Below are 50986 nucleotides of genomic sequence, written 5' to 3' on the forward strand. Positions count from 1 at the left end.
AATCTGATTTCCTAGTCAATAAATTTAAATAAATCCTATTTTCTAATATTCATTGTCTATTTGTTTATTATTTTAGCGTCGCCTTCGTCACCTACGCAACATCGCAGCACGAAACATTCTTAATAAGAATGGTTATCGACTCCTTGACACCTACTATACGCTTCACCTCTGTGATAACACAAAGATATATAAAGGTAAGTCAGTTCTTAAGCTTTGAAGTTTTCATTCTCTTGTTAAGTTATTTAGGTTGAGCTTCATTCTTCATAGACTATAAGTGGTATTAGGGTTCGGGAACCAGTCTGCTACTGCTCACCTCTTTTCCCCCTCCTCCACACATATTGGGGTCAGCAGTGCTGCAGACAGTTTTCTGTTATGTCCTATACCTACACAATCTGCATAGTTCAGAAAAGACCATGTGTTTTATCCACAGCATTAGGCTTTTGTTACACTTTGCAGGATTAGCATTTAGAAGAAAATAAACAATACATATCTCTAAAGTCCTTGCTATTTAGCATTGGTTTATACTAAATAAAGCTCTGCATCATTAGTGGATTGAAATGTGCTAGAAACCTTGGCCTGCTTAAGAATATAAGAAATTGCCATGCTAGGTCAGACCAAGGGTCCATCAAGCCCAGCATCCTGTTTCCAACAGAGGCTAAACCAGGCCACAAGAACCTGGTAATTACCCAAACACTAAGAAGATCCCATGCCACTGATGCAATTAATAGCAGTGTATTAATAAAGGTAACTAGCTGGCTAGCCCTACCCAACTTTGGGAGATTCCCTTCTGTTTGCATCCTTTGTCTTGGTACTGGCTGGGCTGAGGAGGCATCTCTGTGAAAACACAACAAGTCGCTGTATTTTCCACAAGTCGCTCAACAAGCCGTTGTATTTCCACAAACCCTCTAGGACACCCAGATCGCAACACGCTGCCACAATACACATGCCTTCGCATAAAAACACTTGCTACGCTTCAACCAAAGAACGTACCATTTCCATAGCAGGACCTGCAACCTGGAACACCATGCCCCCCGATCTGTGGCAAGAAACTTGCACAAAAAAATTTAAGCAAAAAATTAAAACAAGGCTCTTCAGGCAAGCCTTCTCCCAACAATAAACTACCTGCATTACACAGTAAACAGCCCTTCCCGGCTGTATACCCCTGTACATTAAGTCTGCATAATTTAATAATTTTATTCATGAAAATATAATATATTTACTCTTCTTCATTGATTACCTCTGTTCCCCCCCTTGTTCCTTGCCCATAATATTCATACTATTTATTCTCCTTTTTTACATAGTTTTACCCCTGTTATGCCGATTCTACCCTTGTTCGCCAACTCTTTTTCTGTTAACTATACTGTTCATTAACTACAATTGTAAAGCACTGTTGTTAATTTCAAGTTGTCTGTAAACCGATATGATGTTACGGAAATACAAACCATCCTGAGAAGAATGAAACCTTCGTCTCATCCTGCAGACCACATCCCCTCCAAACTACTTCTATCTGTTCCAGACACAATAGCCACCTCATTGAAAAATATCATCAACTGCTCTCTAGCCCAAGGAACCTTCCCAGATGATCTCAAAATGGCCTCAATCTCACCGCTCCTAAAGAAACCTAACCTAGACCCGAAGGACCCTAACAATTTCCGCCCCATAGCTAACCTCCCATTCATCGCCAAGATCATGGAAAAACTAGTGAACTCTCAACTCTCAGATTTCATCGAAGACAACAATCTTCTCTTCACCCCACAACACGGCTTCCGAAAAATCGAGGCACAGAATCCCTCCTCACCTCGCTGACAGACCATATCTTACTGGGCCTCGACAAAGGAAACTCTTTCCTATTGATCTTGTTAGACCTATCCGCAGCGTTCGACACTGTCAACCACGCCATCCTCCTAAACCAGTTGTCGTCCATAGGAATCTGCGGCACCGTCCTATCTTGGTTCAAAACCTTTCTCAATAACAGAGGTTACAAAGTTAAACTCCAAAACAAGGAATCCTCAAGATTTGACTCGACCATAGGAGTCCCACAAGGTTCTTCATTATCTCCGACTCTATTCAATATTTACCTGCTTCCACTCTGCCAACTTCTCACTGACCTCAATCTAAAGTACTTCCTATACGCAGATGATATTCAAATCATCATCCCCATCAAAGGCTCATACTCTAAAACTCTTGACTACTGGGAATCATGCCACCAAAAAATCAAACTACTCAACAGCCTTCACCTCATCTTAAATTCCTCCAAGACAGAAATCCTACTCATCTCTCCTGAGAACAATACACCTAACATTGCTCTTCCTACCAACCTACATACCACACAAGTTAGAGACTTAGGAGTGTTATTGGACAACCGGCTAAACTTCAAGGCACACATCAACAAAACAACCAAAGACTGCTTCTTTAAACTCCAGGTTTTGAAAAGGATAAGACCTCTCTTCCATGCTCAAGACTTCAGAATGATCATCCAGGCAGTCATTTTTTCAAAATTAGACTATTGCAATTCCCTATTGCTAGGTCTGCCTTCTTCCTATTCCAAACCATTACAGATGGTGCAAATTCAGCAGCCCGACTACTAACAGGCACAAGAAAAAGAGACCACATATCACCCATCCTGAAAGAGCTACATTGGCTACCCGTATACTTCCGAATCATGTACAAAGCCATATGTATCATTTTCAAAACTATACATCAATGCACTTCCCTCGATCTTCAATTCCCTCTCCAAGTATACAACTCGACAAGACCCTACCAGAGATGTTTATAGAGGCACACTCCAAGTTCCCCCTGCGAAATCGACTAGACACATTACCCTAAGAGATCGCGCCACCTCCACAGCTGGCCCCCTTCTGTGGAATTCCTTACCCACAGATCTCAGACTAGAACCCTGCCTCCTAACTTTTAGGAAAAGACTTAAGACTTGGTTATTCAAGAAAGCTTTCCCAGACACAATTTAATGACACAATCCAAGGACACAATCCAAGGACTCCTCTAAAACATCCAGCCATTAATCATGCCATTTGCACATAACTTGTAATTTGACTTGTATATCGTTTAACCATTTTATTCTTTCCTATTTCTTCCTCTTCACCAAGTTTTGCTACCCTTGTTAATTGTAACTGTACCTTCGGTCACCTCAGTTCTAGTTTGATGTATTTAATGCACTCCCGTTTCATGTAAACCAGCAAGATATGTTCTCATGATTGCCGGTATATAAAAACCTTAAATAAATAAATAAATAAATAAAAAATATAGAAAAACCCATAAATAAACAATCTCTGGCTTCGTGGCCAGCAGCCTCAAACCCTCTCTCACTAATTCCTGCTGAATATTTATCATACTATTACCATTCACAACTGTGTCATATTTATTCATTTGATTACCTATGTACCGTTTCATAGTCTTATTTTTTCACTTGCTATTCTAATGTATCAATAGGCTGAAATGTAAATATTGTGCTGTTCAATTTCTCCCCTTCCATCCCAAGTTTATTTTCCTTGTTTTTTGTAACTTTCCCTCTCCCTTTTTCTGATTCACTGTATTTAAAGTTCAAGGTTCTTATTGAAAATATTGTTTTTACGTTACGTTATGCTTTACACTCCTTGTTATTTGTAAACCGGGTTGATGTGATGCCTATCATGAAACTCGGTATAACAAAAACAATAAATAAATAAATAAATATCTGGCAGGGCTTTCCTCTCTCCAGTCTCCCCAGACACTCCTGGTCCTTTACCTCCTCGACACAGGGAGGGACAGGGTTGATACCGCCACATCGTCACATATTAATTAATCTCTCTCCACCTGCAGCCGTCTTGTAACAGTCAGGATATGAATATGCAACAGTTCATGCATAGTCAATCAGAGCACGAAAAGGGGGTTATTAATTTCAGAGTGCTGCCGCCTCCTCCCATTGGGGGTGAGGGGTGGTCACTGACTTTGCTATGTGGCGATTCTGGAGCAGGGTCTAGTCCGGTAATCTCTTGACCAGCAGTGTCAGCGCTTCTCTTCATTTCAGATTGTTGACTTCCCCCTTTTCCCCCTATCCTGTCTCATGCTGTCCTTGGATAGACTGTTTTCTACTCTGGGTAGATTGTTGTTTTTTCAGTTCACTGGTGAGCCCCCTTCTTGTATTAGTTATTTCTTGTTTTTATGCAGACTTGTTTTGTTTCAGCTTACTTCATTATTTGAGGGAAGAAGCTTATAGCTCCTAAATCAAATAAGTAGATCTGATAAACTGGGTAGCATGGTTGTGCTGGTCAAAGTTCTTATCTTGTTTTTCTTTTTCTTTTAAATTAACCATTTTTATTAAAGAGAGACTAGCAAATACAAGAGTACCATCTTGGACCATGGGAACAAATACAAAAACAGACATATAACACTGTCAATGAGCCCAATGACCCACAACACAAACGTCTTCAGAAATTTTCCAAGAAAATATAATAGCAGTCCCTCTACCCCCATCCCCAAAATCAGTCATACTTAAGCAATATTGTCACCAAAACGAAAGCCCCTGAAAACACCAATCACACCAAGGGGCTTATAAGATTCCACCTGTATTATTATATTCCCCTATAATAAGAGGGTTCAGATCATCATAAGGCATCATAAAGTATTCCCCAATACTAAACCTCACCAAGAAAACCCCCTAACCTCATCAACACTCCGATGAGCAGGAATCTCGCCAGAGGATATAAGCAGACCAAATTTTGTCAAACTTTACTACAGTATTCCTTTGATGAGCAGTGATCTTATTCATACCTTACAGGCTGTGGATACGACTATGCAAACCTTGTAATGAAGGGATCTGCATGGAGCGCCAACATTTGGCAATCTCATAGTGTACTCCCGTAACAACCTGAATCACTAATTTTGTTGGAATTTATTACCTTCAGGGATGGGGACATTCATTAGTGCCTGTAATGAATACAACTTAAAGGTAAGACCCAACATTCCCTGTAGCCAAGTAGAGACCTCTCCCCAGTAACCTTGAATGAACGGGCACTCCCACCACATATGCATATACGTTCCCAAATCCCTGCAATTCTTCCACCACCTGTCCAGAAGCGATCAAAAAAGAACGATACAACTTAACAGGAGTATAATACGAACAAAAGAAAACTTTATACCCATTTTCAATTAGATTGGTAGCAATCGGCCCTCTTCCCATTTACAAGAAGATAACCTTCCATTCCTCATCTGACAAAGGATGCCCCAAATCCTGTTCCCAGGCCTTAATATGGCTTGGAGAAGAGGAAGGATCCCTATTAAGCAAGGTATAACATTTATACATTAATTTCCCCTCTTTATCCGCATTCTGTCATCAGGATTTAAACACGGGGACTCCCTTCACCAGATCCTGTGTCACAGAAATAGTTGACAAAAAATGCCTGACCTGTAAATAGCTGAAAAATCATAAATCCTCTGTAGATCAGTAAAACTCAGAGGACCATTTACCCCCCATACATGTTCAATACGGGAGATCCATTGCTGTTTCCATAAATTAAACAAAGGGAAAGTAAGGCCTGGGCCAAAAGCCAAGTTATCAAATAAAGAGGAACTGAGATAAAAATCCCGCTGTCCAGTTAAACTCTTCCAGGCTCGCCACACAAAGTACCCATGTAATGGTAGGGGGCATCTGAGCAATGGGTCTCCACGTTTTCCTATGCTGCCAAATTAATGCTTGAAGTGGCATTTTCCCAATAATCTCATGTTCTAGGATAATCCAAGGTTTGATAAGATTTGTTTTATGCCAATCTATGCTGGACCTGAGATGGGCTACAGCATGATATCACAACAAATGTGGTATATCCAGTCTTCCCTGTTGCTTTGAAAAAACAGGAACCATTTAGCGACCCTCGGTGGCTTCCCCTGCCAAACAAAGTGGAGACATCTTCTCTGCCATCTTTTCAACACTAAAGGCAGGACAGCAAATGATATTATCTGAAATAGATAATAAATTCTAGGCAAAAATGTTCATCTTAAAAATAGCAACTCTGCCCAGTCAAGAGATATGAGAACGGTCCCACTTCTCCAGGTCCTTATAAATTTGTGACGAGAGAGGAGGGTAATTCAATTGAAAGAGATCCTTTGAATTACCAATGTAGATCCCCAGATACTTAATTTTTTTATCTGACCATTTAAAAGAAAATTGAGATTGCAATATTTTAACCTGATTGACTGGGGTCGTAAAATTTAAGATCTCTGATTTCTCCCAGTTGATGGTAAACCCCGAAACTGCACTAAATTGAGCAATCTCATCTATTGTCACCCTCAAGGAGACCACTAGGTGAGACAATGTGAATAACATATCTGCGAAAAAGGACATTTTCGATGAAAATAACTCAGCTGGAACCCTGTAAATCAAAGGATTATCCCTAATTTATGTAGAGAAAGGTTCTAAGGAAATTGTGAATAGTAAGGGAGATAAGGGGCATCCCTTCTCATCCCTCTAGCCACCTCAAACGTGTCAGAGTATCCTCCGTTGATCTTAATACAGGCTTGGGTTTGTCAGAGAGCTTAGAGAGCCATTGCTGAAAAAATGGTCCAAACTGCATTTTCTCCAGTGTCCTAAATAAAAAAAAAAAAAAAAAAAATGCCATTGAACTAAATTAAAAACTTTTTCAGCATCTTTGGTCAATAAAAGAAAAAAGTATTTGCTTCTGCTCCCACCAAATGATGTCCACAATTTTTTGGGCATTGTCCAATGCCATACGGCCCGATACAAACCTCTATCGGCAAGGATCTTGGCTAAAGTTTTTAAGTCTAAATTTAACAAGGAAATCTGTCTGTATGGCCCACATAAGGCTGCATCTCTTCCAGGCTTGGCCAGAACTATTACTCTCACCAGATTGGAAAAACAATGAAGGGCATTAAACATTTTTATTAGCGGTAAAGCCAATTGATCAGCAAAAACTTGGTAGAAACTTGCTGTATACCCATCAAGGCCTGGTGCTTTACCTGATTTCAAATTCTTAATGGCCTGCATTACTTCAAGCTGTGAGATTTCATGATTCAAGCTTTCCCGTTGAGCTTCTGTCAAACCCGGCAAAGATGCATTTGACAAATATAGGTCAATATCTTCTGATTTTATTGAAGAATTGGCGCTATAGAGATCAGAGTAAAAGAGCAAATAATGATTTCTGATATCTTGGTTTGAGGTCAAAATGTTTCCTCTGGCATCTTCTTTTTTCACCACATTATTCAGGCTATGCTGACCCCTCAATTTATTAGCCAATATTTTGCCTGCTTTATTATCCCCTTCAAAATGTTTGTTTTACTAAATCTAGCTTGTGAACTATAGAGGCTGAATCTAGCTCTGCTAATTTAGACTTTTAGACTTGGATATTATAATATATCTGAGGTGACAGAGAAGACTTATGACAACTCTCCAATTCCTTGAGTTTAGCTAGCAACCCACGCCTACTCTTCTCCGTGCATTTTTTCTCATGAGATGCCTTAGCAATAAAATAGCCTCTCAATACTGCCTTAAGACACGCCCATATAGTAACTGATGAAACTTCTGGAGTATCGTTCAGCTTTAGATAAGAGCTAAAGTGATTCCGAATTTGTTCCCTAAAAGCTTCATCGGCAAGCAAACTATCGTTTCAGTTCCAGAATAACTGCTCTCTGTCATAGTCCTGAAACTGAATACTAAACCAGTCTGGGGCATGGTCTGACCATGTCATGGACTCGATATCTGAAGAAGTAATTCTGTTAGCAAAAGCCCAATTCTCTACAGCTTTTTAGCTTCTCTACAACTAGGGTTTGTCAACCCTCAACCAGTTCCTAGCAGCCTGGAAGAAGAAGCTCTACCAATTCTATCACCAGAGCAACCACTTCCACATCCTCTGCCTGGGAAAGACCCTCTAGTAATACCATCCGTTTCCCCTCAACCTACGACGCCAATGCCGGTTGACTCCCCTCCGCTGCCAAAACAACCTGATTCCTATCCATCATCACCAGGCTCATGGACCCGGATATCCTTTTCGACCTGCCAGAAGGTCCTCAGGAACCTTATTCACCACCGGAGGATCTCGTGTACCCCAAATTCATTGACAAGGTGGGCTCGGTGTTGAATGTGGAGGTACATAAGCAACCGGATCTATGATCTGAAACCATGGGTCTTCTAAAAATCTTCGATCTCCCATCAGATCCATCGGCGTTACCATCACACAAAGTCTTGGACTCAGTGCTTGAGAGATCCTGGGAAACGCCGTTTGCAATCACACCAGTGTCCAGAAAAACAGATATAAAATTTAGAATGCAGCAGTTTCCATTCTGTTCTTCCACTCAATTACCACATACATCAAAAGTAGTTGAATCAGCAGTACAAAGAGCCAAGAAGACCAGGCTACATTCGAATAAATCACCCGGTAGAGACAACAAACTGCTAGATGATTTTGAAAAAAAGACCTTCTAGTCTGCGATGTTAGGTGCACACATACACCAGCACCAGTTCTATATAGTGCAATATTTGTATGAGTCCTTACAACAACTTAAGGCACTCCTACCGGACACAGATTCTGCATCACAACCATTACAACCTATTCAAGACATGGAAGAAGGAATCAGACACCTTCTTAGAACAGTATACGAAGCCTTTGAAACATCTTCAAGAACTTCAGCAGTGGCAATTGTGGCAAGACTTATGGCGTGGCTAAAAGCTAGCGCCATACGTGAAGATGTCCACGATAAACTGGCCAATCTTCCCTGCCGGGGTGATAAACATTTTGGGGATCGCCTACAGGAGACAGTAGCTCAACTAAAGGAGCAGAATGTGGCAGTTGACGCATTGACATCGGCCAACACTTATGGAAGCTTTTCCCGCAGGTACTTCGCACAGACTAGAAGAGGTCCATACCACAGGCGACCATTCCGCTCCTATACATCTTTCAGGCCTCCCCCTTATACCCAACAGCCCAGGCAACAGCCTCAACATCAACAACAACGTAGAGGCAAACCACGTAATCAACGTCGTCAAAGTCAAACACTTGCTACCACTACAAAGCCATTGACTTCTTTTTAAGCTTAGCAGGGCCACCACCCCTCACACAAGTAGGAGGGAGAATCGCAATATGCCATCAGGCTTGGTCAACAATCACATCCGACTGCTGGGTCCTGGAAATAGTTACACAGGGTTATCAATTACACTTCCTCTCCAAGCCTTCCCTGCCACATCTCAGTTCCAGCAAGAACATGTATTCCAACCACCTTCAGTCGGCAGAGGAGGAGATAACCCTACTAGATCAACACGCGATACGAGTCTTACCATCCAGACTCCGCAATATGGGCTTTTTATTCCCCATATTTCTTGATCCCAAAGAAATCTGGAGGCCTCAGACCAATTTTGGACTTATGTGACCTGGACAAATACCTAGTCAAAGAGAAGTTCAAAATGGTTTCTTTAAAAACTATTCTTCCCCTTCCTTCAACCCAACGATTGGATGTGTTCGCTAGACCTGAAGGTTGCTTACACCCATATTCCAATGCACCCCTCTTCGTGGAAATACTTCTGTTTCCAACACAAGAAACAACATTACCAGTACAGAGTTCTTTCCTTTGGCCTCTCCGCAGCACCAAGGGTATTCACAAAATGCATGGCAGTGGTGGTGGCCCACCTTCGACAATTGGGAATTCAAATATTTCCCTACCTGGATGATTGGCTCCTTGTAGCATCTGATCAAAATACCCTTCTGCTTTACCTACAGCAGACCATTTCCTGTCTCCAAAACCTTGGCCTCATGAATTACAAAAAGTCAAATCTGCAACCCTCCCGCACACTTCAGTTCATAGGAGCGCTCTTAGACACGACAAGAAACAGAGTGTTTCTACCACAGGACAGACGGCTAGCTCTACAAGGGAGCTACGTGCTACGGCCAAGCCAATAGGCCGCCAAATATTGTCAGTACTGGGGCATATGGCAGCAGCAATTCTTATGATTCCAAACGCTCATCTTCACATACGATGAAACAATGGAAACAACATTCGCAACCCTTGTCTCGAAGAATCAACTTGACTTCCAACCTGATAGACTTGGATTGGTGGTCGAAATCACACATACTTTAGAAAGGAGCACTTTTCACTCTGGCCCCGCACAATATAGTCCGCACAACCGATGCGTCCCACAAGGGATGGGGAGCGCACCTAGACCACCTACAGACCCAGGGGTTGTGGACCCCTCACGAGCAGTCCTATCAGATCAAACCTCCTAGAGCTCCGAGCAATACGCTACACCCTCTCTACATTCCATGCACAACTGCAGGGAAAAAGAGTCATGATATACACAGACAATCAAGTAGCCATGTTTATATAATCAAACAAGAAAGGTCCGGTTCATGGATACTCTGCAAGAAGCATACTAATATGGGATTGGGCAACTCATCATTCAATCCATCTACAAGCCACCTACCTCCCAGGCATAGCCAACACATGGGCGGACAGGTTGAGCCGACGGGTACCAATAGGTAGCCGACGACATTTTCATGGACTGGGGGATACCTTCAATGGACCTTTTCGCCACGGAACACAACAGGAAGGATACTCACTTCTGCTCCCTATTTCCCAGCCATCTCCGAATGGCTCAAGACGCCTTCTTGCTTCCATAGTTGGGAAGCCTGATGTATGCATTCCCTCCAATTCTGCTCATAACACGCACTATTCAGAAGTGCTTAGCAGAGGCAGCGGACCTAATACTCATTGCCCCAGCATGGCCAAGACACCATGGTATGCATACCTCCTTCGTCTCTCCATCTCACCCGCCATACCCTTACCCAACAGAGCAGGTCTGCTGTCTCAGGACCAGGGAGCTCTCCTGCACCCGATGCAAGACTCACTCTACCTCACAGCGTGGAGATGAACGGGAAGTATTAATACAGCAGGGGATATCGGAAGACACCCAGAAGGTTTTATTGGCAGCCAGAAAACCTTCTACAAGAAAATCATACTAATTCAAATGGAAACAATATGAATCAAGGTGCTCCAGAAAGCATTATGATCCCTTTGCTTGTAACACCTATACATTTGCTAGATTACCTATTCTCCCTACATACAGCGGGATTGGCAACCACTTCAGTCAGAGTACATCTCAGTGCCATTGCAGCCTACCATAAGCCCTCCATGGCAACCAATTTCTCAGCACCACTAATTTCTAGATTTATCAGGGGTCTCCACCATCTTAGGCCCTCGGTGTCGAAGCCCTCCAGTAGCTTGGAACCTCAGTCTGGTTCTTGAGCAGTTGATGCTTCCTCATTCGAACCGTTAGACTCTGCTCAATAAAATACCTCACATGGAAAGTCGTCTTCATAGTAGTGGTCACCTCAGCATGCTGAGTCAGTGAACTACATGCACTGGTACATTATGAACCATATGTTCAATTCTTCCACCACAAGTTAGTGCTCCGAACTCACCCTTCCTTCCTTCCAAAGGTGGTCTCATCTTTTCATATCAACCAATCCATAGAACTACCTACGTTCTACCTAAAGCCACACCATAATGGCTTTAGGTAGAACTTTAGGTAGAACTGCTACCCTTGTTATTTGTAACTGCTCCTTCGATCACCACAGTTCTAGTTGTTGTATTTAATGCACTCCCGTTCCATGTAAACCAGCAAGATATGTGCTCATGATTGCCGGTATATAAAAACCTTAAATAAATAAATAAATAATGATAGAGAGAAGTTGCTCCACACCCTAGATTGTAAAAGGGCGCTTGCATATTATAAAACTAGAACTCAGATGACTACAAGACCATCTCAATTATTCCTCTCCTTTAACCCGAATACTCCAGATATACCAGTTGCAAAATGAACTATCTCTAGGTGGATAGTTCAATACATCCTTTTTTGTTACAACAAGAGACAATTGTCATTGGAAACGAAACCAAGAGCTATTCAACTTCGAGCACTTTCCACCTCATTGGCTCACTTATGTCAGGTTCCCCCTCTGGACATTTGTAAAGCAGTCAAATGGTCATCTCTACATATATTCACGTCCCACTATTGCTTGGACCCAGAACTCATCTCAAAATGCCAAGCTAGGATGTGCAGTTTTGGATACCTTGAATTCATGATTATCGGCTGTCCACACCACAGATGTCATACAAAAAACCCCCCAATAAAACATTACTACAACCAGATGATGGTTAGAACTATGGCTATTAACATACATGTGAACATGATAACCAAATCATCTGAGTGTGACTGGGAGCTAGGGACTCCCATGACAGCATGGCTAATTCAGCCCTGCTATTGATGGGGAAAAAGCAAGTTTGCTTACCGTAAACGGTGTTTCCGTGGATAGCAGGATGAATTGGTCATGCTGACCCGCCCACCTCCCTGGGACAGCCATTTTTTGTTTGTTTTATTCTCTGCTACACTACAGACTGAAGAGAAGCTGTCTTTCTGCGCGGGAACACACACGCAGCCGCACAGAGCACAACTCTGTATCAGCTTTGAGAAGCTCCGCCTCTGACGCTAGACTGACAGCCCATGACAGCATGGCTTAATTCATCCTGCTATCTACGGAAACACCGTTTACAGTAAGCAAACTTGCTTTTCTTTTCTGTAAACAAGATTGTTCATAGGCAGCAGGATGAATTGCCCTTACTTAATACTTGCCCACCTCCTTTGAAAGTCGATTACCTCGCTAAAGCTAAACTCTGGAAGATACTGTTGGGCTCACAATCAGCATGCTTGCAGGAATTATCAAGCATGATCAATAAAATCTTTTCTGAACTAAGAGATTCGAGTCTGTCTGTGCCCTTGGATGACCTCACTCATGCGTATAATGGGTAATTCATCCTGCTCTCTGTGGAGAATCCTGTTTACAGGTAAGTACACTTGGGATTTTTCCCATTGTGAGTCTGAGGAAAAATAGCTGTAGTGCATCAGATCCTGATTAGCTTCTGTATCTTCCTCCTTTACAACTTTTGCTAGGCAAGAGCAATGCCTCTCCTCGGGAAGAAAGAGGCTCTGTCCCAGATTCTTGTTGCCACTGAGGCCCTGACCTCTGACATGGGCCTTGAAGAGGTGGCCTGCAGTGGGGTAGGATGCTCCCAAAAGATTGTACTAAAGTGGGGTGCTTCTTTGGGAGTGAACCAGGAAGAAGAGTGAAATTGGTTATTTTGGGGCTTTGTTGAGTTTTAAATGTCGGTTGTTGAGAGGGAGTATACGTTTATTTAATTTGTAGTTTTTATGTGGGTTTTGGGTTGGAGTGCATCCTTTGGATGTTTTACTATTATATTTGTATATCCATAGTATTGCTATTTATATGGGAAAGGAGTGTTTTGATGTTTTGTTTTTTTTAAGAGATGTTACAAGCCATTTGCTCCTTCAGTGAATGTGGGGGGTGTAATGATCAACAGTATTTAGGGATTTTTATTATGATTGTTATATTTATTTTTCTATTGTGTTTTATTGATTATATACCATTGTTTTTAAACTGTAAACTGCTATTGGGTTTCCTTTTTAAGGGAAGGAAGACAAGTATATAAGCTGAATAAAATGTCCAACAGCTACATCATACTAGGATACAAGTCAAAAAGAAATCTCTGTTTTAGACTTTCACATACTTTCAATGGCAGGCTTGAAGGCATTCAGGCACACTACATCCTATAGGTGTGTAGGCATGACTGCATAGTCCCGTCTTTCCCTTTTCCTCTTCTTTTCCAGATTTCTTTCAGAATACCTAACTCACCTATCTTTACTTCTTGCTGCTTTTTCCTTTCCTTACCTTTCTATATGTCTTCCCAAATCCTTCCCAGCACATAGAAAGCTCTTCAGCCTCAGAGCTACTCGAAGATGGCAGAAGGTTGAAGTGGGTCTAAGCATGCTCAGAAGAGAGGCTTGCTTCCAGGAGGAATGACCAGTAAAGGTCACTTATGTTAACTTCTGTGCAGACTGGATATGGTCTACTCAAGGTTATTGACTCATGGATTAATTTCAAATAATCCAATCTCTTTCAGATTAACCTCTGAAAACCCCAAATCTAGGGAGTTCAGATTAAAAACAAATTTGCCTCTAAACCTTAATTTTCTTTAATGGTCTCCTTTTAACCTGCTTTGAATTTTCTTACTCTGCTTTAAATTTGTACTGATTAATATTACTGAATGATGTATGCATATATCACTAAGAAGTCTGTGTCCCTGCTTGACAGTATGTCTGATAGCTCTTGTTTGATTATGTTTAAGTATTGATAAAAAGTTGAAAATCCAATTTTGCTGCTGTCAATATTGCATAATGTCTATCAAACAAGCAGGCTGGGCAGGAGTTCCTTTTAGCTAGGCTAAATGGAAATATTTTTTACAATTTGTTTTTCTTCACTTTTTTCTTTACAGCAGAATAAAGTTTTTTTGATTTGCCTATTGATCAGCTTTATAAGATCAGTAAACGACCCCCATATGTTTTGCATGTAAATTCAAATTTGTGCCTCATATCACCCTAAAAGTGTTCATATCAGTTGTGAAACTGGAAATCCTGTTTGTTTTTTTGTTTTACTTTAAAGAACAGAATAAAGCTACCTCCTCATATGTTCAATAATTTTCTAAAACTGTGTAGTGGAACTGGTAAATGTAAAACCATTTTTCATTTATATATTTTTCTCCCATCTGGATTTGTTTTTAGAATTTACAGAATGTGAAGTGGTCAAAGATTCTCTGGTGAGTTTTTGTTTTGTTCTTGTGCACATTGTTTAAAGTGCATTTTTAACTTTGCTTTTACATTTACAGTAACTTTTCCCAATTTCACATCTTTTGGAGATGCCACATATCCTTGTTACCAAAAATGTGACTATTTAAAAAAAACTCCACATTGACTAATCTGATAGGTTCAGCCTTTTTTTTTAATGTTCAGTAGGAATGTGCATTTGTTTGAATGAATGGGTAAAATGTGATAAATGAGTCCATATTCAGTTTGTTTCCAAAATGAATGGACAGTGCCTCTGAAAATGCCCTCAAGCTTTCACTTCATACATTTACAGACAAATTATAATCTGTGGGCAAGAAAAATGCCATTTTTTTCTCTTCAAGCCAGACATAGAGGAGCCCGGGGTGGAAAGGGACAAGGAAGGAGGAGGAACAATCAAGGTGAAGCAGTTTTCCTCCCAGCCTATCCCAATGTGACTTCCTCGTTATTTTCTTAACTTGAAAGTGAAAGAAAAACCTAGGGTTTTTTTTTTTTCATTTTATTTTTATTCAAGTTTCAAAAAATGACACACCGGTAAATTTGTTACAGAAATGGAAGATCATATCCAAATTGAAATAGGCAGTAATACAGAGATTTCTGAAATACATATATTTACTCTCTCCCCTATATAGGTAAATTGGGGGAGAAATCCATGGCAATTTGAACAAATATCAATGAAATAAAACAAAAGGAAATAAGGAGCTTTCCCATACCTTAATCTATGCCTTCATCATTGAATGCTCTTAGGTGCGCGCATCTAAAATGAACTTAATTGTATCGGTCAAAGTAGACATAGTTCACATTTTGAAATTTTAAATGCATTTACATGGATAACGAAATATATATTGTGCCCCAATTGCAGCAGCTTCTGATCTCTTTCAAAAGACATTTCTTCTATGCTCCTGTGTACACCTAGTGATATCTGGATATAACCAAAGCCTTTGGACCATGGAACAGCGATTCTCTATGCCTAAAGAAAATTTCAAAACATTATTACGATCCTGTTCAATGCAAATGATACTACTAAAGTCCCCCTCTGCTGTACTCTCAGTCTCTTGAGTCATTTCTAATATTTCTGTTATATTCAGGCAATGTTTGTTCTTCATTTCCATTTTCCATTGTCTGCAAAGCTCTTTGAGGCATAATCAGGGGCATTGCCTTAATAGGAATTTTGAGATTATTTATCAGGTAATTTTTAAAAGAAATCCGCTAAAGGTATCTTATGAACTTTGTTTTCTTCTTTATTATAGACCAATTGTTTGATTTGTTCCAAGATTTGTTCCATGTAAACTGCCAGCCGGCTGGTAGTTATTACTGTTACCTGTGAACCGGAGTGATATGTATTGTATACAGGAACTCCCGGTATATAAAAACCATAAATAAATAAATAAATTATGAACTACAGGAAAATTTATAACCCTTAAGTTCAAAGACCTCCAGTAACATTCTCAATATTTTCTAATTTCTTTGTTACAATTGTCTCTGATTGTACTAAGTTGTGCTGTACTTTTCCCTTCGATAGCAGGGCTGAATTAGCCATGCTGTCTGGGAGCGTCTCGCGACCGGTAAGTAGACGGAGTTTTCTCAGTTAGTACAGAGTTTTGAATTCTGTACGGCTGTGCGGTGAGCTTCCCGCGCGATTGCCTTGCTACCTCAGTCTCTCTTTTTCCGCGAGCAGTCTGCATGTGGGGTTTTTTTCTGCTTCTCGTCTCTGAAGAGATTTTTTTCTCAAATTTTGTTTTTTCTTCATTTCCTCTGGGCAGTGATGGCTCCTAAGCCATCCCGATTTAAGGTACTGCCCAATGTGGTAAAATTATGTCCATTACAGATGGACCATAATTACTGCTACATATGCTTGGGACGGAAACATGACCAAGTCTCATGCTGGGACTGTGGTCGCATGTCCCCCCGAGCCAGAGGAAGCACATAGAAAAAACCGCGCAGCTAAAGATATCCTCCACATAGTCTTCACCGGGACCGTCGAAGAGACCGAAGAAGACGCCGTCTAAAAGGCCTACTTCGCTAGAGGGTACCCCGACCAGGTCGGTTATACCACCAGAGCCAGTGAAGGGAGTTGAGGCCGCAACTCCTCTTTCACAAAAATCCCCTCATGAGCTGTTCTGGTTTCAGCTCAGCCTCTGCATGCGCCTTCTCAACCTTCGCCAACTCCATTACTTCCGTCTCAGCCATCGGCACCATCTCCAATTCCAGATCGACCAGATACTCCAGACTCACCATGGACATCGTCGCCTGATTCATCTACAGGGTTCCCTTCTGATCCTCCAGAAGGTCTTCCGGACCTTATTCCGCTCCCGAAGACTTGTCCTACGCAAAGTTCATCGAGAAAATGGGCTCTCTCTTAAATATCGAGACAGGAAAGATCCCTGATCCTAAGTCAGAGGTGTTAGGAATACTGAAAATATTTGAAATGCCTCCAGAACCAACAGCTCTACCACCACATACAGTGCTAGAATACAGTGCTTCGAAAAATGTGGGACAAACCCTTACTATCACAGCCTCATCAAGGAAAATGGACTTAAAGTACCGTATGCGTAATTCCACAATTTACGATTCCACACAGCTGCCACACAATTCAATAGTAGTGGAATCTGCTCTATCAAAGGCAAAAAGGTCAAAACTACATTCAAAATTCACCACCAGGGAAAGACCATATATCTATGGACGACTTTGACCGTGAGGTATACCATTCTTCCATGTTAGCAGAAAAATTCAACATAATCAGTTTTACGTAATCCAGTATTTATTTGAATGTCGTCAGAGGTTACGTCCCTCATGTTTAACCTCTGAAAATACTCTACCACAACCTTTTACTGACATGGAAGAAGGGCTTCGCCATATACTTTGGTCTGTCTATGAGTCCTTTGAGTCTTCCGCAAGGTCCTTTGCTATGGTTATAGCGACAAGACGGATGGAGTGTGTTGAGAGCAAGTGCAATTAGAGAGGATAAGTTAGTGGACAATACCGTGCCTGGGTGACAATTTTTTTGGTGAAAATTTGGGAGGAAACTGTTACTCTTCTTAAAGAACAGAGTACTGCTGTGCTATCACTCACATCTCCAAGGGACCCCCATACCTTGTCAGGAAGTTTTACCCTTCGTTCAGGAAGAAGCCCTACTCAAGGGTACCCTTCAAACCGTACAATAACTATCGATCACAGAATTATTCCCACCCAAAGATACCAACCTCAGGCTCATCAGTCCCGTGGATGACCTCGTCAACAAAGGCCACAAAAGCAAACACCAGCACCTCCTCAAAAACAGACTTCATCTTTTTGAGCTATCCTGAGCCACCTCCACCACCTTACATAGGAAGTCGCCTTCACCTTTTTTATACCAATTGGGAGGCGATTACTTTGGATGTTTGGGTGCTGAACATCAAAAGGGAGGGCTATCAAGTAAATTTTGTACCACTCCCGGATCTCCCTCATATTCCCGTTCCTCGAAATACATCAACCCACTCACTGTACTTTCAAGAACAGTTACAAAATCTTCAAAGCCAGAAATCCATTCAAAAAATTACAAAGGCAAAGGAAAATCGGGGTTCTACTCCCATTATTTTCTCATTCCAAAAAAGTCCGGAGGTCTTCGACCAATCTTAGACTTACAGAATCTCAACAAACACATTCAGAAAGAAAAATTCAAGATGACATCTCTCAAGACTATTCTTTCTCTTCTACAAACCCAACAACTGGCTATGTTCCATAGACTTGAAGGATGCGTATTCCCATGCACCCTTCTTCCTGGCAATACCTTTGCTTTCAAGCTCAGAGCAATCACTATCAGTACAAGGTTCTACCCTTTGGCTTGTCCTCAGCCCCAAGAGTGTTCACAAATGTTTAGCAGTGGAGGTGGCTCAACCTCAGACAACTGTCGATCCAGATTTTTCCTATCTGGACGACTGGCTTTTAGTAGCCTCGGATCGGCCCTACTCTACAAACTCACGCGTTCCAAACAATCAATTCATAATCAATTACAAAAAGTCCAACCTGCAACTGACCAAACGCTACAGTTCATTGGAGTGCTCATCGATACAACACAACAGAGAGCATGCCTCCCACAGGACAGAATTCAAACTCTATCCTCAAAAGCTCGACGTCTGTGCAACCAATCACATAGCTCGGCACGTCAAATCCTCCAGCTACTGGGTCATATGGCGGCAGCTATCCATGTGGTTCCCTACACGAGACTACATATGCGCCGCCTACAGTGGGGACTAAAGAATCAATGTTCTCAATTCTTTCAGCCCCTCTCAACCAAGATACAACTTACCACCCAAATGCACACCGATATTTGATGGTGGAAGAACACCAACAACTTGACCTCGGGAGCACCCTTCCTGTTTCCTCCCCATCAACTCACCCTCACGACAGATGCATCCAGAAGGGGCTGGGGAGCTCATCTGAGCGAACTGAAGACTCAAGGTCTCTGGTCTGTGCAGGAGAGCACACACCAGATCAACCTTCTGGAACTTTGAGCCATTTGGAAGGCACTTCAAACCTTTTCCCCTCAGGTTCGGGGCAAACATCTCATGGTATACACAGACAACCAAGTTGCCATGTTCTACATAAACAAGGAAGGAGGGTCAGGTTTATGGATCCTTTGTCGAGAAACACTTCGAATACTGACGTGGGCAATAGCAAATGAAGTTTCGATGCAAGCCACTTACCTTCCAGGCTTAGACAATGTTACGGCGGATCGCCTCAGCAGGATTTTTCATCCACACGAATGGACTTTAAATCAGGAAGTTGCAACCAGAATCTTTCAATGCTGGGGCAATCCGATGATAGATCTCTGTGCCACAGACAACAACTGTCAAACACAAGTATTTTGCTCCATTTACCCGAGCACACTTCGTCATGCGCCAGATGCCTTTCTCATCCCATGGACGGAGGGCTTGCTCTACACTTACCCTCCCATCCCACTAATATCAAGAACGATTCAAAAATGCATCCAAGACATAGCGGATATGATCCTCATAGCTCCGGCATGGCAAGACAGCTCTGGTATCCGTATCTCATGCGACTATCCATTCGCCCACCAATTCTACTGGAGAACCTTCCACGTCTGTTGACTCAGGAAGGGGGGGGGTCCCTCCTTCATCCAATGCACCAATCCCTCCACCTGACAGCTTGGAGGTTGAAAGGCAATTATTAAACCATCTGGGTCTGCCACCTCCACTTGAAGACATTCTCATTGCTCTAGGAAACCTTCAACTAGACGTAAATATGCAGGAAAGTGGCAATCGTTACACGGAATGGTGCACAACACGAAGGCTAGAGCCTTTCTCATCAACAGCCACACAACTCCTGGAGTATCTTCATACACTCTACCTTGCTGGTTTAACGCTGGCTTCAGTTCGTGTGCATGTTAGCGCCATTGCAGTTTTCCACCACTCTCATAACGGACTTCCCATTCCAACCATCCGATGATCTCAGATTCATGAGGGGCATGCTACGTCTAAGGCCACCGGTGTCAAAACCACCTATATCATGGGATCTCAGTATAGTCCTTGAACAACTAATGCTGCCTCCTTTCGAGCCATTAGATTCATTCCACATAAAATACCTAACCTGGAAAACGGTATTTCTAGTGGCGGTCACATCAGCATGGAGAATAAGTGAGCTATAAGCCTTGGTTCACTATTCTCCTTATTTAGAATTTTATCATGATAAGGTCACTCTTCGGCCCTCATCCTACCTTTCTTCCTAAGGTAGTATCGGCTTTCCACATAAACCAATCAATTACATTGCCAATCTTTCAACCTAAACCTCATCATAATGACCGAGACAAGCTTCTGCACTCTTTAGACTGTAAAAGAGTGTTAGATTACTACAAACACAGAACTCAATCTCAAGGAAGACCATCTCAATTGTTTCTATCCTTTAACCCATATAATCCAAACCAACCTGTCTCCAAATGAACCATTGCTAGTTGGTTATCCCAATGCATTGAATTCTGCTACAATAAGCGTTCTCTGCTTTGAGCAACAACCGAAAGCACACCAGATACGCGCAACAGCAGCATCTGTTGCACATTTAAAAAGGGTTCCGCTGCTGGACATCTGCAAAGCGGCAACCTGGTCTCTCATACCTTCACATCTCACTACTGTATCAGACAGCAAGCATCTTCCGATGCAGCTCTGGGTTCGGCAGTTTTGTCAACCTACATACTGAGTAAGACTGTCTACTTTTATTGAAGGGTAGTCTCCTCAACTTAAAAAACTTATTATATGGGCACAACCTGGGAGCTTGGGACTCCCAGTCAGCATGGCTTATTCAGCCTTGCTGTCGACGGGAAAAAGCAGGTTTGCTTTTACCGTAAACGGTGTTTCTGTAGATAGGATGAATTAGCCAGGCGATCCCTTCCCATCTCCCTAGACAGTCTACAGATTCTACCAAAACGTTTCCACATACATCTCGCTTGGCTACAAGAGACTGAGGTAACAAGGCAATTGCGCGGGAAGCTCACCGCGCAGCCGTACAGAGTTCAAAACTCTGTACTAACTGAGAAAACTCCGCCTACTGACCGGTCACGAGACGCTCCCAGACAGCATGGCTAATTCATCCTGCTATCTACGGAAACACCGTTTACGGTAAGCAAACCTGCTTTTCTCCACCTGGATAATTTTTTTCCATTTCCTCTAACTTTTCATCATATTGAATAACCTTATTCTCAATAGTCTTCCCACGTTTATTAGTCTCAAGAAGAACTTGAGTCAGAGAAGCAATCGCAGATTCTATAGACATCAGTGCCGTCCAAACTGACTCTAAAGTCACTTTTTCAGGTTTAACCAATGTAAATGCAGTACCTGTAAATAATGATGCAGCACCTCCTTCATTCTCTGGAGTTTTCTGTCCCGCTGCTGTATTTGATGCCATAATTGATGTAACTCCCAATAGGGGTAAATCCTCCCTTTGAGAACTTAGGGAGACAACCTCTAAAGATCCAATGGCCTCGGAAACAGTGCTTGGACCCTTTGCCAGTTTTCCGGTTGTTAACATGTCTCCTCTGTTCTCACAGGACAAGCAGGATGGTTGTCCTCACAAATGGGTGACATCGAGGATGGAGCCCACCACGGAAAACTTCTGTCAAAGTTTAAACAGAACTTTGACTGGCCCCTACTGGGCATGCCCAGCAAGGCACTGACCCTGCAGCCAGCAGGGGTCTCCCTCCAGTCTTCTTTTTTTCCGCGCAGCAGCTGCCACGCGGTGAAAGGAGCTCTCTTACCACGTTCTGACAGGAATTCGGTTTTTTCTTTCCGAAGAAAATTTGCCCCTCAGGGGTCTCCCTTCGACAAATTTTTGTCACCTTCGCGGAATCCGGTAAGTTTTTTGCCGATTTTCATCGACTGCCGTCGATTTTGGCCCTTGAGGCCTGTTGGCACTTACCGATCCCGCGGCTAAATTTGGCCCTAGGCCACGGCGACGGGGTTCCGTCGTTGTCCGGATTGCACCCAGACTATGTCCATCACAGACCCCCATAGGGTCTGTGTTCTGTGTTTGGGAAGTGAGCATGATGTCCTGACTTGCACTAAATGTGCCCTAATGACACCTAAGGGTCGTAAAGCCAGGATGGAGAAGATGGGGCTCCTCTTCCATGCACCCACCCCAACACCATCGATAGCATCGACGTCATCGGAACCGGCACCGTCGAAGTTGCACCACCACCGTCAACCCTCCGGTGACCGTCCATCACCGATGACTTCTCGGCCGTCAACTCCTGTCCCCTCCCCGGATGGGCGAGGAGATCGGAAGGACAAGCATCGCCATCGGCGGCACAAGTCTCGGCCCGTCGAGGATCCACAGCCATCGACCTCTGAACAGGGCCGAGCCACCGACAAAAAAGCCTCGGTCAGACCTGGCACCGTCCACGTCTCGTTCGCAGGGCACCGAGGAAACCCTCACCCTCTCGGGGTGTGGAAGCCGTGATTCCCACCGGTTACGGTGGTCCCTTCCGGCTCTGCCTCAGCCTCCCTCTCCCGTCGAGCCGGGTATCGTTACCCCTGGTCTCCGGGCAGAACTGGACCGGCTGGTCCAGGAGGCCATCGAGAAAGCGATTGCAAAGGTTCCAGCCTCCACCCGGCACCGTCTCCGGCACCACCTCAGGCACCGACCTCGGCACCGACTCCGCCACCGAGGAGAGAACCGACCACCGAGCCTCTAGTGGAGGCGCTGGCACCGCTACTGAATCGTATGGAGGCACTCATGCGGGCCCTTCCATCGGTGATTCCAGTAGCACCGACTACACCATCGTCTCCGGCAGGATTCTCATCGACAGGAGAAACACCATTTCGGATTCCCCCGTCCGGAGTAGTCCCATCTGTGCCTTCGCATACCTCTCCACCGATTTATCCCTCGGCTCCATCGATTCCAAGACCGGCACCGATTCCATCGACAGCCCCGAAGCCCTCGATGCCGTTTACAGTTCCGCTTGCAGCACCGATTCCATCCAGATTTCCATCGATGCCTTTGGATCCTCAACCAGGTCCTTCAGGTCTGCAAGCCCCACATGATCCTTATGATACCTGGGGTGATGATACATCTTCTGATACAGATTTGCCATCCCCACCATCTCCTACAGAGAGTAGAAAACTATCTCCTCCTGAAGATCTCTCCTTTATTAATTTTGTAAAGGAGATGTCAGAAATTGTACCTTTTCAGTTGCAATCTGAGACCGATGACAGGCACCAAATGATGGAACTGCTCCAATTTCTGGATGCCCCAAAAATCATCGCTTCCATCCCCATTCACCAGGTATTTCTGGATCTTTTAAAGAAAAACTGGGAATCTCCTTCATCTGTGTCACCAGTTAATAAGAAAGCTGACTCCACATACCTCGTTCAGTCAGCACCAGGATTTCAGAAGCCTCAACTGGATCATTGCTCTGTTGTAGTTGAGTCTGCACAAAAGAAGGCCAAGCGCCTAAAACCACACTCTTCCACTCCCCCTATCAAGGACAACAAATTCCTAGATAGTGTGGGACGGAAAGTGTATCATGGGGCCATGTTGATATCTCGCATAGCTTCATACCAACTTTACATGACTCAATACAACAGAGCTCTCCTTAAACAGATGCAGGACTACGCTGACACGTTACCGGACCAATACCAGCCACAGCTTCAAGCCCTTCTTCACAAAGGATTTGAAGCTGGGAAGCACGAGATCAGAACGGCCTACGATATCTTCGATGCTTCCACAAAAGTCTCAGCTACTGCCATCTCAGCCAGACGTTGGGCTTGGTTAAAGTCATCTAACCTTCGCCCAGAGGTCCAGGATTGTCTAGCCGATTTACCCTGCTTAGGGGACAATCTGTTTGGAGAACAGATTCAACAAATTGTGGCAGAATTGAAGGATCACCACGAGACGTTGAAGCAACTTTCGTCTGTTCCATCTGAGGTATCCTCCAAACCACCACCTAAGAAGGACTCTAAAAAGTCTTTCTTTCGGCCACGTCGTTATTATCCTCCGTCGGCTAGGCCTCGTCCGGCTCGATCCTCCACTAGACCTCAGCCACGCCAACCTCGAAAACAAAGACTGCTGTGGCCCCACCTCCTGGGCCTGCGGCAGGCCTTTGACTTCCCGGTACGGAGCACATGCCACATCCCACTTCCCGACATCCCTGTGGGGGGTCGTCTGTGCCACTTTTTACAGCATTGGATACAGATTACCTCAGATCAGTGGGTGCTGGCAATTATCACACAGGGTTACCACCTCAACTTCATAACTCTTCCGGCAGACTCCCCGCCTCTTCAAGCATGGAGTCTATCCAGCCACTTGACTCAATTACAACAGGAAGTATCCCTTCTTTTGCAATCAAATGCTATAGAACCCGTCCCTCCCTCTCAACGAGGCAAGGGATTCTACTCCAGGTACTTCCTAATTCCAAAGAAGTCAGGGGGGCTACGTCCCATTTTGGACCTTCGGGCCCTCAACAAGTACCTTCAAAAAGAAAAGTTCAAGATGGTAACCCTGGGTGCGCTACTCCCTCTGCTGCAAAGGGGGGATTGGCTGTGCTCCCTTGACCTAAAGGATGCTTATACCCACATTGCGATAACACAATCCCATCGCAAGTATCTGCGGTTTCTGGTAGGCCGCGACCATTATCAATACCGAGTACTACCTTTCGGTCTGGCATCTGCTCCACGAGTCTTCACCAAATGCCTCGTAGTGGTAGCAGCATTCCTCAGGAAGGAAGGTGTCCACGTCTACCCCTATCTGGACGATTGGCTAATCAGGGCCTCCACCCCTCAGATTGCCCACTCCTCCCTAAAATTGACAATCAACACACTCCTTTCCTTAGGGTTTCTTGTCAATTACGAGAAATCTTGCTTAGTCCCATCTCAAACCTTATCTTTCATTGGGGCAGACTTGGACACCTTACAGGCAAAGGCCTACCTTCCGCTGCAGCGGGTCCAAACTCTCATGTCCCTAGCTCGCCAGCTCCAGTCTCAAGACACGGCCACGGCTCGCCAATTCCTCATTCTCCTAGGACACATGGCATCCTCAGTTCAAGTCACTCCCATGACCAGACTAGCCATGAGAGTGACACAATGGACTCTGCGACACCAATGGATTCAAGCATCTCAGCGCCTGTCCTCCATAGTCGCAGTTACACAAGCGCTTCGCCTGTCTTTAACCTGGTGGACGACTCAAATCAATCTCCTTCAGGGCTTACCTTTTCTCCTACCAGATCCACAAGTAATCCTGACCACCGACGCTTCCCACATCGGTTGGGGGGCTCATGTGGACGATTTCCAAACCCAAGGGTTATGGTCACCAGAGGAAGCCGAACACCAGATAAATTTTTTGGAACTTCGAGCAATCCGTTTCGCGCTCAGAACGTTCAAAGATCGTCTTTCGAATCAGATAATCTTAATCCAGACAGACAACCAAGTGGCCATGTGGTACATAAACAAGCAGGGAGGCACAGGCTCTTTCCTTCTGTGTCAGGAAGCTGCGCAGATTTGGGCAGAAGCCCTCTCCCACTCCATGTACCTCAGGGCCACTTACCTGCCGGGAGTAGACAATGTATTGGCAGATCAGCTGAGCCGGGTCTTCCAACCACACGAGTGGTCACTCGATCCTCTGGTAGCGACCTCTCTATTTCACAAGTGGGGTTCTCCCCACATAGATCTCTTTGCGTCCCCTCAGAACCACAAAGTAGACGATTACTGCTCTCTCATTCGGAGCCACCACTCTCGGCCGAGGGATGCCTTCTCCCTCAAGTGGACATCAGGTCTGCTCTATGCATTCCCTCCACTTCCTCTTCTGTCAAGGACTCTCGTGAAGCTTCGCCAGGACGGAGGAACCATGATCCTGATAGCACCCCACTGGCCACGCCAGGTGTGGTTTCCCATTCTTCAGGATCTCTCCATCCGCAGGCACATCCCTCTGGGAACGGATCCGCATCTGCTCACTCAGAACGACGGATGCCTCCTCCATCCCAACCTCCAAGCCTTGTCCCTGACGGCATGGATGTTGAAAGGTTAGTCCTTCAGCCTTTTAACCTTTCGGATTCGGTTTCTCGTGTCCTGATAGCTTCACGAAAGCCCTCCACCAGAAGATTCTATTCGTATAAATGGAAAAGGTACACATCTTGGTGCACTTCCCAGTCCCTTGATCCCCTTTCCTGTCCAATCTCTAAGTTCTTGGACTATTTATGGCATCTATCGGAATCGGGTCTTAAAACCTCTTCCATTAGGATGCATGTCAGTGCAGTAGCCGCTTTCCATAAAGGCATACAGGGTGTCCCTATTTCAGTACAACCCCTGGTAACACGCTTTCTTAAAGGCTTGCTCCATCTGAAGCCACCCTTACGTCTTCCGGCCCCATCTTGGGACCTTAATCTGGTTCTTGGTCGGCTAATGAAACCACCTTTCGAACCTCTACACTCCTGTGAATTAAAGTATCTCACATGGAAGGTATTATTCCTTTTAGCTGTCACTTCAGCTCGCAGGGTTAGTGAGTTACAGGCCTTAGTTACCTATCTGCCTTACACTAAACTCCTGCAGGACCGGGCGGTACTCCGCACTCACCCTAAATTTTTACCTAAGGTAGTTTCTGAGTTTCATATTAATCAATCCATCATACTACCTATCTTTTTTCCCAGGCCCCACTCCAACTCCGGGGAACAGACTCTGCATACCCTAGACTGTAAACGGGCTCTAGCTTTTTATCTAGACCGTACAGTTTCTCACAGGAAGAGCACTCAATTATTCGTCTCTTTCCATCCTAACAAGTTAGGACAACCTGTGGGTAAGCAGGCTCTTTCCTCCTGGTTGGCGGACTGCATTTCTTTTTGCTATCAGCAAGCTGGCATTCCTTTTCAAGACCGTGTAAAAGCACACTCTGTGAGGGCCATGGCGACTTCGGTGGCACACCTTCGATCGGTGCCACTTCCTGACATCTGCAAAGCTGCAACCTGGAGTTCTCTCCATACTTTTGCAGCCCACTATTGTTTGGACAAAGCTGGAAGACAGGACTCCATCTTCGGCCAATCTGTCTTGCGTAACCTTTTTCCAACATGATGTACCAACACCCTTCCACCTTCCCGGTAGGGTGCGGATGCCCTTACCAAATTCCACCCCAGTTGTTGTGCCTCTTGCACGTCTTTGGGTGCATTTGGTGCAAGTCGGGACATCCTCAGCTCGGTACTCACCCATTTGTGAGGACAACCATCCTGCTTGTCCTGTGAGAAAGCAAATGTTGCTTACCTGATGTAACAGGTGTTCTCACAGGACAGCAGGATGTTAGTCCTCACGAAACCCGCCCGCCACCCCGCGGTGTTGGGTTCGTTTTGTTTTTACTTTTTAGGCACTGCCTGTAGCTTTGAAAATCAGACTGGAGGGAGACCCCTGCTGGCTGCAGGCTCAGTGCCTTGCTGGGCATGCCCAGTAGGGGCCAGTCAAAGTTCTGTTTAAACTTTGACAGACGTTTTCCGTGGTGGGCTCCATCCTCGATGTCACCCATTTGTGAGGACTAACATCCTGCTGTCCTGTGAGAACACCTGTTACATCAGGTAAGCAACATTTGCTTTCTCAACCGATAAGGTTGAAGGAGACAGAGAAATCTTCAGCGCAGAGCTACATGGTGGGGACGGTGTTTCTGGCACACCTGGGACTCAGCGAAATCTCATTGGCCATCGGGGGGTGGCGTTCGCTCCTTGTCAACCCCCGAAGTGGCCCTCGCTCCCGGAAGTTTTGGCATGGAGGAGAAAAACCCATCTATTTTCTTTTGAAACAAATCCGCAGGCTCCAAAGAAGGTAAATTTTCGCGGAGTTTTGCCTTCTGCTTAGTAGGTAGCATATTGCGCAGTAGTAAAAAGGAAAATTTTCAATTCAAGGAAAACAATTGGCAGAGCATCTCTCTCCTGCTCCTTAACAGTCAGCCATCTTGGATTTCTCCCCCAGAAAAACCTAGTTTTGAGCAGTAACCAGTTTGGTTGGTCTTTTCTGTGCTGGATGTCAGACAGATTCTGTTTCTGAAACCGTGAGTGTGAAATAGTACAAAAAAAAATGTATAAAAGGAGAAAGAAAGGTGAGCTGTTGTCTGTTACAGTGTCACTGTACTGTCAGAGGAGACAATGTAATCTCGCTGACTGTTACAGGGTTACTTTTATCATTCAACATGGACAAGCGTGTACTCTTCAGCACTAGAGAAAGAGAGCTGTGTTTCACAGCAGAGCCATATAGCAGGGACTCTGGCTGGAAGCCAGGTACAGCAGCCTTTGTTTTCTGAATTTCTCTGTATGGAAAGGAGTCAGTGTGCTATGTGTTTGACTCTTTCAAAAACTGTCACTTAGTTACTGATGTAATTGTTTAGTCAACAAAACAGACTGGCATGCTTTATTTTTAATAAAAGTGACTGACTGCCCTGCTGTCTGTGTATGTCCACACTACATTGTAACACTGAAACCCCCTAATCACTACCAGTGATCTGAGTGTTTCAAATTCTGTCACACTAAGATCAAATTGTAGATGTGGCAGCAATGGCAGAAGAAGAGGAAAGGCTTTTTTCCACAGATAAGCAGGGCTGAATTAGCCATGCTTTCTGGGAGCGGCCACTGGTGGCTCTTAGCAAGAACTTATAGTAGCATGCTGCTGTTCCCGCGCGGCTAACTGTCTCCTGTCAGTTCTTTTTTTCTCTGCACACAATTCGGACCGCAACTTCTTCTGTCTTCTCACTATCTCCTCTCAACTTGAGAGCCCCATACAGCACTTTTCAGTGCTCACTATGGCCCAAAGGCCCCCGGGTTTAAATTTTGCTTTTGTGCCAAAATTATGTCTGCGACCGATGGACTTAAACTTTGTTACCTCTGCCTCAGGCCCGATTATGATATGGCGGCTTGCCACAATTTGTGGGAAAATGTCCCCCAGGGCCCAAAGACAATGGGCCACAATAATACCCCACCTAAGGGAGAGTGTCCAGGATAGATCGGGGTCCTATGCCCCGCAACATTCAACTCAATCTTCCATGGCCAGGGAAACAAACAAACCGAAGGACACCAAAAGAGCCTCCTCTCTTTAACCCTCCTCCACCGGGAGGGTGAAAGTAAGGTTGGGCAACCCCCTTCCAAGAGGACTCATAAAGACCCGACTTTGAGCTCTTCCCGGAACCGAGATGCGTCGTCTGCATCGGGTTGGCCTACATTTGCGCAGGGAGATGTTCCAAGCCGAAACAAAGATCCGGTGCATCAGACTTCGGTCAATGCGCGTCCCATCTGGCTCGCTTGACGCAAGATGCAGAGGTCCCGACACTGCTGACGCATCCACCGACGCACCCGATGCACGCTGTTGAAAAACATGACAAAGCAAAGAAGACCCATCATGTCAAACACAGGACATCAGTCCCCAAAAGACACCGAGCCCTTCAGAGTCTAGAGCGAGTAGCTTCCTCACCACTACCAATACTACTGTCAGACTATTCAGGTGGTTCAGATAGGGACACCCAACATCACTCCCTTCTCTCTTCTTCCTCTGCCTCTGCCACATATGATGACCAGAAAAAATCAATATGCCACTGCTACAGCGATTGTAACTATAATCAATAAATCATGAGCTGTTGCTCAATCGCTGGAATAATGTATATTTTCTTGGTAAAATGGATTATTTCTTTTTTTAAAAATTTGTTTTAAAATAAAGATTTTTATGACACCTACTATATACCATGTGTGTGTGAATTGATTAATTATTTATGTATGGTATGTTAACAATGTAAAGGAATTGGAGGAAAGTTTCATATAAATTCGTTGGTGTCTCCGCACCACGATTATGTGGTGTTATAATCATTAACTATCCCCCTCCTCCTGTGTGAGTTTTTTGTGAAATTTTTTGTAAAATTTTTTGCAAAGAATTACTTCACCTCTGTAACCTCTTCCGTGTGGTGAGCATCAAATAATTTATGTACCATGACGGTATTTTATACCGAGAGCTCTAGACTCTCTACTATAGACTATAAACTATAAAGGAGTAAAGTTCAGACTTCCCTTTAAAATGTTGGTTGTGTTGTCCGATGTTCAAACGATGGTCCCGACACAGACTGATTGTCTTTCCTCAGGGATGTAGAACGTTATAATGCAGCCAACTTTTGCAGAATCTGAGTAAACTCCGTTGAAAAAAGTCCTCTAGCGATCTTGTATAGATGGCTCTTGACGGAGTTGCTCTGGCTCCGTCGCCGGAAGAGTAATTGTGAGTTGTACTGAATCCTTTTTATATGCCAGCGAAAGGGCAAAATTTAACCAATGACCGTGTAAAGGCTTACTGACGTCATCACGCCGACCTGGTGGAGAACTTGTACACGGAGCAACCAGACGTGCTCTCCAACCTGACAGGAAACTAGGTATTGTACTCGCGTGAAACTCCCTTAAATGCCATATTAAAGAATTTAATCTGATGCGACCGAAGGCCTTTACAAGACGCCCAGAAATGTTGACTATGCTTTTAAAACAAGTACCGGGGATATTGAATAATCGCTAGAACTTTTTGTTGATGTGAGATCCGTACTGTTATAACAAAGAATTCCAATTTAGGTCGTCATTCATTCCCCGTGGGGCTGATGTGTTTAGGGTGAAGATCCAGAATACTTCTCGTTGATTGAGAAGAGCCCTGTTGTCCCCGCCCCTGGACGGGGCTTCAAGATGTTCCAAGATCGTCCATTTCAAATCGGTGATCATATGTCCACTATCTGTCAAGTGTTGCACCATTGGTGCCGTCATTTTTGCTGTATTGAATCTGGACTTGTGCTCTCCCAGTCTTACCTTAACTGGTCTCGAGGTGCGACCTATATATAGCTGGGGGCACTTTTTTCAACGGAGTTTACTCAGATTCTGCAAAAGTTGGCTGCATTATAACGTTCTACATCCCTGAGGAAAGACAATCAGTCTGAAACACGGATCGGCTGTGTCGGGACCATCGTTTGAACATCGGACAACACAACCAACATTTTAAAGGGAAGTCTGAACTTTACTCCTTTATAGTTTATAGTCTATAGTAGAGAGTCTAGAGCTCTCGGTATAAAATACCGTCATGGTACATAAATTATTTGATGCTCACCACACGGAAGAGGTTACAGAGGTGAAGTAATTCTTTGCAAAAAATTTTACAAAAAATTTCACAAAAAACTCACACAGGAGGAAGGGGGATAGTTAATGATTATAACACCACATAATCGTGGTGCGGAGACACCAACGAATTTATATGAAACTTTCCTCCAATTCCTTTACATTGTTAACATACCATACATAAATAATTAATCAATTCACACACACATATGATGACCAGGCATGTCACTCAAGAAAAAAATCTTCTATCTCCAGACACTCTTCTTGGAGTCACCTTACAGGACCCTCTCCCCCCTCCGAAAAGGAGAAGGACAGCTAGGCCTTCTAAAGAACTCAAATGGGTGGCCTCGTAAACTTTGTCTCAGATCATTGGGCTTCTCCAGACCTTCTCTGATTCGGTGGTCCATGCCAAACATCCTAGGTCCCCCTCAAGTATTTCTGTGATAGTCAGATCAGTCGACACTTCCTTCTACTCCGCATTCAGACCCAAATATCGTTTTTAAGGACTTGAGTCTCCAAGGAAGCCCACATCTCAAGAAACCAGAGGCCCCTTCTCCGCCATCCCCCCTACTTCTCCACAGGGATACCTTCTGACCCTCATGGTGGTTTGCCAGAGCCGACATCTCTGTCTGAAGACCTCACTTACTCCAGGTTTGTAGAGAAACTGGGTTCTGTAACATTGAAACCAAGGTCCGAAGTACACGACCTTCTTAAGGTATTCGACATTCCAGCGGAGCATACAGTGCTTCTGTCTTACTCAGTGCTCAATGCAGTCATGGACGAGGCCTGGGAGGCCCCTTTCTCCACACCCATTACATCCAGGAAAACGGAACTGAAATTTCAAATACGAAAATCTCAGCACTTTGCCGCACTACAGCTTTCGTACACCTCCATCATTGTGGAGTCTGCTATGAAAAAGGCCAGAAAGACATGACTATACTCAAATACTCCACCAGGCAAAATCAATCGTTACCTAGATGATTTTGGGTGAAAGATATTCCAGGGATCAATGCTAAATGTAATTGTTCACTGTATCAGACTATGGAATTATTCTCCAGCTGTTTTTTGTTCTATGTAAACTGGTATGATTTACATGTAATGTAAGAATGTCGGTATATAAAAATCCAAAATAAATAAATACATAAATGCCAAGGTGCAGCAGCACCAGTTTATTACTCAGTATCTGAGTGCCTCAATGTCTAAAATCTGAGGAAGACCAACCTTCAGGGTCAGACCAGCCTAAGCATTTGGCGACTGATTTAGAAGAAGGCCTACATCACCTTTTACGCACTGTCTATGAAGTGTTTGATATATCAGCCTGATCATCTGCAGCCGCGATTGCAGCATGATGCATAGCATGGTTGAGAGCAAGTGCGATCCATGAAGATGTTCATGACAAACTTGCTGATCTCCCCTGCAAGGGAGATAATTTATTCTGTGATAAGCTTCACGAGACTGTGTCTCAACTTAAAGAACAGTATGTGGCAGTATCCTCTCTTACCTCCTTCCAAGATCAGTCTATGTCAAGATGCTATTATCCCTCCTACAGAAGGCCTTTCTATCCCCGGTGCTCTTACAAGCCATGCCCGCCATACCATCCTCCATCCTACGTCACCCAGAGGTTTCAACCACCCCAGACTCAACCTCAATGGGGTAGACCCCTCACGCAGCACACACCAAAACCACCCCCAGCTGCTGCTCCCAAGACCCACAGTCTTTTTGATCCATCTGCAACCACTGCTACCACAAGCTGTAGGAGGCCGACTTAATTCTTTTGCATCAGCATGGGAACAGATGACGACATATTGTTGGGTTCTCAGCATCATCCTGAATGACTGCTGCCTGAATTTCAAAATGATTCCCCCGTTACCACATTTGATTCCCCCTTCCTGAGAGACTGATGATCCCCCTCCTTCTACAGGAGATCAAGATCCACCTGAGCCAAAGGGTGATATGGAAGGTTCCCTGTTCTCAACAGTCCCTGGGATTTTATTCACAATGCTTCCTCATATCCACGAAAACCGGGAGACTACGGCCCATCCTGGACCTCAGAGGGTTGAACAGGTTCCTAATCAAAGAGAAATTCAAGATGACGTCTCAAGAATTTCTTATCCTATCTATAGCCTGCAGTCTGGATGTGCTCACTGGACCTCAAAGATGTTTATGCCCACATACCCATGCACCCCTCTTCATGGAGCTACCTATGCTTCCAAACTCACAAACAGCACTATCAATATCAAGTTCTTGCCTTCGGCCTCTCATCAGCGTCGAGAGTTTTCACCAAATGTCTTGCAGTAGCTGTGGCCCACCTTAGGGGACGAGTTTTATGCCCTCCTCTCAGTCTCGACAATTGGCTCCTAGTAGCGCCAAGTCCAGATCTGATTCGCACCCAGCAAATACGAGTCCTATTCTTCTTGGCAAATCTAGGCTTTTTGGTCAACTATGAGAAATCTCACCTGGAACCATTTCAAACAATACAATTTATAGGGGCGCTCATCAACACACAACTTTGCAAAGCCTTCCTCCTAGAAGTCAGAATCAACACATTTCAGACCTAGCCAGATCAAAGAGGGATCTACAGCAACCCACTGCACATCAAGTGCTGATGCTTTTGGGTCACATGGCAGCAGCCACTTATGTGATACCTCCATGTTCATCTATACATGCAAAGCCTCCAGTGGGACTTGAAATCGCAGTGATCCCAATGTTTTCATCTCATGCCCCAAAAAATAATCTTAACCTGTTCCATGATTGAAGATATCGACTGATGGCTGTGCCCAAAAACTCTACCCTCCGGTGCGCCCTTTCGGCATCTACTCCATCAGATCATACGGACTACAGATGCCTCCATGATGGGATGGGGAGCCCATGTTTTACATCTAAAGACTCAAGGACTATGGTCAATGGAAGAGCAAAACTGCCAAATCAATCTATTAGAACTCCATGCCATTTGCTACGCTGTCTACACCTTCTCATGGCTTCTTCAACACAAATTGGTCATGATTTACACAGACAACCAAGTGGCCATGTACTAAGTAAACAAGGATGGAGGGTCAGGTTCCATGACTCTGTGCAAAGAATCCATACTACTACTGGAGTGGGCACTAGTGCTCTGAATTCAACTTCAAGCAACTTATCTCCCCGGTGTGAGGAACTCCGAAGCGGACAGACTCAGCCTCCGCTTCCACCCCCATGAATGGGAACTCAACGAGGTGATGGCTTACATCTTCCGATGTTGGGGAACACTCTAGTAGACCTCTTTGCCACAGAACACAATGCAAAACTGCAACAGTTCTGCTCCCTACGACAAAGCAATCGCAGAATAGCCCAAGATGCCTTCCTTCTGCAGTGGTCGAACGGCCTTTTCTATGCATTCCCTCCAATCCCACTGATAGGACGGGTACTGCAAAAATGCATCTTGGACAATTCCATCCTCATCCCCCTGGCAGCCATAAGAACATAAGAAAATGCCATACTGGGTCAGACCAAGGGTCCATCAAGCCCAGCATCCTGTTTCCAACAGTGGCCAATCCAGGCCACAAGAACCTGGCAAGTACCCAAAAACTAAGTCTATTCCATGTAACCATTGCTAATGGCAGTGGCTATTCTCTAAGTGAACTTAATAGCAGGTAATGGACTTCTCCTCCAAGAACTTATCCAATCCTTTTTTAAACACAGCTATACTAACTGCACAAACCACATTCTCTGGCAACAAATTCCAGAGTTTAATTGTGCGTTGAGTAAAAAAGAACTTTCTCCGATTAGTTTTAAATGTGCCCCATGCTAACTTCATGGAGTGCCCCCTAGTCTTTCTACTATCCGAAAGAGTAAATAACAGATTCACATCTACCCGTTCTAGACCTCTCATGATTTTAAACACCTCTATCATATCCCCCCTCAGTCGTCTCTTCTCCAAGCTGAAAAGTCCTAACCTCTTTAGTCTTTCCTCATAGGGGAGTTGTTCCATTCCCTTTATCATTTTGGTAGCCCTTCTCTGTACCTTCTCCATCGCAATTATATCTTTTTTGAGATGCGGCGACCAGAATTGTACACAGTATTCAAGGTGCGGTCTCACCATGGAGCGATACAGAGGCATTATGACATTTTCCATTTTATTCATCATTCCTTTTCTAATAATTCCCAACATTCTGTTTGCTTTTTTTTGACTGCCGCAGCACACTGCACCGACGATTTCAATGTGTTATCCACTATGACACCTAGATCTCTTTCTTGGGTTGTAGCACCTAATATGGAACCCAACATTGTGTAATTATAGCATGGGTTATTTTTCCCTATATGCATCACCTTGCACTTATCCACATTAAATTTCATCTGCCATTTGGATGCCCAATTTTCCAGTCTCACATGGTAAGCCTACCTAGTCTATCTCTCCATACAGCTGCTCATTCTGCTCAAAAACAAACCAGGCCTTCTATCACAAGAACAGGGGATGTTGCTACATCCCATGCAGGACTCCCTCCACCTGACTGCATGGAGATTGAAAGGAAAGCACTGAGTCACCTCACCATTACTCAGGACATCCAAGATATCCTGATCACAGCGAGGAAGCCTTCCACGAGGAAAAATTATGCTGGAAAGTGGTCATGATACCAGCGTTGGTGCATAACAGAATCCTTGGACCCTTTCTGTTCCTCACTGGAACAACAACTTAAATACCTTCACCTAATTTTTAGTTCTGGTCTTGCGATATCCTCCATCAGAGTGCATCTTAGTACCATCACAGCAAACCATTCCTCTGGTGAGGATGACTCCATCTCTATGCATCCTCTAATATCCCGCTTCGTGAGGAGCGCCTTACACCTTAGGACCCCCCCCCCCCCCTGTGATGCCTCCTGCTGTCCCATGGGACCTCAGTGTTGTCCTAGAGATTCTGATGTTTCCATCCTTCAAACTGCTAGGGAAGATGGTATTAAAATTTTTAACCTGGAAAGTGCTATTTCTCGTTGCAATCACATTGGCCCGACAAGTCGGAGAACTGCAAGCTCTAGTACATTATCCTCCCTTCCTCCAGTTTTATCATTTATTTATTTATTTATTTATTTATTTATTTATTAACTTTTATTTACCGACATTCGTGAAGCACATCATGCCGGTTTACAATGAACTCAGGCGGAAAATTACAATGAAACAATAAAACAATGGAGCAATAAAACAAGGGAGGAGAGAGGGGAAGGAGGGGAAGAGGGGGAAGAGGGGAAGGAGAGAGGGGAAGGAGGATAAGGAGGGGTGGGGGAGGTGGGTTCGTAGTCACCCTACGAACGCATCCTTCCTTTGTTCCCAAGGTGGTCTCGGCCTTCCATGTCAACCAAACAGTTACTCTACCAATCTTCTTTATGAAACCCCATGCCTCAGAAAGGGAGTCACTGTTAGAGATGTGAATCGTGTGATCGATCGTCTTAACGATCGATTTCGGCTGGGAGGGGGAGGGAATCGGATCGTCGCAGTTTGGGTTTTTTAAATATCGTGTAAATCGAAAACCGGCACACTAAAACATCCCTAAAACCCACCCCGACACTTTAAAATAAATCCCCCACCCTCCCGAACCCCCCCAAAATGCCTTAAATTACCTGGGGTCCAGTGGGGGGGGGGGAGGGGAAGGGGGAGGGCGGGAAAACCGGCACACTAAAACAACCCTAAAACCCATCCCGACCCTTTAAAATAAATCCCCCACCCTCCCGAACCCCCCCAAAATGCCTTAAATTACCTGGGGTCCAGAGGAAGGGTCCCGGAGTGATCTTTTACTCTCGGACTTCCGTGCGTTGTAGAAATGGCGCCGGCGCTACCTTTGACCTGTCATATGACAGGTCAAAGGTAGCGCCGGCGCCATTTTTTTTTTGTCCCCCGACGTCAGGAGCGTAGGAGATCGCTCCCGGACCCCCGCTGGACCCCCAGGGACTTTTGGCCAGCTTGGGGGGGCCTCCTGACCCCCACAAGACTTGCCAAAAGTCCAGCGGGGGTCCGGAACGACCTCCTGCAGTCGAATCGTGTTGCCGTACGGCCGGCGCCATTTTGCGCAAAATGGCGCTGGCCGTACGGCAACACGACCTTTGACCTGTCATATGACAGGTCAAAGGTAGCGCCGGCGCCATTTCTACAACGCACGGAGGTCTGAGAGTAAAAGATCACACCGGGACCCTTCCTCTGGACCCCAGGTAATTTAAGACATTTTGGGGGGGTTCGGGAGGGTGGGGGATTTATTTTAAAGGGTCGGGGTGGGTTTTAGGGTTGTTTTAGTGTGCCAGTTTTCCCGCCCTCCCCCTTCCCCTCCCCCTTTCCCCGATTTACGATTTTTTGACAATAAATCGGGGGAATTGTTATTGTATCGCGGCTCTAACGATTTTTGACGATTTAAAATATATCGGACGATATTTTAAATCGTCAAAAAACGATTCACATCCCTAGTCACTGTTACACTGGATTGCAAAAGGGCATTGGCTTACTAATAAACAGAGAACCAATTCCCCTCGCAGACCATTACAACCTTTTCTTTCCTACAGTCCAAATGCCCCGGGATTGCTGGTGTCCAAGCGCACACTGGCCAGTTGGTTAACACAATGCATCAACTTCTGCTATCACAATTGACTAGTCTCTCTATCATCAAAAGCCAAAACCCATCAACTGAGGGTGGTAGCAACTTTCATTCCCCATTTGCGACAAGTTTCTCTTCAGGATAAGACATAGGGGAGCATTTGCATAGGGTAAAGAACCTTGGGAAATACGACCATCTTAATTGGGACACAATGACCCAATAAAGAAAGAGGCAGAGCTTTCCACTGTGCCAGCAAGGCCTGAACAGACTGCAGTGTGGACTCGATATTCTGAGCATAAATTTCCTCTACAGTACGCGCCACTTAAATCCTGTTAAGCGCACTCAACAATCCCCAAGTATCTAAAGTGGGATGTGGCCCAGGTAAACGGAAAAGGCACCTGCTAACCTGATTGCAAAGTGGGAGATAGCGAAAACGCCACTGATTTCCCATAATTAAGCCAGAGCCCTCCATGAAGTTAGCATGGGGCACATTTAAAACTAATCTGAGAAAGTTCTTTTTTACTCAACGCACAATTAAACTCTGGAATTTGTTGCCAGAGAATGTGGTTCGTGCAGTTAGTATAGCTGTGTTTAAAAAAGGATTGGATAAGTTCTTGGAGGAGAAGTCCATTACCTGCTATTAAGTTCACTTAGAGAATAGCCACTGCCATTAGCAATGGTTACATGGAATAGACTTAGTTTTTGGGTATTTGCCAGGTTCTTATGGCCTGGATTGGCCACTGTTGGAAACAAGATGCTGGGCTTGATGGACCCTTGGTCTGACCCAGTATGGCATTTTCTTATGTTCTTATGTTCTTAAACAACCTCAATGATAGCTCTTAGGCTTTTATTTGGATTTCTCACATAAAGGAGCATGTCATCTGCAAAAAGACTAAGCTTAATGAAATTGTTCTTAATCCATGTTCCCTGAAAAGTGTCAAGGGCACATAGTTTAACCGCTAATGGTTCTAAAGCAAGGACAAATAATAAAGGGGATAAGGTGCAACCTTGCCGAGTACCCCTGCCCAGCAAGGAGGTCTTCGATAGTGTCCCATTTACCAATAGCTGGGCCTGTGGTGATTAGTATAACAATTTAACCCAAAATTGCATTATTTCCCCAAAGTTAAACTGACTTAAAGTCTGAAACAAAACCACTCCATGCAGTCAAAAGCTTTTTCTGCATCTAAGCTGATGAGAAGGCCTTCGGGATTGCCAGGTGATGAGTGAAGTGAGACCATCAAGATTTTTGAAAGAATAGAGTTAGAAAGCTGGCCCTTTAATAAAGCCAGTTTGGTCTGGGGGGGCCATCTCCGCTATCATGGAACTTACCCTGTTAGCTAGGACCGCTGCCAACAACTTAATGTCTTGATTTAGGAGGGATATTGGCTGATGTGAGGAAGTCAGAGCAGGGTCTTTCCCAGGTTTGGAAGCCGAATTATAGTAGCAAGATTATGACCTGCATGAAAATGCCCCTTTTCTCTAGCAGCACCAAACATGTCCTTTAACGGAGCAAGAATAAGGTCGCCTAACAGTTTTATAAAATTCTGAGCCATGTCTATCAGATCCGGAGCTTTCAACAATTTCAGTTTGTAATAGCTCAGAGTAGCTCCGCCTCACTAATAGGCGATTCTAACAGCTCCCACGCTTGCGCACTCAGCTCTGGTAGCTTCAGATCATAAAAAAAATTATGATGTGATCAATCATTAACCGGCCCAGCAGCGTATAAAGATTTATAATAAGAAACAAAAGCCTTGGAAGGCCCCTCAGTCTTGTGGGGTATTGCAAAGAGAACTTAATCCCACATTGATATAATTGTGTGCAGTAAGGAGTGAGCTCCTTGCGCGCAGCCTGTGCGTTACTGAAAAAGTCAGGAAAGGGCAATAGCTTAGCCTCCTGAAAAATCAGCTCTTTTTTTTGCTGCAGTAAGCTTGCAGGATTTTCACTTTTTTCAGTATAGTTCAAGAATTGGACAATCACTTGCTGCAGCCGCTTCTGATCCAGGCCCCCAGCTGGTGTGCTCTTTCTACTAGGACCGGTCTGGCTGCGTTAATCTGCAGCTGGTCAGGGAGCCATCATTCACAGAGATGAAGTATATCCTCCCCATGCACTGTTTCTAGAAGACCTACTATGCGGATGTTATTTTGGCGGCTTCTATTTTCTAAGTCCTCCAGCTTCTCTTCCAGGGCCCTCTGTTGCTTCTCTGATGCAGAAAAACTTGCCTCCAGTGTCACCATGCGGTCCTCATGCTCAGCTAATTTTGCATGCACCCCGCCGACGACAGCAGCAGTATATTCCTCCACCTTGTCCCAGAGTTCATCCACAGAAGTTTGAATTTGCTGCAGCTTATCCACGAGCGTGGCAGACACCACTTGCGTGACGTCTTTAATTAATGCGTCTGAGAGGCCTTCCGGAGGCAGGCCCTCCAACGCCATCTTATCTTCTGGCCTTGGCAGCTTCTCTGGTCCACACGCTTAGGATGGCTCAACATGGTGACACTGGTAAATGAAAAGGCTGCCAAGACAATGCTGGGATCCTTAATAATTAAAGTAGCGGGTTGTGGCGTTCAGAACAGCAAATTAGGGAGAGGGATCCTGCCAGCTCCTAGGGAGTGAGAGCAGAGTGTGTGCGGTCAGGCAGGCAGCATAGACACATCCCCCTTCAGATGTTTAAAAGCTCAGCATTTCTAATAAAAAAATATGGCAAATAATGATGTACCAAAGCCTAAAGTTATCTAGTTTTATTTTTACTGAGTTTGTTGAACTTTTATTAGGACATCTGAAGTGCTGCTAGACATACAAGACTTGACTGAAAATATTTAGGGACTTTCATTTTTAGTTTTTATTTTTCATATGAATTTATCAGGGTTATGAAAGAATAAAAAACAGGAGAAAATCAGCAGAATAAAATGACTCCTTTTTCACAGTAACTATTAGAGTTTATTTTGGTGGACAGAAGCCAGGACAGTAAAACAGTATTAAGCAGATTCTCCCACCTATCCACTCAGCATCTCCCCTCTACCCCCATCCCCTGTCTAGTAAGTCTGTCTTTCTCTCTGCACTCAAAAAGAACTACCCTCTCCCCCCTACTGCAACAGCATTCATCCTTACTGGTGGTGGCTCCAGGCTGCTCCTCTGGTAACATGCTTGCTGTGGCTTTTGCACTCTGCAGCACTGCACTTCTGCTTTTCTATGGGGCCAAGGAGCCTGCTGAAAAGTGATTCGAATAGTGGTGGCACCAGACAGCAGGCACTTGCTGGTTGGGAAGGGGGGAAGCAGGACTTGAAACACTATATCAGCGGGATTGGAGGGTGAGTGCTTTTATTGGTAGGGGTGAACTTGAAATGTAGCACATGTGTTAGCCCCTATTGGCTTCCCTCAGTGGTGGGAGGCTTTGAAAGGCTGCATCTGCAGCTCTGGATCTGCTCTTTAATCAGTCTAAAATTAGGGTGAAAATTGATTTAAACCAGTTGTCATCTTTGGAAGAATATGGGAGTTTGTGAGTGAAAATCAATGAAAATAAAGGACTTTAAAAAAAATAAAATAAAAAATTAAACCATTTCATTTTCATGATAGTCCTTTGCGTTGTTCTTATCTAATCCTGAGGGTTTTTGCTATTGATGAAACCACAATAGATTGGTGCTGGCACTGTTGAGACCACCTTTTTGTAATTTGGACTCATGGGTACTAAAGCAAGCTAGTACTTTTAGCCTATTCTTAATATAATCATGGAAGTATGGGTAAGAAAATGAAGAAAAAAATTTTCATCTCATTTAACCTAGATTTTATAATATGAATATCCTATCTCCAGCTCTGCTTCATTTTAATTTGAGAGCTCTGACAAAGTATATATTCTAGTTAAAATCTTCCTTGTTTTAAACCAACAGAATCCAACATGGAGGAGTCTTGATTTTGGAATAATGCCTGATCGGCTAGATACATCCGTATCGTGTTTTGTAGTGAGGATTTGGGGTGGAAAGAAGGAACATTATCGGATGCTGATAGAGTGGAAAGTAAATCTGGATGGACTGAAGTATTTAGGGCAGCAGGTAAAGTGACATAAAATGTGCATGTGCTTGTTTGTTTTTATATTTGACCCCTGTTTTCTTTAGACTGAATGCCCTGATAAGTTATCTTATTGGAAGAAAAGCCTTCTTCAAGGCTCATGTTTCAATAGTTGGTTAACTGAGTTATTCTTGTGACAGAAATTGTCTTTCTCCCCTTTGGGACATGTGAGCTCGCCTCCCTATTGTTCCTAATTCTTGTTTGCATTGAGAGGTAGGAAATTATTACACTGGTCTCTTTCTTGACAGTGAACACTTGTTTTAAAAAAATGTTTAGTATTAGCTTCCTGAGCATTGTATATAATTATGTTGCTAAGCATACTATAATAAGTCTTGTAGTGTTCCTTTTGTTGATTTTATTTATAGACACTTGATATTCTATCTTTTTCCATGAATGGCCTCAAGGCAGATTACAAAACATGTTTTAACTAACAATTCTATTTATTTATTTATTTATGAACTTTTCTTTACCGACATTCGTAAAAACACATCATGCCGGTTTACAATGAACTGAAAGGAGGAAATTAAAATAAACGAGGGGAAGGGAGATTGGACAGGCAAGAAAAGGGAGAGGGGAAGGAAGAAAGTAAATATAGATGGAAATAAAAGGAAAGGAGATGGAGAGGCAGTAATACATTTTAATACATTAAGAACATAAAAACATGCCATACTGGGTCAGACCCAAGGGTCCATTAAGCCCAGCATCCTGTTTTCAATAAGTGGCCAATCCAGGCCATAAGAACCTGGCAAGTACCCAAAAAACTAAGTCTATTCCATGTTACCGTTGCTAGTAATAGCAGTGGCTATTTTCTAAGTCAACTTAATTAATAGCAGGTAATGGACTTCTCCTCCAAGAACTTATCCAATCCTTTTTTAAACACAGCTATACTAACTGCACTAACCACATCCTCTGGCAACAAATTATAGAGTTTAATTGTGCGTTGAGTAAAAAAGAACTTTCTCCGATTAGTTTTAAATGTCACATGCTAACTTCATGGAGTGCCCCCCTAGTCTTTCTATTATCCGAAAGAGTAAATAACCGATTCACATCTACCCGTTCTAGACCTCTCATGATTTTAAACACCTCTATCATATTCCCCCTCAGCAGTCTCTTCTCCATACTGAAAAGTCCTAACCTCTTTAGTCTTTCCTCATAGGGGAGCTGTTCCATTCCCCTTATCATTTTGGTAGCCCGTCTCTGTACCTTCTCTATCGCAATTATATCTTTTTTGAGATGCGGCGACCAGAATTGTACACAGTATTCAAGGTGTGGTCTCACCATGGAGCGATACAGAGGCATTATGACATTTTCTGTTTTATTCACCATTCCCTTTCTAATAATTCCCAACATTCTGTTTGCTTTTTTGACTGCCGCAGCACACTGAACCGACAATTTCAATGTGTTGTCCACTATGACGCCTAGATCTCTTTCGTGGGTTGTAGCACCTAATATGGAACCTAACATTGTGTAACAATAGCATGGGTTATTTTTCCCTATATGCATCACCTTGCACCTATCCACATTAAATTTCATCTGCCATTTTGATGCCAATTTTCCAGTCTCACAAGGTCTTCCTGCAATTTATCACAATCTGCTTGTGATTTAACTACTCTGAACAATTTTGTATCATCTGCAAATTTGATTATCTCACTCGTATTTCTTTCCAGATCATTTATAAATATATTGAAAAGTAAGGGTCCCAATAGAGATCCCTGAGGCACTCCACTGCCCACTCCCTTCCATTGAGAAAATTGTCCATTTAATCCTACTCTCTGTTTCCTGTCTTTTAGCTAGATTGTAATCCACGAAAGGACATCGCCACCTATCCCATGACATTTTATTTTTTCTAGAAGCCTCTCATGAGGAACTTTGTCAAACGCCTTCTGAAAATCCAAGTATACTACATCTACCAGTTCACCTTTATCCACATGTTTATTAACGCCTTCAAAAAAGTGAAGCAGATTTGTGAGGCAAGACTTGCCTTAGGTAAAGCCATGCTGCCTTTGTTCCATTAAACCATGTCTTTCTATATGTTCTGTGATTTTGATGTTTAGAATACTTTCCACTATTTTTCCTGGCACTGAAGTCAGGCTAACTGGTCTGTAGTTTCCCGGATCGCCCCTGGAGCCCTTTTTAAATATTGGGGTTACATTAGCTATCCTCCAGTCTTCAGGTACAATGGATGATTTTAATGATAGGTTACAAATTTTTACTAATAGGTCTGATATTTCATTTTTTAGTTCCTTCAGAACTCTGGGGTGTATACCCATCCGGTCCAGGTGATTTACTACTTTTCAGTTTGTCAATCAAATCTACTACATCTTCTAGGTTCACCATGATTTGATTCAGTCCATCTGAATCATTACCCATGAAAACCTTCTCCAGTACGGGTACCTCCCCAACATCCTCCTCAGTAAACACCGAAGCAAAGAAATCATTTAATCTTTCCGTGATGGCCTTATCTTCCCTAAATGCCCCTTTAACTTCTCTTTCATCTAACGTCCAACTGAGTCCCTCACAGGCTTTCTGCTTCAGATATATTTAAAAACGTTTTTACTGTGAGTTTTTGCCTCTACGGCCAACTTCTTTTCAAATTCTCTCTTAGCCTGTCTTATCAATGTCTTACATTTAACTTGCCAACATTTATGCATTATCCTGTTTTCTTCTGTTGGATCCTTCTTCCAATTTTTGAATGAAGATCTTTTGGCTAAAATAGTTTCTTTCACCTCCCCTTTTAACCATGCCGGTAATCGTTTTGCCTTCTTTCCACCTTTCTTAATGTGTGGAATACATCTAGACTGTGCTTCTAGAATGGTATTTTTTAACAATGACCACACCTCATGCACACTTTTTACTTTTGTAGCTGCTCCTTTCAGTTTTTTTTCTAGCAATTTTTCTCATTTTATCAAAGTTTCCCTTTTGAAAGTTTAGCACGAGAGCCATGGATTTGCATACTGTTCCTCTTCCAGTCATTAATTCAAATTTGATCATATTATGATCACTATTGCCAAGCGGCCCCACCACCGTTACCTCTCTCACCAAATCCTGTGCTCCACTGAGAATTAGATCTAAAATTGCTCCCTCTCTCGTCAGTTCCTGAACCAATTGCTCCATAAAGCTATCATTTATTCCATCCAGGAACGTTATCTCTCTAGCGTGTCCCGATGATACATTTACCCAGTCAATATAGGGGTAATTGAAGTCTCCCATTATTACTGCACTACCAATTTGGTTAGCATTCCTAATTTCTCTTAGCATTTCACTGTCCGTCTCACCATCTTGACCAGGTGGAAGGAGGGATAATTGCATTAGTGGGACAATTTGGGCTTAGGGTGAGTGAGGTGAAGGTTGAGATGTCAAAAATGGAACAAATACTTTTAGAATTCTTCCTTGAAAAATTGAGTGAAGTCTTTTGATGTTTGTGGTATTAGGTGTTTTGGATTCAGGCCTGGAGAATTTCTGTACCATTTTGAAGAGTTTACCTGGATGATTCATGGAGAGTTGCAGTTGTTTAGAGATTTAGTCTTATTTTTTGCTTTGTTATATTTTTTGGAATGCTGTTTGCAGAAATGCAGGTTGGAGTCCATTTTATATTTTTCACTATGCCCATTTGAGTGATGAGGAGGCGAAGACCTTTTTAGTACATGGAGATTTTCTTTGGGGGGGGGGGCAGGGGGGGAATCTTGTAGGGTTGAGATTAGAGCCTTGATGGTAGCTTTGACTGATTTGTGCGGTATAAAATGTGTAAATATATTCATCCCAAGTGGTGTTCCTTATGTTTTTATACAAGTACTAGCAACTATACCCGTTCTACGCCTGGGCGGCGAGCCTTTTTATTGGCACATATGCTCTTGTATGGAAGCGTTAGCTGAAAAGCAAAAACTAAATTGTTTTCACCCAGGGCAAGGGACGCGGAGACACATTTGCTAAAGCCAGGGCTGGCAAAGTTTATTTACCAAGCTGTGTCTCGCACTTCCCCACACCCCCTCTCCTCTCTCACACACACATTCTCTCTCACTGGCATCATCCTCCCCTCATATAGGCACCCTCTCTTACCTCCCATGCTCTCTCACACCCTCCCCACCCTCCTCTTACCAACCATGCTCTCTGTCACCCCTCTCTCTCACACAGACATTCTCTCTCACCGGCATCCCCCCCCCCTGCTCTCTCTCTCTCACACCGTCCTGCTCTCTCTCATCCCCCCTCCCTGACACACATTCTCACTGGCATGCCGTGGGACCTGGGCCGTTCGCGGCGAAGATGAAGGGCCGGCATGCCGTTCGCGGCACACGGTGGCCTTCCATTTTCGCCTTGAGCAGAAAATAGCAGCGGAAACTCTGACATACCGCGAATGGAGCGTGTCCCGCGGCACACGCTCCGTTCACAGAGAAGATGAAGGCTTGGGCGCGCCGATCGCAGCACACGGGGGCCTTCCCTTTTCGCTGCGAACGGTGCGCCGGGCCTTCATCTTCGCCGCGAATGGAGTGTGCGCCATGGGACGCGCTCTGTTCGCGGCATGCCGGGGTCTCCTCTGCTATTTTCTGCCTGTCCCGCGATGGCTGCTGTCCTTCCGGTTTTAAATAATCTTCCGGCGAGGGAGGAAATCGGCGAGGTGCGGGAGGAAATCTGCGGGAAGGAGGAATTCTGTGGAAATTCTGCATTCCGCAGTAGCGCAGAATTCCCCCAGGAGTACCTCTTGTAGCTGGTGTTATGATGTGGCCGCTGTATGGCGAGTTTGAGCCTCCAAGGTGGCCAGGGAGCCACCTGTGCCATCTGTCGGCGGGCTGGGGAACATGCACGAGCACTGACACACTACCAAGCCCGATATATTATGGATGTTTTGAAAGAGTGTCAGTGAATGAATGAATGAATGAATGAATACTATGAAGTCACAATACGCAAAACTTTTACTCCTGTATAGCAATTCTAATGTTCCATTTCCAAGCAGGAACCTTTTTGTCATAGTGAAAAGCAACTGTGAAAATTAACCCTTTATATAAACTTCAGTTGTGCAAACCACCATATAGATGCTATCAACTCTTGAGTCCTATTTCTTGGAATTAAGTCTAGTCATGGAATGGTTGTGTTCTTTCTAAAGTGTTTTGACCAATGACTTTTTTTTTACTCTCAGGTCTAATAATTGTATTATTTTCTCTAATTCTTATCTTTAGTTTCCTTCTGACCTTTCCTATGTTTCAATAAATATAAAGTCTGTTTCACATATAATGAGGTGTTTTTATCTTGTAAATCTTGCTTGTGTTTAGATAATAAAGATGTTGATCGCAATCATTTTAGTGCATTGTGTTCCATTTCTGTCTCTAAAGCTCCCAGGTTTTGGGTAAGGCAAAAGGGACCCTTTAAGTATTTCTCCATTGAATTTACCTAGACTAGTCTCGCCTGCACAAGCAGATGAAGAATGTTCTTATAAGTAGTATGGTATTATGAGTTATTATGTTGTGCTTCTTTTTAGTGACAGATTTTTGTTTCCTTCCAGATACATGCTCGAAATCCAAATGAAATTATTTTTGGGTTAAATGATGGATTTTATGGGGCCTCGTTTGAACATAAGGTAAGAAAACCTAACAGCAGAGCAAACCATTTAATTATTCATCCGGCAGCCATGCACCCTGCACGTTTGTTTAATATTTATTTATTTCATTTAGATTCCCCCTTTTGTGACACTTCAGAGTCATTTTAAAATGTATTTTTTAAGCGTACAGACAGATGAAACCAAAACCAGTGGGTTATGCATCTCTACCAGCAGATGGAGATGGAGCAAAGCTGATAACACAGTATATATATATATGCCTGCAGTAACATCAGCCTGCCAGTATTCTCCAACTCCAGCAGATGGTGACGTGCATCTCCCTACTGGGGATTGCATTAAAGTTTTGAAGGAGAAAAGAGGAAAAAATCATTCACCCCGCTCTCCTGTGGTGATACCAAATGGTGCCTTCCTCAGTTTAGAATTTCTGAGGTGATTTCCATGGTCCCTCAGATGAGTGCCTTGGCCTGGTAGCTGGTTTTTCAAGTGGCGTGGACTTAGCTGTAAAAAAACAAAACAAAAACAAAACAGCTGAGTGGGTACAGGAAGCCAAGCATGGCGGTGAAGGTCTATGTCCTCTCTGCCTGCAGCTGGAGACGTCCTTGTACTGAACTGGAATGGGATGAGTTCAGGTAAAAGGTATTTAAAAAAAAAAAAAAAAAAAGACTCAGAGAAGGAGAGTTGAGTAGGGATTCCTCCCCCCCCCCCCCCCATTCTCTGTGTTTGGCACGTGATTTGATGGTTGCCCCTGCCTCCGTTGGAGTTCTGGGGATGGGGGCAGTCTGGCAGGTTGAGTAGCCCTTGTGGCTAGGCCATGCTCCAAGGCTCTGTTGGTTCGCTGCGTGGTAGGCCACGGCAGCGTTTTCAAGCATTTTTTTGTTTACAGCAGACTACCCTCTTCAGTTCTGTCGGATCATATTAGTGCACCCAATTGTGCGGCCTGTTGTGCCTTTAGTCGGTCATCTAGTTAGGCACATAGGAGTGCCTACCAGGGCGCCTATTTGTGTGTGCAAGCTCCCGCCTTTTTTGCACGCATGCACTGTTTTGCGAGCACGCACATGCTCTTGTTTGTGTCATTGTCTGATCATCCTGAGGGACCTCAGATTGGGCACTTATGTAGGCACAATGTTGTGAGGTGCCTGTTAGGTGTATTGATCAACTATGGTGCCCACAGGGAAAAAACCTAAGTGCCTTGCCCTATGTGTTGCTTGTCATATTCGGGTATCTCAACCTTTGAATTTGTGTTTGGAGGCTCAGGCAGAATTATTTCCTTCAGATTTCACTAAGCCTGGTTCTTTCCAGCCTAGTACGGGAATGGAAAAAGAGCTGTCTGAAGGGTCCCCTTATTTTGGAGCTCCCCTAACTGATTCCTCAACGGGGGAAGGTAGTTCAGAAGGCGCAGGTCAGTTGGCCCCTGGTTTTGGCATGGATCCTTCTGACTTTTCTTGGGTAGAATTTTTTCAAGGATTGCACTCCTTCCTTCAGGTGCAGTTCCCGGCCAATTCTAATAACCCAGGATCACAAACAGTGAAATCCCGCACGCCTGGGGCTTGCGGGTAAGTGCTGGGGTATGCCTGGATCTGGCCTTCCCGATTGGGTTCCTGATAACACAGATAATGAGACCAATCCTTACTCCCTGGAGGATGGTGAAATTCCTCAAGGATTGGAGCTATATAGAACTATGTTAAGTTTTTTCACAGAGGTGAGTTACCAGCTCTGATTTCCTTGTGTAAAGCCTCATGCTTCTTCCCTATTATGGGAGCCATTCAAGAATTAATTGATCGTGAATGGAGCGCCTGTATCCCCCTGTGTCCAGCTGCAAGAGAGTTTTACATTTTCTGAAGATGGTTGTGCTTGTATGTGCTGTTGCCAAGCGGATGACTGTTCCTGTAGAAGAGGGAGCAGCCTTGAAAGGATGCTCACGATAGGAGAATTGAGGCTATCCTTAAGCAGGCCATTGAAGCAATGGCAGTGAATTTGCAGATAGCTTCTTGTTGTTCTCTGGTGGCTCACTCCTTGTTTACTGCTCTCTAAGGAGGCCGATGACATGAATTCCAGGGCAGTGATGGAACCAGCAGCTGCCTTTGTGGCAGATGCAGGCCGTGATTTGGTCCACACTAAGGCCAGAGGAGTGGCTTCAGTAATAGTGGCTAGGCGTCAGCTATGGCTGAGAAATTGGTCAGCTGATACAACCTTGAAATCTAACCGTACGAAGTTGCCCTTTAAAGGCTCACTCTTATTTGGGAGTGAGCTGGAGAAAATGGCCAAGAAATGGGGTGAGTCCCTGGTTCCTCATTTTTCAGAGGATAAGAAACAGGTGCTGCGTTCCTTCAGCACAAGAGGTCATACTAGATGGTTCAGGTGTTTTTGACTCTATAGAGGAGCAACTTATCAGAGAACTCTAGCTTTGGTAGATCTCAGTCCTTTCATCCCAGACAGCCCAGACGGGGCGCAGGCTCAGGTAGTGGAACACCCTGAGCCTCACAATGAAGGTGTGCCGACTCCTCCCCCCCCCCCCCCCAATCGGGATATGGAGATAGGAAGTCGTCTATCTCTTCTTTATCAAAGGTGGGTCGAGATCATAACAGACCAGTGGGTGCTGGAAGTGATAAGAGATGACTATGTGCTGGAGTTTTGCAGTGTTCCTCGGGACTTGTTCATGGTGTCTACCTGCAACTCTCCTCAGAAGAGACAGGCCATGGAGCTTACATTGTCAAGACTCTGTGGGCTGTGGTTCCAGTGCCCACATCTCAAGTAAATAGGAGCTGATATTCCATTTATTTTGTGGTGTCCTAAAAGGAGGGCTCCTTTCATCCCATTCTGGATCTCAAAGGCGTCAACCTTCATTTGCATGTGACTCGTTTTTGCATGGAAACCTTGCACTCAGTGATAATGGTGGTGCAGTCAGGGGAGTTTCTGATGTCTCTGGATCTCTCAGAAGCGTACCTGCATATTCCCATTTGACTAGAACATCAGCGAGTTCTGCGGTTTTGGGATGTCGTCATCAGTTTCGAGCGCTACCTTTTGGTTTGGCCACTGTGCCCAGAAATATTTCCGAGGTTATGGTGATGATGGTGGCGGAATTGAAAGGATGGGATCCTGTACTTGGATGACTAGCTGATTCAGACCAAGTTTCTGAAAAAGAGCCTCCGGGTCTTTTGCCAGGTGATCTTGTTGCAGGAGTTAGTTTGGGTCATAAACCTGGCCAAGAGCTATCTTCAGCCATCACAGTCGCTGGAGAATCTCTGTGTTCAGTTAGACACAAAACAGGGCAGGGTGTTCCTGCCGGAGGGCTATATTCAGAAGCTGATGGCGCAGGTGTGTCTGACGAACACCATACACATGACAGTGGGGTCCTATCTTCAGGTGCTCAGATTGATGGTGGCAATCCTGGAGATGGTGCCATGGGCGAGGGTGCATATGCTTCTTTCAGCACACTCTACTGTCTTGTTGGAACCCACAGTCTCAAGACTATTCGATTTGGCTCTACCTGTCAATGAAGATCTATTCTCAGCTACAGTGGTGGTTAAAAGTGGATCACCTAAGAAAGGGGGTTTCCCTATGATCA

General features: G+C 44.2%; 1 long non-coding RNA gene across 1 annotated transcript; it reads left to right on the forward strand.

The window, feature by feature from the left end:
• Positions 1–14637: 14637 nt before the first annotated feature.
• LOC115091869 lies at positions 14638–47443 on the forward strand. The gene is made up of 3 exons (XR_003856832.1): positions 14638–14661; positions 41696–41857; positions 47368–47443. It is a non-coding gene; the product is annotated as an uncharacterized LOC115091869 (long non-coding RNA).
• Positions 47444–50986: the final 3543 nt, after the last annotated feature.

This window comes from Rhinatrema bivittatum, chromosome 5 (assembly GCF_901001135.1).
Source record: "Rhinatrema bivittatum chromosome 5, aRhiBiv1.1, whole genome shotgun sequence".
Classification (NCBI taxonomy): Eukaryota; Metazoa; Chordata; class Amphibia; order Gymnophiona; family Rhinatrematidae; genus Rhinatrema; species Rhinatrema bivittatum.